General features: G+C 36.8%; 3 protein-coding genes across 9 annotated transcripts in view; 2 read left to right on the plus strand and 1 right to left on the minus strand.

Moving 5' to 3' along the window:
• The window catches only part of LOC106879447 (chaperonin-containing T-complex member BBS12), a 52127-nt gene extending 38123 nt beyond the window's left edge, over nucleotides 1-14004 (plus strand). For 4 of the 7 annotated variants that reach the window (XM_014929002.3, XM_052975218.2, XM_089338229.1 and 1 more), the window contains 5 exons: nucleotides 5136-5288; nucleotides 6775-6936; nucleotides 8728-8829; nucleotides 9438-9603; nucleotides 10230-14004. In XM_014929002.3, the coding sequence (XP_014784488.1) occupies nucleotides 5136-5288; nucleotides 6775-6936; nucleotides 8728-8829; nucleotides 9438-9603; nucleotides 10230-10513 (867 nt within the window). In that variant the 3' untranslated portion in view covers nucleotides 10514-14004. The remainder of the gene's footprint in view (nucleotides 1-5135; nucleotides 5289-6774; nucleotides 6937-8727; nucleotides 8830-9437; nucleotides 9604-10229) is intronic. The other 3 variants (XM_014929003.3, XM_089338231.1, XM_089338230.1) reach the window with 1 other exon arrangement.
• LOC149131630 (uncharacterized) lies at nucleotides 807-1720 on the plus strand. Its single transcript, XM_089338232.1, has one exon. The coding sequence runs from the start codon at nucleotides 842-844 to the stop codon at nucleotides 1655-1657; it is 816 nt and encodes a 271-aa protein (XP_089194358.1). The 5' UTR covers nucleotides 807-841; the 3' UTR covers nucleotides 1658-1720.
• Nucleotides 14005-15267: 1263 nt separating the features above from the next.
• On the minus strand, nucleotides 15268-50112 carry LOC106879446 (uncharacterized). The gene is made up of 12 exons (XM_014929000.3): nucleotides 49965-50112; nucleotides 45429-45511; nucleotides 44364-44507; nucleotides 43262-43456; nucleotides 41130-41194; nucleotides 36557-36707; nucleotides 30856-30953; nucleotides 25323-25492; nucleotides 23308-24431; nucleotides 21483-22013; nucleotides 16394-16478; nucleotides 15268-15556 (listed from the first exon to the last, which is right to left on the minus strand). The coding sequence occupies exons 1-12, from the start codon at nucleotides 50095-50097 to the stop codon at nucleotides 15402-15404; spliced, it is 2934 nt and encodes a 977-aa protein (XP_014784486.1). The 5' UTR covers nucleotides 50098-50112; the 3' UTR covers nucleotides 15268-15401.
• Nucleotides 50113-72089: the final 21977 nt, after the last annotated feature.

Consider the following 72089-nt stretch of genomic DNA (forward strand, 5'->3'; position numbering starts at 1 on the left):
TATATATATATAAATATAAATATATGTACATGGTTGGCACTCTGTCGGTTACGACGACAAGGGTTCCAGTTGATCTGATCAACAGAACAGCCTGCTCGTGAAATTAACGTGCGAGTCGCTGAGCACTCCATAGACACATGCACCCTTAATGTAGTTCTCGGGGAGATTCAGCGTGACACAGATTGTGACAATGCTGGCCCTTTGAAATACAGGTACAACAGAAATAGGAAGAAAGAGTGAGAGTAAGTTGTGGTGAAAGAGTACAGCAGGGTTCGCCACTATCCCCTGCAGGGCCTCGTGGAGCTTTAGGTGTTTTCACTCAATAAACACTCACAATGCCCGCTCTGGGAATTGAAACCACGATCCTACGACCACGAGTCCGTTGCCCTAACCACTGGGCCATTGCGCCTCCACATATGTACATATACATAGTATATATATTATATACATAATATATATGTTTATATATGTGTAACTCTCTGAGTGGTTGGCGTTAGGAAGGGCATCCAGCTGTAGAAACTCTGCCAAATCAGACTGGAGCCTGGTGTTGCCATCCGGTTTCACCAGTCCTCAATCAAATCGTCCAACCCATGCTAGCATGGAAAGCGGACGTTAAACGATGATGATGATGTGTAAATATATATATATATATATATATATATATATATATATATATATATATATATATATACACACACACACACTCACACAAAGTGGTTTGTATGATTGTGTAGAGAAGAATATATTACTCAAAGTGACATTTATATTAGACTCAGTCAAACTTATCCTGGAAAACAACACTTTTTTCTTCAACGGAAAGAACTACATCCAAATTAAAGGCATGGCCATGGGAATGAGGTTTGCTTCTGTTTACGCGAACTCGGTGATGGGATACTTAGAACAAAAACTCTACCAGGAAATAGAGGAGAGATACAGCACTGAATTTAGGAAGTATATTGAACAGGCATGGAAGAGATACCTCAACAAATGCTTCGTAATCTGGACAAACTCTCAAAACTCTGTGGAAGAATTGAATATACTCCTGAACAACCTACACTCATCCATCCAATTTACAAAAGAGATGAGCAGTACCAAATTACCATTCCTAGATATAATGGTAATTAAAAAGAACACCACCATTACCACAGATATATATTATAAACACACAGATACACATCCATACCTGAATTTTAAATTATGCCATCCACTGCATACAAAACATAACACCCCATACTGCTTAGCCAGAAGAATCTGTACCATTGTAGAAGATTTGAAGATCAGGAATCAGCACCTGATGGAACTGAAAGAATATCTGCTCAAACAAAAATACCCATCACTGCTTATAGAAAATGGTATTCAGTGGGCTATGAAAATACCCACACAACAACTGAGGTCAACACAAAGAAGAGAAAAACCAGAACAAATCATACCATTGATAGTGACACACAATCCATGCCAACAGAACATCTTCAATATCACTAAAGCAAACCTACCAATCATTGCTCAAAGTAAGGAGTTAAGAGATATCATTACAGACCAAACTATAACTCTCAGTAAAAGACAGCCTAAAAGCTTGGAAAAGTTATTAACAAAGGCAAGGTTTGACCTTAGCATCAAAGACCAACTATTCACTATGTCTAAATGCTATGATAGCTGATACAGTACATGCCAATTAGTTCATACTGGCCCATATATGAACACAAAAACAGGGAAATTATTCACAAACACAAATATGAACTGCAAAAGCAGAAATTTAATCTACTGCATCAAATGCCCAAATTGTGAAGAACTGTATGCCAGACAGGCAATGCACTATTAGAATGCTCATGTGTGCACTGACAACAAATTAAAAATCAAGAAGTCCGCCAAATACCACTGAGTAACCATCTAGCAGCATGTGGCCGGAAAATATTTATAATATTTCCCTTTCATAAACGATACAATCCAAATGAAATCGAGAGAAAACTGAGAGAAAAGGACTTTATTAATAAATTCAAACTCAAGCTTAATAAACAATGGAAAAAGTATTTAATGTTTAAAAGTCTTATCCCCATATCTAAAAAATGAAAAAGTACTGCTGTCATCATTTCTAAAAATAAACATTGAAAAATGGTATGGTATCATTTCTAAAAATAACCAAGCAACTACTACTACTTCTATCCATAGGAATGTGTATAAAGGACAAAATTTAAACAGTCAACCACAGTTGAAATCAATGAACACAACTGTCACCGCTACCATATGAGCCTGAAGATTGCATAAATGCAAGAAAGTATACTAGTTCAATAAGAACGAACATTTAATATTTCATTTGTTCTATAAGAATAGACAATTAATACTTCATTTCATTTCTTTTTACTATATTATTTTATATCTTATATTAACATTATAAGATTATAAATAAAATGTGAAAGCAGAGTTGGAAGTCCTTTGAGTAATGTATATATAGATATAATATAGTATATATATATATATATATATATATATATATATATATATATATATATATATATATATATATATACATAATATATATAAATATACATACATAATATATATAGATATGTACTCTTTTACTTGTTTCAGTCATTTGACTGTGGCTGGAGCACCGCCTTTATTCGAGCAGATCGACCCCAGGACTTGTTCTTTGTAAGCCTAGTACTTATTCTATCGGTCTCTTTTGCTGAACCGCTAAGTTATGGGGACATAAACACACCAGCATCGGTTGTCAAGCGATGTTGGTGGGGACAAACACAGACGCACAAACATATACACACATATATATACATATAGATATGACGGGCGTCTTTCAGTTTCCATCTACCAAATCCACTCACAAGGCATTGGTCGGCCTGAGCAGACACTTGCCCAAAGTGCCACGCAGTGGGACTGAACCCGGAACCATGTGGTTTGTAAGCAAGCTACTTACCACAGCCACTCCTATGCCTACTATGTATGTGTTTATATATATATATATATATATATACATACATCATATATGTATATGTATATATACATAATAGGTATTGCAAATTTTAGAGGTAATACTTGATAATTGTAAGCACCTGTATATGCAAGATAGTGGCCGAAGTGAGAGAATAAGTTAAAACAGAACACAAAGGATTCCGCAGTACACGTGTTTCAAGCTTTATACACAAACAGTCGTTGCATCATTATATGAGTATATAATTGATAGACAGGATGGTATAAAGCTATCTTCAGCCGCAAATATATTCTGTCCCAAGATTATATCACAAAGAAGCAATCCCAAAGAAAAAAGAAAAAGAGGGAAACAGGTGAGAGAAAAAGGGAATGTCCACTTGGTATTATCCATTGTAATATGGTTATCCTTTAAATTGATACATTTATATAAAAGTTCATCGGTATTCAGAAATCTGTCCATCTTGTACCACAATTCAGGGTAGAGTGAGTGATAAATAAATATAACTAGCGTATATGAGATAGAAGGAGAGGATCAAAAAAGAAAGAAGTTGGAGGTTAAAACAATATAAAATAAGAGATAAGATACACAAATAATAATACAAAAATGATAGAAGTTAAATCGGTGGCGGGGGGGGGGGGGGTAATATAAGAAAAAATACGGATAATAAAGTAAGATGCATATAAAAGATTTAGTAGGGTTGGAATAAGGTATTTTATATTCTATTTTTTTATCCAATTTCCTTTTTTCCTTATTACCCTTATATACATATATGTATATAATATATATATACATACATATACATATATATATATATATATATATATATATATATATATATATACCTATATATATATGTGTGTGTGTGCATATATAAAATATACATATATATATATTTATATATGTATATATAATATAATAATAATATTAGGGACAAAATCCAAAATTACAAGTAAAAACTCAATTAAAAGCAATTTATAAAAAATTAAAATTAAATTGAGCTTTATAGATTAAAATATATATAAATGTATATATAATATATATAAATGTATATATAATATATATATATATGTATGTATGTATATATAAATATATATATATGTATGTATGTATGTATATATAATATATATGTATGTATATATATATATATAATGAGGACATTCATAAAATCATGAATCTGAAGTTTCAATCACATTATTTTACTGTTGACATTGGAATTGAACTTACAGCTGTTAGCAATACTAGAAATGTGCAGAAACTATTTTCCTTTGCATTCTTTAAATTTTCTGTAGGCTGTGATGCATAACCAGCCATTTAAATCAAACTGTTCTAACATTTTTTTGTGTATCACTATTCCCAAATGTAAAATGTGAATCTTATAGAATATTGTTAATTTCTAAATATTTCAGCCAGTTAACTGGTTCTTACATTTATTGTTGGAAGCTGTCATAAATTAAAGTAACCTGGATTTCATATTAGTGTTAACTAAAAAACTGTACTCAGTGTATAGCGTGTACGTTACCATCTTTTAAATTCATCCAAATAAATGTCATTTGGCTCATTCTGCACCTGAGCAAGTTTCCTGGCTTTTCTATTTGACATTCAAGAACCATAAGTTTCTGTAATTTCTTCATGTGCTTTACTAAGCAGTTTAAATTATAATTCGAGCAACCCTACCATGCTGGTCATCAAAAAACTCAATTCATGAACGTTGATGATTCTAATACTTTTTTTCAGTCTCTCATACGTTGCTCTTTCTTAACTAGATTTTGGAGTATCATAGCTCATTCTTCCAAGATATTTCCAAATAAGATTGCCATATTGCCTTTACAGGTCTGTAAGAGGAAACAGCTCATCTCACACTGAAAACAGTTAATTTTCAACTGTTGACTGTGAAACTCATCTTAATGAGACCAATGTTATAAGGAATAAAATTTATTACGAAATATCTGAAAATGATTGAAGCCTGCAATTTCACTTACTGTATCATCTACACAAAGTTCCAGGCTCTTTCACAACTGTTGTGTGATCCATGGACTTTAAATTTTTATTATGAGAACTGAATATATTGTAAGAAATTGAGAAGTAGGTCTTATGTTGTACTCCTACATACTCCTTCCTTCTATTTCCTTCACTGATTCAAATTGTTCCTAATAAAGTAGATTTATTGGCTCTTTTCTTTCTTTTCTGGAAGCTTCTTAATGGAGATGTTAGCTACAACAACCATCATGTTGGTTACAAGAAGCTTGCAGAAGTCAAAGAAGAATGTTTGTATGAAGAGTTCATCTCTAAAGCAGCATCCAAGAAAGACAGATGGCTGGAACAAGTGGAGTGGCTCATCAAGAAAGTAAGCAGATATGTTTCTCTTCTAATAGATTACTTTATACAAGGCTGCTGCTTTTATTTATAGGGTACCTCACAAAAGGCGATAAACAGATTACATGTGAGAAGTGGTCCTCCAACTTGTCTTGGAGGTTAGTAACTCTGAATGGAACTGACTTGAATTGTGACACACTTTCTTACACATGCCACCATGAAAAACAGACATCATCATCATTAAACATCCGTTTTCTATGCTGGCCAGACTCCAGTTGTCTCTTGTGGCAAGGTTTCTATGGCTAGATACCCTTCCTAATGTCAACCACTTCATATAAAATGATTTTTATTGTTTTCTATTAAGTTTGGTTTCACTGAGAATGTGGGTGTTCTGTTAGAACAAAATATACTGCAGTAGATACTATGAGAGTAACTCTCATATTGGCTTTTGATGTAAGATGCACTCTTGTTTTTATTGCTAGCGGGAGATAAATCCCCTCCGTTTCCAGTGCTGGTATTAATACTGCCTCTGTCGTTAATATATAATTTTTAAGAAGCTTACTTGCTAATCACAACACCACCACCTGTCCTGGCACTGTTGTTCTTTCTATCACTGGTGAAGAGATGAGTTGCTGCTATCTCTAGTTTTTTTGGTTTCTCTGTTTATATTAGCTAGTTCTTCACAACACCAATTATTATTTGATCCTAGTTTTACAATGATCAAAAGTATTCCTGTTGTGTTCATCCAGTTTTTTGTTGTTTTTTGTTTTAGACACAGTGTATCTAATTATCAAATGTCCTTTCTTTAAGACAGTACAGCATTTTCAAGAGAAATAAGCTGTTATTTTTACCAAGTTGAGTAACCGTATGGTGATTCCTTCATTGACTCATAACAGTTATTTTGTCTTTAAATAAATTCTGTCAAACAAATAAAAGTAACAAGGAATTTCACAAGAAAAGTGTGTCTCTCATTTGTGAACAAAGATCTTTACAAGAAGACAATAGTGTTGAGAGAAGAGCATATGTAAGCAATACAGATCCTAATAGAAAGTGCTTTAGTATGTCTCACATAAGAAAAGGACATCCACATCCATCAATTAAAACACAGCCTCTCACAAGATCAGTTAGGAATTGTTACAAGACCATCACGAGAAGTAAAGGAGGGATTTAGTAAAGCCTGTATGCCTTGTTAGAATGTTGATAATTTTACTTAAATAATTGATAACATGAGGCTATTGTTCAGCCTTAAGATTAAACAGACCTTTGATCAAAGACATTCTATCTATGATCATTGTATCATTTTACAGGTATGCAATACTACATTTAAAGTTTGTAGGAAATTTGGCTTCTATTTATAACAGTTCAATCAACTTCATGGAGGCAGTTTTGGGTTGTCAATGTATTTGTTTCATTGATTAGAATATTTATGTGTGTGAAACTGAATATTATAATGTAATGTCTTTTTGAGTAACTAAATATATAATTTGTATTTTTATTATCCTTGTTTTCTTCTACAGTTGGATATAACCATTTTGATTGCCCGAGGTAAAGTTGATGAAGAACTAAAAGCAATGCTGGATGGACACCACATTTTGGTTTTTGACAATGTTGCACATACTACAATGAGAGCACTAGCTTATAATACAGAGCCTGTTGTTTATATTTTGGATGCCACAATGGTATAATAAATTAATGTCTTTGAACTGAAAATAAACAAACTGCATGTGTGTGTATAAGAATGAGTTGCAATACTGAGGAAGAGAGAAGGTGGTAAGCTCACAGAATCGTCAGCACGCTGGGCAAAATGTTCAGCAGCATTTCGTCCATCTTTATGTTGAGTTCAAATTCCACCAAGGTCAACTTTGCTTTTCATCCTTTCAGAGTTGATAAAATAAGTACCAATTGAGCACTAGAATCGATGTAATTGTTTCATCTCATGCCAAAATTTGAAATTATTATTGAAAGAAACAAATACAAATTACCATAATATCTACACTGACTTATAAAGAGCAACTGTAATATTTTATTCTGTTTCACTAGTATTGAGTTAAGGAAGTGTGATTGAATCAGCTGAATATCTTGATTTTCCAACTGGTGTTGTTTTCATGTCTTGCTGAGTTTTATTCATTATTTCTCGTGCTATACTCACATACCCTTACAACAATATGCTCATATTAATCAATGGAGTTCTATTCAATATGCATTCTATCATCCTTATATATATATATATATTTTCTCTTTAGTATTTAGATATTAACTTACAATTGTTAAAGCTCCATCTCGGTCATATTCATTCCAGATACGAGAACAGCTTTTCTGAGATGCAGTAATAAAATTAAGTGTTGACACATCCAGCAGAGTGAATAAATAGTTATTCTATGTAAAGCATAATGTTAATGAACATAGCAGGTTTTAATGATTTTCTGTGAAAGTCTACCATTTAAATTCTTTAGTGATGTTTGGTGCAAACATGGCTGTGTGGTTAACAAGTTTATTTCTCAACCATGTAATCTCTGGTTCAGTCCCACTGTGTGACATCTTGGGTTTCTTCTACTATAGTACCAGGATAACCAAAGCCTTAGAATAGATTTCGTAAACAGACACCTCTTGTGTGTGTGTGTGTATATATATATTATATATATATATATATATATGCACACACGTGTGTGTATACCCTTGCCTCAATAGCACATGATGGCCGTAAACAAGGATCACCCTCATACATGAAAATCATATCTGAGCCATAGTAAATATTACCTTACTTGGAAATGGGTGAGGGTCTGCGGTAGGAAAGTATCTGGCCAATGCAAGCATGAAAAAGTGGACATTAAATGGTGCTACCTGTTTTGTCATTCAAATGGTCAATAGTTGCATGAGACAATAGCACCAATATGGCCATAGTCCAATGACTGAAACCAGTAGAAAAAAATATGTAAATCTACAAAAACGCCCAATCACTCATGTTAGTTAAGAAAACAAAGGATCTTTAAAAGAGATACAATAAAATAATAAAACTTAAATCTCCATCATTGAAGTGATAAATTGAGATGTTAGTATTGGATAAAATACCTTGTGGTATTTGTTCCAGGTTTCAGCACTCAGTTCAAGTCTCAGTGAGGTCAATTTTGCCTTACCTCCTTTGGGGGTCAATAAAAAGAGTACTCGTCTAGGGTGAAATATTTAGAGGGCTGGAGAAAATGTCTCATCTTTTTGAACTGTGTTCCAAGTTCAAATTCTGTCTCCTATCACACCAGCCTCCTTGTGGAGAGAAATGGGCAACATGTTTTAGTTACATCAATAAAAAATAATCTGACCCCACACAAAGTAGGATAAATACAAAGATACAAAATGAGAAAATTCATGAACCCTTTTTTGTAAGGAGAAAAGGATTCAGGTAATTAAATCATATTGCTATATAAATGTGGGGATTTAGATATGCAGCATTTTATTTCATTATTCATTTTTGCCAGGAAAATACAATATCAGGTGTAACTGTGAAAATCCTGAATTCCGTTCTGCAGAAAAATACAAAAACCTTTTTGATTCTTCGGTCAAACCAGTCTGAAGTTCAGGTAAGTCTTTGGTTTTTGTTGTTAATGAATGGTTTACAATCACAAAAGAGAGAGGTGGGACTCCACTATTCACTTAACAATGTGTGTTCCAGTTCATTTAACAAAACCACCTTAATATCATTCTCAGGCAGAATCAGTGCTACACTGTGTGATGAAGTATTGGTATTGGAATTATTGCATATTTCCTGATATTTGTTCCCATTTTAATTGTTCGTGATATGAACCTTTTAGCATTTAAACTGGCCATATCCAGTCAGAATAGTCTACTTGTTTTGTGTTCAAACCAGCTCTCTCACATCTACTCTGCAATTTCATTCTAAAAATAAATAATCCTCAAAATCTCAAGGCTATAAGATTATGTAGATTAAATCAAAACAATGTCACAGAAGAAATCTTATATTTGACTGAAAAATACTAAACGGTTTTCACCAGACTGTCACTCTAAACAAGTGTTCAGTGCAACAGTTTTGTTTCACTATGAACTAAGAACATAAAGGAGACTAACTAGATACATGAAGCAGTTTGCTTGATGCTGAAACACTTTTACTTAATCGCTGTAATAACCACAATACTATGACTACATAATGGTTTGTTTCCTCTCTTCACAGCAGACTTTAATATTGTGCCACGCCACATGTGCTGGTCTTGATGTGTTGGAACAAGAATTCTGGTTGTGTTGTCACCGTGTTTCAAGTGTATTAAGTCATAGTAAATTCCTTGCCGGACAAGGCATGACTGAGCTATGGATTGCAGAATACCTTGAAGCTAAATCAGGTCAGTTCATATGATTTCTATTATAATGTGAGGTAAAGTAGGCTAAGTTGCAAATGATGATTTATGTAAGGATAGTTGCAATGGCAAGTAATTAGGTTAAAGTTTCTGAGTGTACAGAATTATAAGTTGAGGCTCAAAAAGAACATGCCCCACACTAACAACAGTCTCTACAGAAGTATAAAGAATTGCCAGCCTTCCCTTCAGGCAAATACACATACATGTATATAGTTCACTGCTATATATATATATATATATATAGCAGAGATGTGTAACAAATACCTCATGGATATATAGTGCTAAGTTTGAAGTTCCTGCAGGTGTTGCAGCAGCAATGACAGCACTGAGCTCTTGTGTAAACTTTTACATAATCACCTGACCTGCTGAAAAGTAAGACAAATGTTTCTATCAGTTGTCATTTGACATTCTCTGTAGTCAAACCATTTATGCCAGTCTGAAATCATGTTGCAGGAAGTCGTTTCACCTTTTGACTCATGGGTTGATAAGTACCAGTGTGTTATTAAGATTTATTTTTAGTTACTAAACAGGGGTTGTATTCAGTTATATTCACAGAGAAAAATCGAGCAAATCAATCTTGTTAAAGCTTTTTACTTTGGTTTTGTTAACAGATGCATTGAAGCAACAGTACAGTGGAACATCTAACATTGAAGATTTGTATCAGGCAGAAATTCTCTCTAAGCTTGCAGACAGTTTCCGAAATTATCAAGTTAGAGTTCAGCTGAATTCTGGTTTGCTAAATTCAGAAATTCTATCAGAGGCTCACTGGAGAGGTTCGCCACTTTCCAAGTATCACATACTTGATGACTTCCACAGTAAAATTCATGGTTGGAAGAGAGCTGTTCAGTTAGTCTGCATCTTGCTGCACACAGATGCACATATCATTCTGTGCTAATGGTTTAGGTGCCCTACCAGCGATACATCATATTTGATTTTCTTTTTTTGTTTGAGGAGATGAGCAGAAACATTTGACTGTTGAATTAAATACACTTCACTATTTATTGAGTTCAAATTCTGCTGGGAATTGATCTAATCTGTCAATCCTTCCGGGCTGACACAAATACATATTAGAGAATGGACTGGTGATGATGTAAGAAACCATTATTGGGAAACCAGTATCAGTAGACAGAATATCATGCGATAGTTTCATGCCTTTAAATCCTGCTGGGTTAACTTTGCTTTTCATCTTTTAAGGGGTCTTGAGCTGGTACTTAAAACAAGTACCAGTTAAGTATTGTAATCAATATAACTGGTCTCTATTCACAAATGTGACTTTGTATCAACATTAACATTAGTACAAAGGTGGATGTAACAAAGCATCAGACTAAATACTATTAGGTATTTAGTTGTAACCCTTTAGGTTTTGGGTTCAAATCTGTTCAGGTCGGTCGTCTGTTTTTCATATTGCAGGAACATCAGGCATAGCTGCCTACTTAAGAAGTTCACTTTGCAGATATGTTCTAGGTTTGATCCACTACACAGCAACGTTTGGCAGGTGTCTTCAGTTATAGCTTCTGGGTCAACCCAAGCTTTGTGAGTAAATTTGAGTATATGGCAATCTGAATATATATATATATATATATAGGTGCAGGCATTGTCAAGTGATTATGAAGTTTGCTTTGCAAGCATCTTGCTTCAGGTTCAATCCCACTATACGGTGTCTCAGGCAAATATCATTGACTGTAGCCTTGGAGAGACTAATGCCTTCTGAGTGGAATTAGATGGAAACTGCAAGGAAGTCTGCATGTATATATATATATATACACACATAAATACTCATTTCCCCATTTCTCTCCTTTTCACTTCAGTTATCTTATCCATCTATCAATCACACCCACCTCTTATCCCCACCACGTATGAACTTTGCTCCACATACTGCCCTTACACATCCTTCACTAGGCCTATATATGAGAAGCTGTATTGGTCCATCCTCATGCTCTGTGGCTACCTTTCCTTCCTCCATCTATTTCCCCACTTGTGATGCTTACCTGTCAACTATTATTCATCACCCCATTCTGCCTCTTTTTCTGTCCTCATCCCCACCTCATCTCCCTGGCCTTATCCCTGCATGACTCCTCACCTTCAACTATTTTCTCTTTCATATTCTCTTCCAATGTACCTCCCATCCATACTCACCATTACTACTGTGTCCCTCTCTTTCTCATTAACCACCAACACTAAACCAGTGCTTTTCCCTTGCTCCTTCAGTACTCCCCTCCCCTAATAGTGAATACTCTTATTCTCTCCACTATTACTGTCACACAAATATAAACCTGTTCCTTTCAACTCTTTGCATAAAATCATTGCAATTTTTCTTACTGTAAGTTGCTGGGAAACCTTAGTGTTGCTGCTGTGATAAAAACACCCAGTATACACAGGAAAGTGGTTGGTGTTAGGAAGGACATTCAGCCATAAACATTTATGCCAAAACAGTCAGAGCATGTGATCCTCTGACTGACACTCTGTTGGTTACGACTATGAGGGTTCCAGTTGATTCAATCAATGAAACAGCCTGCTCATGAAATTAATGTGCAAGTCGCTGAGCACTCCACAGACACATGTACACTTAACATAGTTCTCAGGTATGATACAATGTGATAAGGCCGACCCTTTGAAATATTACCAGCTGAGTGAACTGGAGCAACATGAAATAAAGGTGTCTTGCTCAAAGACACAAAGTGCCACCAGGAATCGAACTCATGACCATGCGATCATGTGTCGAATACCCTAACTACACATCTCTGACTCTAGATGTTCAATTATCAAATCCATGCCAGCATGGAGAATGGACATTAAATGACAATGATATATATGTATATACACACAAATGTGTATGTGAATTTCAATTCTGCATGTCATCATTAGCAGTGATGTGTTTACTTTTTTTCCTTTGAACAAATGTTCCTTAGTTCAGTGGATGTGTAGGCAATAGGAACAATATCTACCCATGAAAAATCTACCACAATTAAGTTTCATCAAACCCATGCTTGCATGGAAAAACAGATGTAAAAATAATAAGGATATATTAGCAAGAAAGCTAATAAACTGGTGTTCTTGAACAAAAATATCCTATCATATTTATACTGCCCATCATTTGTTACGAGTTTCCAACATCCCAGTCACTGGTTCACTATTTACAGTCAAGAGTGATGGGAGTGGCCCTGTACAATTAGGGACACTATCATCATCATCGTTTAACGTCCGCTTTCCATGCTAGCATGGGTTGGACGTTTTGACTGAGGACTGGCGAACCAGATGGCTGCACCAGGCTCCAATCTGATCTGGCAGAGTTTCTACAGCTGGATGCTCTTCCTAATGTCACAGAAGCTTTTTATGTGCCACCGGAATGGAAGCCAGTCAGCTGCTCTGGCAGTGATCACGCTCGGATGATGCTCTTAGTGTTCCACTGGCACGGGTGCCAGTCATTGAATTTGATTTGATTTTGATTTCACTTGCCTCAACAGGTCTTCGCAAGCAGAGTTTAGTGCCCAATGAAGGAAAGGTACACATAAGTGGACTGGCTACATCCCTGGCTTAGGCCACGGGTTATGGTCTCACTTGGCTTGCCGGGTCTTCTCACGCACAGCATATTTACAAAGGTCTCAGTCAGTAGTCATTGCCTCGGTAAGGCCCAATTTTCGAAGGTCGTGCTTCACTACCTCTTCCACAGGTTCCCTCAACCGCTAGGGTGTGGCACTTTTTCACACAGCTATCCTTGTCCGTTCTCACCACATGACCATACCAGCACAGGCGTCTCCCTTGCATGCCACATCTGATGCTTCTTAGACCCAACTTTTCTCCCAAGGTACTTACACTTTGTCGAGTATACGCACTGACATTACACATCCATCAGAGCATACTGGCTTCATTCCTTGTGAGCTTACGCATGTCCTCAGCAGTCACAGCCCATGTTTCACTGCCATGTAGCATAGCTGTTCGTACACATGCATCATACAGTCTGCCTTTTACTCTGAGCAAGAGGCCCTTTGTCAACAGCAGAGGTAAGAGCTCTCTGAACTTTGCCCAGGCTATTCTTTTTCTAGCAGCTACACAGTCACCTAGGTAACGGAAGCTATCAACTACTTCTAGTTTTTCTCCCTGGAATGTGGCGGAAGTTGTTCTCTCCACATTTTCAGTGTTTATTGCGCCTGAGCATCTGCCACATACAAAAACTATCTTCCCAGTTAGCCTTCCTTTGATATTGCTGCATCTCTTATGTGTCCATAGCTTGCACTGGGTACATCTTATAGAATTTCCACCTACGCCTTTTCTACAGATCGAGCAGAGCCATCTACTAGCCTTCCTACTTATTAGGACACTGGTTTTAGTTAGGTTACATATTGTTTGTAAAATGTGAGAAAAATAAAGTCCATTTTTCATAATCTATACAAGTTTCCATTAATTTTTCTCTGGTAAAATGGGAATTATTTTTGTCATTGTTAATATGAACTGTTATTGTTTTTCTTGTTTAATCCCATGTCAACCAACAACCAAATGGATTTAAACAATGATCATTTTGAGTTTTTTTTCCAGATATAGCCTATCTAAGACTATATATCCAATGTGACTTCTTTTTATTTTAAAGAGAATAATGTGTAATTTAGGGGAGATATGGTTGTTATTTTCTGTTAGGTTGAATAACCACATAACAGTTTTTTCTTTGGCTATTGCCCCCAACTATCCCATATTTAACCCTATTGTGCTGTGTTCCTGGTATAGCATAAACATAATCTCTACCAGCCCGATTCCTGTTAAAGTGGTAATGGACAACACATAGAAAAACAAGAGAAATTACTAAAATTAGACAACCTATCATGTTGCAGCTTTATGACTTATTGTTAATGATGCACCCCACGGCTGTTGTTTACTTGTTTTCAATAAAGAAAATGAGAGATTTTGCAATGAAATGAGCGTGTGATGAACCCAACACTTCATCTAGTAAACGAGCTAGGCCTAGACTCTTTGCAGCTGATTATGATATTGATAATATTTATTCTTCAGACAAAGAGTTTACCCTTACACAGGCAATGAGAGTCATTTGGACAATGAAACTGGTGAAAGTGATGAGGAAAGCATAATTTCAGCTGAACAATTATGGTAGTTGAGAGAAAGGCCTACTGTTTATTTTCCTGAATATTTTTGTGATTCTGTCCATTAGTTTGTCTGTAATCATTACTCTTGAGATGTATATGCAACAATTTATTTATTTTTTTTGCTCAGGAGCCCTGGTTTGAGAGGGTTAATCAACTATGAAATTGTAATGGAACCTACTGTTATGTAGAGATGTTGAGTCATGTGACTCCCTCAGTGGCACAATGAATTAATAGCTGTTGCAGGAGCGAGCTTTTTAAACTGACTATGCTCACTAAGGCTGTTCATTGAGGAGGGCGGGGAAAGAAAATCAATACAACCAGCAATACACCTAGTTCAATCAGTTCTTGTTCTCTAGGACATCAAAAACTAAAGAAAACAGTAAAGAAGTGAGATGTGTTGTCAATGGAATATCTGCCTTCATCCCCCCTAAAATGGCATAAATTAGTTTACTGAAATGTCTGTGGTTGGTTATAACAGTAACCCAGATTTGCTCCTGCAAAACTTGATGGAACTTAACAAGAAATATATATATATATAAAATATTGGAACTGTAAATAAATGTTTGGATACAATTTTAATGGAAATTCTGTCCAACAGAGCAAAGTCCATATTTGTTGTGCTGTTATTGTGAGCCATTGACATGTTCAATAGATATCTGTATAATTTACAATAACAAGTTTTTTAAAAAATCAAAAGAAATCTGCTGCTTTTTGTCGCTTCGTAATTCCCTTTTTCTTCTTAGCAACAAGAATTGGTGATGGAGAAGGTTTCAAAATACCTGTTCTTGGCTTCTTTTGGGAGTTGAAAGGTGTTTCAGAGCTAATTGGGGTCTCTGGCAGAAATGCTGAAATCAATGAAAAATGAAAATTTCAAAGTAAATGTTTGCCAAACTAATATCACAAGAGTTGTTACAATCAGCCTTATCTATATCATCAGGTTGGAAAGAAATTACTGTCACATTTCAATATATATATAAAAGAGCTTCTTTGGTCTTAATTTATATATTTCATCATCAAGATAATATTTCTCTTCATTATTGATAATATCATCCCATCTGTTTCGCAAATTGTCAATCCTCTGAGCATAAAATCCTTCAGGTTTCAAAGTAAAGAAACACTCAATACCATTTTGAACCTCTTCACAATTAATAAGCGTTTTCAGGTTCATGTTGTAATGGACCTGAAAAGATGATAGTCAGAAGGTTAATGAGAACGAGGCAAAACTTCCATATTTGGTGTCATAACCCATGACACTAAATATGACCTTCTCCCAAATGACTTGGGCATTATCTTGTAAGAGCAGCGCTTTTTGATTGACAAGGAGAAGGAAACTTTGTAATACACATTTTCTCTTCTTCAATGTATAAAGATTCACACAAAGTTCTAAATATGGGTTGTATGTTGTACAATTCAAATTGTACATGTACATGTGTGTGTACGCATGTTGATCTGTGATTTCATAAATACCATCAGTGCAAAAACAGTGACATTGTTCAAATTTTCCAGTAAACAAAAAGTCCCACACTTCAGTTGCATTTGACAATTGAAGAAGGTTGGCAACAGGAAGAGGCTCTACTTATAGAAAATCTTCCCCAATAAACCTCATTTAACCAATCTCAGCATTGAAAACAAAAAAGGTTGATTCCACTTAGTAATTTTCAAAAAAATCTGAATGCACCAACCTTTGTTTTGATTCATGTCAAAACTGACTGACTTTCTGTCTTGTAAACCAGCATCACTTAGATCTGTTGAGATAATTTTGGGCTTCTATGACATATAAAATAAAAATATATATATTTATATATATATATATATATATATATATATATTTATATAAAATTTAGTCAAACTGCATACTTTAAAAAGTTATACAGTTGTACATAGCTAAACGTTCTAACTAAAGACAAAACAGATGACAGATTGGTTCATAATAAGTAACTGTTTTCAGAGCTAAACCAAAATTCATAACCTATGTTCTCTTTTGGAGTCATAGTACCTATTACTAATTTAACAGTATGTATGACTTGATCATACTGAAAATATAATCAAAAACTGAGGAGACACCACCTTGTTCTTTTTATTGTATTAGGTGAAGGCAGAGTTGTGCAATTAAGTTCACTTCACAATCAAGTGGTTTCATGTCCTGTCGCATTGCAAGGCATCTTGGGCAAGTATCTTCTACTAAAGCTGGGCTGACCAAAGCCTTGGGAGTGGATTTGGTAGACAGGAACTGAAAGAAGCCTATCATGTGTATGTGTGCGTCCTTGCCTTGACATTGCATAATGATTGCAAATGAGTGCCACTATCAAACAAGTAGTGTCATGCATTTCCAATCTTTTTGTGAAAATGTGCCTGGCCATTAGGAAATCTTCCTAGTTAGGAAACAGGTGATAGTTGATTTGGCTATGAAAAATCTGCCTCAATAAATTGTATCTGACCCATGCAATCAATAACACTCCTAACAGAGAGGAATCCTGTGTAGTTTAAAAAGCTTGCTTTTCAACCATGTGGCCTCAGGTTCAGTTCCACTGCATGGCAACTTGGGCAAGTGTCTGGGCTAACCAAAGCCTTGTGACTGAATCTGACAGAAAGAAGCCTGTTATATATTTATATGTGTGTATATGTGTGAATGTACACAAGATAACTGCAAATGAAATCACCATCATACAAGCAATGTTGTTCATTTTCAGTCATTCATGGAGTAACATTACCTAGCTTGGAAACAGGGCAAACACCTGGCCATAGAAAATCTACCTCTAAACAAAATCTGTCTGATTCATGCAGCACAGCAAATACATACTGTGTGTGTGCACCCCAACATAATGACATCACTACACATCTTGCATGCATTAGTTTCAAAATTTTTTTATTAATAACTGCATTATTTCCAGGTCAACTGACATCTGACTATTCAAAGACTTGAAAAGTAACTAGCATCGACTTCTCTTCAAAATGGACAAAATTTCACATTGTGGTGTTACTTGCAGTAAAATGACTTAGCCAACAAGGACATTCATGCTGACATGGTTGTTACATTAGGAAATGATGCTCTATCTTTATCAAAAGTGCAAAAATGGACAGCTGAATTTAGGAGAGGAACAGTGAGCCTTGAAGATAACTCGAGGTTTGGATTTCCTACAACTGCCACCACCAAGGAAAACATTGATTTTGTTGACTATAAACCAAAGAGCCAATACTTTTAGCATATCTCTTGAGAGATTTGAGAATATTCTGCACAATGAAATTTTCTGCTTGGTGGGTGCCATGTTTTCTGACACCGAACCAAAAGCACATCATCACTTTGAGCCAGAGACAAAGAAACAATTAATGCAGTGAAAACATCTCTCCTTACCTGCTCCAAAGAAGGCCAAGGTTTTTTCATCTGCTGAGAAGATGATGGCCTCAGTTTTTGGGGATGCAAAGGTAATTGTGTTTATTGACTATCTTCAAAAGGACCACATCATCAAAGGAGACTACTATGCCAACTTGCTGAGACAGTTACAAAAGACTATGAAAACTAAACGCCCATAAAAAGTGATGAAATGGGCCTTGTTTTATCAGGGCAATACTCCCTGCTGTGTGTGACTGTCTTTGAACTGGTTGATCATCCTCCCTATTCTCCTGATTTGGCCCCATCTGATTATCACCTGTTCCCCAACAGGATAAAACACCTGGATAGGAACCAGTATCACAGTGATGATGACATCATATCTGCTGTTGATGACTTTTTTAACGAACAGGATGAAAGCTGCTTCACCAGTAGAGTACAAGCACTGCAACAGCGATGGAAGAAGTGTGTGGACTGCAAGGGGGACTATGTTGAAAAATAAAGTGCATTAGTAGCTTGCTTACCAACCACATGGTTCCAGGTTCATTCCCACTGCATGGCACCTTGGGCAAGTGTCTTCTACTATAGCCTCAGGCCGACCAAAGCCTTGTGAGTGGATATGGTAGACGGAAACTGAAAGAAGCCCGTTGTATATATATGTATGTGTGTGTATATGTTTGTGTGTCTGTGTTTGTCCCCACCAACATCGCTTGACAACCGATGGTGGTGTGTTTACATCCCCGTAACTTAGCGGTTCGGCAAAAGAGACCAATAGAATAAGTACTAGGCTTCCAAAGAATCGAGGTCGATTTGCTCGACTAAAGGCGGTGCTCCAGCATGGCCGCAGTCAAATGACTGAAACAAGTAAAAGAGGATAAAAGAGAATTTGGTCATTTTCCATGAGAGTATCTTAGTCAGCCTATGAACTTTTCAGCTGAATCTCATACACATATTCTTATAATTTGAGTTTTGCAAGATGGAGAAACAATTTATTGCCAGAGTAATCAGCAAGCATTCTGAAATGTTTCCAGCTCTTTAGCTACAATTATTTTTTACTACAAGCATTTCCAGCACTAATTAAAATCACTAACATAACTGGAACTACCTATTACTTCTAGAGAATCATCCACTCAGTTAATTCCTTCCCATTTCCATGTGCACCCTTTCTGCTGTGTATCTGACCTCCTTTCATTTATTTGATTGATTACTTCAAGTACGCAACATTGAGTTTCCCTATTATGTCAAAGTTTAGCATCAAAAACAGCTTTTAATAATAGATCTAGAAAGTATAGATGTCTGGCAGGAGCCCACCTTCTCCTTTACTGGGGTAAGAGAGCAACAGATATTACTGATTTGTATGGATCTGAATAGTCTATCAAACAGTTTAGCCCTAGGTCAAATCTGATTCAGTAAACCTACCACCAAATGCATTACAGTCATTTCATTCATTCATCATCATTCAATGCCCACTTTTCCATGCTTGCACACACAGGATTTCTAGAGTTGATGCACTTCCTGCTGCCAACCTTATCTGCTTCCAAGCAAGGTAATATTTCCCTTTGGACAGATAGAGTTTCTCAGGCAGAAAATGAACATCACTTGTATGAGGGCGACACTCATTTACAACCATTACATGATATCAAGACAAAGAGAGACACAACGGGCTTCTTCCAGTTTCAATTTACTATTGCTCACAAGGCTTTGATCAGCCCACAATTATAGTAGAAAAGATTTGCCTAAAGTGCTGTGCAGTGGGACTGAACCTGAGACCACATGTTTGGGAAGCAAGTTTTTTAACCACACAGCCATGCAATTTGATACCTCTGTAATTATTTCTAAGGTATCACTTTTACCTTTGTAGCAGGTAACTACAATGCTGCTACACCAGTTGGGAATGATTCCCTCAAGGACAACCCGATTAACTAAATGGGTGACTAGGCCATATCCCAAATTGCTTTATCTACTAAGCTACTGTCAATTCAGGTAGATAGTCCCTCGGTTGGGTCCACCTTAGGCAGATTCTCCTTCTCCCATGCATAGCGCCTTTTATAGTGGCACTTCCAGGCCTCTTTCTTTGTAGAATCATTAACTCCAAAGTGTAAATCATCTGTGCGAAAACACTTCTTCCCTAAACTAAATATACCTGTCTCCTAGATTCCATTCTAGCTACCTGATATAGTTCTCCACTACCAGTCCTTTCAGGCCTGTTTCTTCGCTCTAATAAAAAACCTATGTAGTAGAAATAGAAACATTAATTGTAACTTGTTTCAGTCTTTGGACTGTGGCATCACCTTGACGAATTTAGTCAAACAAATTCACCTTGTACTTATTTTTATGTATGGTACTTATTCTATCAGTCTCTGACCAAACCACTAGTTACAGGGATACAAAGAAACCAACACTGGTTGTCAAGCAGTGGGAAATGTTTCCCCACTGCTTAACAACTACAATTCATCTAAATAGCTAAAATTAAAATTATGTACACTCTTGCATAAACACAAATTCAGGACATGTTCACCATGCAAATGACATTTTTTATTAGTTGGCAAATATCAGCATGGATCAGTAAACAGTTTGTACTCAGAAATCATCTACAAGGCCATCAGTTCTTGTTAGATTCAATGGTCCATGTACTTTTAGCTGACAGGATACAACATGTCAAAACACTAGTATCCCAGGCAGAATCCCTTGTACTAATGAATCGAGTGTGTTACAAACACGTATTCATTGTAAAGAAGCTGTTCTCCTGTGATAAACACAACAGCATTTTCATATTTGCATTGGAATCTCCTAGAACTTTTTAAGAATAAATATACAAGTCATCATTTTGATGACTTGCTGTTAAGCATGCAAATGGTTATATATATATATATATATATTTATATGTACACAAATATACACACCCCAATGAGAAAGACCAGTATGATAGTATGATCTGTTAGGAATCAAACCTGTCCTCTTGTGTGCATATGTAAAATACAGAATTTAAAAAAATAAGAGGGAATCAGGAAAAAGTTTCATGTGCACTGTCCCTTCAAAACTATGAACGTGTATATGTACACATGGTTTGCAACCAGAGTACAAAAGAGAGAAAAAAACTACATCAGTGCACGCATACATTTGTCACAGGGAAAATTTTGTGCAAAGCAAAAACTTTTTATGTACACTGACTCCTAAAATTTAGTGGTAACACAAGTATAACACACACTGAGTTTTCTTTAGTATTATAGTATCCAGTCAGATTTACAGTCATTTCTGTATAGAAACATTAGAAGGTTATGTATACTAAATGATAAAAAAAGATAACTGAAAGTGAGACGAAGCTGGAAAACATACCACCATTTTTTCAAGAAAACAAGTGCATATTATGCACAAATAAATACAGTAATTAAAATACCAAAAAGACCATTGCAAAATGTAGGGGAAAAAATAGTAAGACTTACATTTTTCTTTCTTATTGCAGACATTTTAACTTTTGAAACAGCATTCTGGAAAAATGCTGGTGGTGATTCACAAAAGCTTTTAAGGTTTTCTGCCATTTGTGGTGGTTTAGCTGCTTTGGCAGGGTTCACATTTTCAACCTTAGTATTGCTGCTACCATTACCAATGTTGTTATTGTGCTTCTTCTTCTTATTTTTATTGCTCTTATTATTAGGTCCTTTTTTGTTGTTCTCATTATCATTTAAAAGAGCAGGCTCTTTCTTATTGTCCTCATTATTATTAACAGCAGTAGATGACACTTCATTTAAGAGATTATTTTTAGCAACCATATCAAAATAACGATTTAGCTTGTGTTTTATCTTTCTATCTGCAACTACAGTCTGCCGCATCTGCTTGGTATTGACAGTATCTTTCAGCTGGTCATAAACAACGTTCGAATCTGGAGAAGTCTTCAGTCCAGTTGGTAATGGAAATGTCCGTTTTGAGTTTATATTATGTTGCTTCGCCTTCTTATTCTTCTTGTTCTTTTTATCCTGGTTTATAAACAAATGAAATGATATGTGTGTGTGTGTGTGTGTGTGTGTGTGCATGTATACAAATCTATATATATAATAATTAATTGTATCAAAGGGAAATGGAAATTAATAAAAATGTTCACCTCCAAGTGGCCTAGCGTATAAAAGTTTAGTCCAAAGACTAAGAATTACTCATAAGGTACAGTGTATATTAAAATACATAAGAGGAATCCACTTACTGGATTCCTTACACTAGAAAGAACTGCTAGGTTCTAGAACCACAAAATTAGGGATAAAATCCCAAAAGGAACGAAATGAAAAATAAAAACTTTTACCATATCTTTCCTGGACCAAATTGGTTTCTGACTTATTTTAGCAATTTAAAATAATTTGCTCGGTGAAGTCTTTATCAACAGGTACACCCAAGACTCTCTTATGTATTTTAATATACACTGTACCTTATAACATTATATATATATATATATATATATATATACATACACACACACATACACAAACTGCAATTCATCTAAATAGCTAAAATCAAAATTATGTACACTCTTGTATAAACATATATAAGATTCTTCAATGATTTCGACATTACTTCAACTGTGTGATCAACAGAACAACTTATATATTGTACTATATTGTAAAGGATTAAGTATTGTGCACACATTTGTAATTCTCAGGATGACTAACCTCATGCTGTATGACAATGCTGAGGCTCTTGATTTACAGGTATAAACCACTGATGGGCCTTAAGTTTCTGTCTCATAAATTTCACCTATCAAGCTTGGGTAAACACAAAGCAATAAAAGAAGGAACTTGTACAAGGTATTGGGCTACAGAACTGAACAAGGCCTCATGATTGTTGAACCAAGCTTCTTAACCATTTAAAAATGCCTGTATTCTAAAGTACAATAAGCTATAGAATACTGCCACAAAAAGACGACCAATCCATAAAAGTATGACAAAAGCAGATGTAGAAATGATGGCACACAAACTTCAACAATCATCACTACAAAATGCAGATAACAAAGTGCCAATGTGCCTGTTCACTATCTAATATAGGCCAGATCTTCACTGGTACTCTAGGGCGTTAGTCTATCCAGTGAAACTGGATTTGTAAATTTTGGAATCTTAGCTCCATGAACATATACACACATAAAGCCTAAATGGAAACTGACCTCAACAGAGACAGAAATGAGTGAAGACTTCAATATAGATAGGTAGATCAAACCTCAAAGAGATGAGCAGAGATAAATTTTAATGCAGAGAAGCATAGACACACAAACTAATTAAAACAACTAACCTTTTTATTTGCTATTGTCGCCTCTCCATTTTGCTTCTTATTTTTCTTTCTCACCGTCTCTTTCCTAACTGTCTGGTCAACTGAACCACAGATGTCCTCTCTTTTCTCATCATCTTTTTCAAAATCCACCAAGGTAAACCAACTAGAGTTTGACTGAGACGAATTATCAGTGCTGTCAGAGGGTGTTTTTACCTTCTTTCGCTTTTTCTTTCTCTTGCCTGCTGCTACCGTTTTGCTTATCATCTCTATCATCATCTTCATCTTTTTTTCTATCATTTCATCATCCAGCTCTTCATTTTTTCGCTTACATTTACCTGACGAGGGTTTACCATCAGCACTACTGTCAGTATGTTTCTTAGGCTTCCGTGATGGGCCAGCCTGGGCTTCAAGCTGCTGTTGTTGGGAGTTCTTAACCTCTTCATTACCACTGCTGCTGTTGTTGTTGTTGTTGGATGCTTGAACATCTACAATATAACAACCAACTTCATCGCCTTCTATGCTTTTACTTTCCTCTTCACTCTCCTCCTCCTCCTCCATTTTCAGGAATGCCTCTTCAACATCAAATTCTAAACCATCATCACTACCATCCTCTTCTTCATTTTCGTCATCATAATCATTGTCATCATTATCATCTGGTTCTCTATTTATATAGACAGAATCTATTTCATCACTGCCTATCATTCCATCTTTTCCAAGACCCAAAGACTCATCATCATCAAATTCTTCCTCCTCTTCTTCATCATCATTATCATACACATTTTCTCCATCCTCTTCTTCGTCACTTGTACCTTCTTCTTCTTCTTCTTCAACATCCCACATATCTTCCTCCTCTTCTTCTTCAGAATCATAATCATCATCTTCAACTTCATCAGCTTCAAAACTTATAAACTCACAGCCAATGTCCTCATTATCTTCTTCCATACTTTCTCCATCTTCTTCTCCCTCTTCTGTACTCTCTCCATCCTCTTCTTCCCCCTCCTCGGCATTCTCTATGTCTTTCTCCTCCTCCTCCATAGTCTCTTCATCCACTTCTTCCTCATCTGCCACTCTGTCTTTTTTCTTCTTTTGCTCTCCATTACATTTTTCCTGGGCTCGTTCCTTCTTTAAACGTCGTATTTCAAGTTCTGTAATAGAAACTGGGCAGTTAGAGAGTGGAAAGGATACAGCAAGAGGGTGGTTGGAGAGATTGAGAAGAATAGATGAGTGAGAGAGAGAGAGAGAGAGAGAGAGATGCTAGCAGGAAACACATACACATACATCATCGTCATCATCAAAATCTATTGCAGGCAGACGCATCGTTTTAAAATTACAAAACTATAGATACTCTGAGCTGCTTAAGCTATAACATGTACATATACACTCCAGTTGTTAGCAATATAGTTAAGAGACATTTTCTCACCATCTAACTCAGTATATTACTTAACACTATCAGCAGGATATCCCACCTTTGTCAACAAGTTTTCTGAATCACTATGATGATAAAAGAGGAAGTGTAATTTTCGTGTGCACATTCATTTCATTTTATGATTTTAAAATTTATTTCATTTTGTAATTTTCTTAAAATATTTATGTATATTTCCTTGTACCTATTTCACATGCACAAGTTCATTTCAAAATCCGATAATGTGCACAACTTTTCTTTGATGATGTCTTATACTACAATTGTAATGTTATATGTATCCTATGAGGGCTTTATCCTGAATGTTTAACATTTAATAAATATTAGAGTTAGGATTCAAATTCAAACAAGTACACACACACTTTTACATATTCACAATAAAATTTCTGGTGTAATCTCTACTATATCTGAAATATATTTTAAGTGGAAGACATTTAGAAGAATTGACATAAAGACAAATAGATGGGTAAGAAGGGTGGGAGGCTGGATAGAAAGACAAATGGCTGAGTAGATAAATGGAAGGATGAAAGTGATATACATTAACCTAAGCTGTAAGTCCAACTGTGAAAAAACAGGATAATAGATTATAAACAAAATAACTGAACTTCACACTTACTCTTACATTGCTTCTGTGATGGAATTTCTTTTTGCAGTTTCTCATTAAACTCCAAATATCTCCGAGCTGCCTCTTCAATATTCACTTCTTCAATATTGCCTTTTTTATGTTTACTTTTACTTTTCTTCACACTTTTGGAAGAAGGCTTTTTATATTCTAAATCTTTTATTCTGGAAAATGAAAATGGTATTTCAGTGATGTTTTAAAATTACTCTGAATTATAATTATAAATAAATAATAGGGGAAGTCAAAAACTGTCTTTAGGTTGGCCACACTGCCTTCAGCATTTGTGTGCTAAAAGGTAGTACTCTGGTGGTTATGCAACCAAGGTTTGACTGGGGTTGTTCCAGTTTTCGCCAAAGAACAGATATCAGTCATCTGATCTTTTTGGTTTGAAGGTGTGTCAGAGGCAGAAAGTCATTGCAGGCTTTCAGTACAATAGAGGGACAGCACTCTACCACATAGAAGCATGTACGAGTCGATGGAGAAGTTTAAAAACGGCCAGACAGCCATGTAGCTCAAAGAGGGAGCGAGATGCCTTTCAACTTCCACCACTGATGTGAAGATTCAACAAGTTTGAGAGATGGCTCTTGTGAACTTATGAGTGACCATCAATGAGGCGCATACAGTCTAGACCCTCAATCCTTCTGGCTATCACCTCTTTGGATCACTTGAACATTCTTTACAAGGTTGTCAATTTGCCAAAAGAAACACAAGAAACAGTATGTAAATGGCTACACAACCAGCCGAAAATTTTCTCCCATGGAATAAGCAAACTTGTGGACTCCCTGAAGAAGTGCATTGAAAAGCAAACAGAATATGTCAAAAAATGATGTAATTGTTCAATTCCTGCTTTTGTTTTAAGAAATTACAGAAACAAGAGTGAACTTAATTTTTGATTTGTCTTCATGACCACAAGTATTGATTCGAATTCAAAGTAAAACTATTAGGGCGTCAAGTATGAAATTTGTAGAAAAGAAAAAAAGTTTGCTAATGTTTTATAAATACAAGGAATAGTTTTATTTATCAAAGTATGCACCCATATTGTCAATACACTTCTGCCATTTCAGCGGTAGCTTGTCCAGCCCAGAACTGTAAAAGCCTGGCAATCTAGAGTCAATAAAATCTTGGAAGGCCTGTTTTACGGTATCATCAGAATTAAATTTTTTTCTTATCAAAAAGTTATCCAAGTTCTGGAAGAAGTGGTAGTCAGTGGGGACAAGATCAAGTGTGTATGTTGGATGATGGAGAACTTCCAACTCCAACTCCTATAGTTTCGCCAATGTCATTTTTGCAATGTGTGGTCTGGCGTTGTCTTGCAATAAAACTCAGGAGTGAATTTGTTGACTAATCTAGGCTGTTTCTTATTTTGTAAGTTTCTGTATCATTTGGTCCAGTTGGCTGCAGTATACTACAGCTGTGATTGATGAGCTAGGTTTAATGAAATCATAATGAATCACACCTGCGCCAGACCACCAAACACACACCATCAGCTTCTTTTGATGAATTGCTTCTTGGACTGTGTTTTGGTGGCTCGACTTTGTCCAACCATTGAGCTGAACGTTTACGATTGTTGCATCGGATCCATTTCTCATCACGTTACAATTCGATTCCAAAATGATTCATTTTTGTGACAAGAAAGTAGCACAACGCAAGCTTCCAAACATTGCTGTTTCTGATTTTCATTGAGTTCATGTGGAACACACTTATCCAACTTTTCCACTTTACTGATTTGAACTAGGTGAGTCAATATCGTTTGCTTGGTAACACCAAACAACAACAATAATTCACGGGCACTTTGAGATGGATCTGACTCGACGGTGGCTTTCAGTTCGTCATTATCCACCTTTGTTTCTGGTTGACCACATTGCTCATTTGTGAGGTCAAAGTTACAGAACAAAATTTTGCAAACCAATTTAATACTGTCTGCTGTTTAACATTAGAATGAAATACTCCCTCAATATTCCAAGCTGTCTTTTTTTCAAAACTATGAATTTTCGACTTAGCCATTTCTAAACAAAAACAGCAAAAGACGATTTATAAATACTTTATAAAGCGCAAAATGAGTTAGAATAGAGAAATAGATGTGTCAGCATTCTCTCAAAAAATAAAGATTATCAAAATATAATAATAGTGCAAAATGAGCAGCTGTCAAAGTTTACCATATACCTTACTACAAATTTCATGCTTAACGACTTAAAATATCAAGATTTAACATTAATTTAAATTTTATACTATATATTAAATTGATATCTACCTAAAAGCAGAACAATAATGTACAGTACATGCCTATATAATTATTAGTGTGAAGTGTCAAGTACGGGTATGACTATATAGTTAAATAGTTCACTTTGCAATTGAGTGACTTCTGCTTGCATGACAACGCCCGCCCTCATATCATCAATATGACCAAAAAAGCCATTCAAAAGCATGGCTGGGAAGTGCTGCCACACCCACTGTACTCTCCTGATTTGGCACCATTGGATTTCCACCTCTTTCAAATGTTATGCGCAGAGTTTCAGTTTCATTCAATACTGATGCAGAATTGAGAGCTTGGTTGGATCAATTTTTTTGAGTCGAAATCAGGTGATTTCTACCAACGAGGTATTGAAAATTTTGTTGAACGTTGGGAAGAAGTTGTAAACAACAAGGGTGAATACATTATTGATTAATTAGTTGTTATTTTTTATTAAACCTTTTAAAAAATTTAAAATTAAAAAAGCACCGGGAACTTAGTTGCCAACCTAATATATATATATATATATATCAATTTTTTTTCTCCGTGTTTTTCTCCTTGTCTCCGTATTCTTTCTGTTGAAGAGCGTAGCTCGAAACGTCAAAGACTTTCCGTATTCCCGAGCGTCATACTAATATATACTTTTGTTATTTACGCCACCTGTCCTCGTCTGTTGTTATTATTTGTATATTCTCCCATATATTATATATATATATATATATATATATATATATATATATATATATATATATATATATATATACACACACCCACCCAGATATCTTTATCTTTTACTTATTTCAGTCATCAGACTGCATCCATTCTGGGGCATTTTTAACTGAATACTATTGCCCCCCCCCCCACTAATTTTTTTAAAGCTTGGTGCTTATTCCGTTTGTGTCTTTTGCTGAACCATTAAGTTATGATGACATAAACGCACCAACACCAGTTGTCAAACAGTGGTGGGGGACAAACAGATACTAAGACACACACACATATATATTCACGTGAAGTATATTTGCCACTTAAATGCGGCTAACCACTAAGGGTGAATGCTACTGTAGCTTGTAACACCCGACCTCATTCAGAGGTTTATTATTGCTATATATATATATATATATATATATATATATATATATACACACACACACACACTAGCTAAAAAGCTACCCGATAGGGCAGCTTTTAAGCAACTGACCCTGAATGGGAAGATCCGCAAACAGATCTCTGACTTGTTCTGGAGAATTTGTTGCAATTGCTTCCTCCAGAGTCATATCCCAATGATCATCATATTTATCGCAAAAAATATTGCTGAAAACAACAGCAGTAATGAAAACATGGGAATCCAAAATTTCAGGATTGCAGGTCCAGATTCAGCCCAGAATGTTTTTTTTTTTTAAATTTACTCATGGAATTAGCCCCTAGATTGTAAAAATTTTTATTGTACAAAAAAATCACAGTAATGAAAACTTGGGAATCCAAAATTTCAGGATTGTGGGTCCGGATTGGACCCGGAATGTTTTTAATTTACTCACGGACTCAGCCTGATACCAAAATGGTATATGTTCGGCTACGGCCTCTAGGAGTACAGTTGAAAAAGTGTGACACACTGACATTTATTATATTATATTAAGGCAGTGAACTGGCACGTCGGGCAAAATGTTTAGCAGTATTTCACCTGCTGTTAGGTTTCGAGTTCAAATTCCACTGAGGTTGACTTTGCCTTTCATCCTTTCAGGGTCAATAAAATTAGTACCAGTTATGTACTGGGGGCAATGTAATCGACTTAATTCCTTCCCCACAAATTTGAGACCTTGTGCTTCTAGTAGAAAGGATTTCTTAAAGTTGAAAAAGTGTGACACAGTGACATTTACATTTATTATATTAGATATGTTTAATTTTGGTGAAGCTTTATTTCAATTAAAGTGTATTTCATATATGTGTGTGTGTATTAAAGAAAGCAAAAAATAAAACAAAAGTGATAGTGTTCAGTAATTTGGTGACAGGAACTTCTGTCAAAGAGACAAGTTTAAACAAAGATGTATATCATCTCCCTCTTTCTCTCTTATTACTCCCACTGTCACCATCAACACTACTACTTTTAGTAAAACATCAACTCTCCCTAAATTTCTTTGTCTCTTTTTCTTTCTCACTATCTTTGCCACCACACTCACCATCTCTATGCCTACTATTATTCTCACCCCATCATGAGGAATAGTAGGAGTGTCATTGAATAGTGAGAGGGGTGGGGTCTAAGTGTGACACATTGATACACAGAAATTAGTTTTCACATTTATATTAGATATATACAAGGGGCTTCTTTCAGTTGCTGCCTACCAAATCCACTCACATGGTTTTGATTGGCCTGAGGCTATACCAGAAAACACTTGCCCAAGGTGCCACACAGTGGGACTGAACCCTAAACTGTGTGGTTGAGAAGCAATCTTCTTATCACACAGCCACTCCTGCATCTATATATATGCAAAACACAAAAGCATTGGCAAGAAAAAAACTCTTGATTTTGAAATGATATTTATTCTACACCAAGTTACAGATACTCCTTTTATCACAACTACAGTGAACCAGTAGAACAAATGATTACATGTTAAGACCAAATCTCACCCATGGTTCAGAAGATTATATGAAACCACTTCAGTGTATACACGTCTGAATAATAAGACAAAATTTTCTGAGTGACAAAAATCCACTGGGATAGTGCTCTGCTCTAGATTCACATGTTAAGTAGAGACATAACTTTTTCACAGGACAGGATTCCATCATTTGTAGATTTGTGGTGTGGAAGGAACTGAACTGAGCATTATTATCATCATCACTGCTGACAGTGGTGATTGATACCTCTGTAACAGTCAGCATGAGTTAGTTATACATTGATGTACAAGGCAGTAGTGGTATTAGCCCTTTAGCATTCAGATTACTTTCTTGAATGTAATGCTCATTTATTCATATTATCTTGTAGCTTCAAGAGTTTGATGACTGATTGTTTATTTTTAGAATGACATTGTAGGATAGGTGAGAGAGGCCAAATCTGGTTGCTTTGAACATAAAACAGGAAAACTATTTTAGCTGGTTATGGCCTGTTTAAATGCTAAAGACACAAAACAATGACTTCATGTCCAGTACACTAGTTTCAGCATTCATTCATACAACTTAAAGGCAAAGGTTTTTTTTCTTTTTTCACAATCAAGAATGATCAGAGTTGGGATCTAACACCAGATTTAATTTATGTAAGAAAAAGAGAGAGGGTGAGTAAAGGAGGTATTATAAAAGTATTCTTACCGCTTGATCAGATTATATAACTGCTTCCGTCGTTTAAATGTACCTTTTTCACTACTGGCCCTATCCATGAGAAGGGTTGAAAACTTTTCCAAATCGATCTTGAAACAAACAATACCAAACATTAAATGGGAATAATTAATTAAGTTAAACAGTTTGGAGCTAACTCTGACTTCACTAACTTCACAGACATCTATGAACCAAGACTAGTTTGTTTTAGAAAATAAATTAGACAATAAATTACTGCGATCATATTTTAACAAAGGGAATACTGAAAATCAAATTTGGAAATAATTACATTGCAAGGAAAGACAGTATTAGTCAGGCAAGTACAGGTACACTTCAGGACAGATTTGGTAGTATTAGACTTCAGCAAAACAGAATGCACCATATTTGCTGAAGAGAATCATTAAGTCAATGCACAGTATTGTACACTGGTTGGCATAGAAAATTAAGCTTATTTTAGAGACTAATTTACTCAAACATCATCTGCAGACTTGAGGAAATGTAATCAGCAAGTATAGGTTAACAATTTCATATTTCTCATATAGCCTCAAATATGAGAGGCTGTATAAACAATGATGCTTTTATTAATTCTCACATGTGTGCCTGAAATAATTAATACAATTTTTAAATGCTTACAAACTTTCCTTTTTTTCTTTTGTTGTGAAGGCATGTGGTCTAAGTATTAGAGTGTTAGACTCATCAGATATCTCAAACTGTCCATGGTCACTCATTGATTATGTCATAATTAAGCTTTAGGAAAAATAGTAGTTTTGATTTCTTCAAATTCACCAAGGCAAACTTTTTTAAAAGTTTTATATGCATAACAAAATATTCTAATTGGTTGAGCAATATGACACCTGCTGTAACAATTTCATGTTCAAGCAGCAAAGAAAAGAAAAAAATATCATTCTATTTGATGCTTGTGTGTAGCACAAATGAATCCAAAGTAATATACACCACTGATACAACAGGACGAATAATAATGTTTTTTAATATAGACATAAGAAACAATATAGGCAATTACATTAACCCCAATACTAGATTGGTACTTTATTTTGTTAACTCCCAGAAGGATGAGAGACATATTACGCGAAGCCTTCGACGAAATAGAAGGGGATATAGCATCACAATGTGGAAGACAACTGGAGGTTTCTACGGAACAACCTGCTGAGAGCCACTGACCAGATCTGTGGATGGTGCAAAGTCCCCTCTCGACCCCAAATAACGTGGTGGTGGAACAATGTGGTTGACAGGGTTATTAGACAAAAGAAACAGGCTTGGAAGGACTGGAAGAACAGAGGTAGCAGGGAATTGTATCAGACTGCCAGAAGGGAAGCTATGAGACAGGTTTATTTAGCCAGAGGGAAAGCAAATAAGAAAAAAATTTGCCAATGTTCTGCGCCATGAGGACCAAAGACTTGAGGTATTTCGTGTTGCAAGACAGTGTGTGGGAGAGAATCGTGATGTCGTAGGAGAGAAATGTGTCTGCATGGATGATGGGTCACTTGCACTAAACAAGGCTGCAAAGAGAGACGTTTGGAGACGCCACTATGAAAGGTTGCTTAATAAAGAGAATGAATGGAAGAGAGAGAGTCTGCTGAATGTTGACCCAACAGAGGGACCAGCTATCCTAATTGACAGTACCTTGGTAGATAGAGCAATCAAGAGTATGAAGACAGGGAAGGCCCATCAGGAATCACTGCAGAGATGCTCAAAATATCTGGCAGTGTCGGCTGTAGCCTAGTCACCCATATAGTTAACCAGGTGATACATGAAGGAGTCATACCCAATGACTGGTGTAGCAGTACCATAGTCAACTGCTACAAAGGTAAAGGTGACGCTTTAGACACAAACAATTACAGAGGTATCAAGTTCTTGGATCAGGTAATGAAGGTCACAGAGAGGGTCATAGCCCAACTAATTAGGGTGAGAGTCAGCTTAGATGAGATGCAGTTTGGGTTTGTGCCAGGAAAAAAGCACCACTGATGCTACATTTCTGGTAAGACAGCTGCAGGAGAAATACCTAGCCAAAGATAAACCTCTGTACCTGGCTTTCGTTGACATCGAGAAAGCTTTTGACAGAGTCCTTCGATCCCTTATCTGGTGGTCAATGAGGAAACTAGGGATAGATGAATGGTTAGTGAGAGCTGTGCGAGTCATGTACAGAGATTCCGTCAGTAAGGTGAGAGTTGGCAATGAGTACATTGAAGAATTCCGGGTAGAGGTATGGGTCCACCAAGGATCAGTCCTCAGCCCCCTCCTATTTATCATAGTCATCCAGGCAATAACAGAGGAATTCATGACAGGATGCCCCTGGGAGCTCCTCTATGCCAATGACCTTGCCCTAATTGCTGAGTCACTATCAGAACTAGAGGAGAAGTTTCAGGTGTGGAAGCAAGGATTAGAATCGAAGGGCCTTAAAGTCAACCTAGCTAAAACCAAAGTCCTAATAAGTAGGAAGGCAGACAAAACACAAACCCCTTCAGGTAGATGGCCCTGCTCGATCTGTAGAAAAGGCGTTGGTAGAAACTCTATAAGATGTACCCAGCGTAAACTATGGACACATAAGAGGTGCAGCAATATCAAAGGAAGGCTAACTAGGAAGATAGTTTTTGTATGTGGCAGATGCTCAGGAGCAATAAACACTGAAAATGTGGAGAGAACAACTTCCGCCACATTCCAGGGAGAAAATCTAGAAGTAGTTGATAGCTTCCATTACCTAGGTGACCAAGTCAGTAGCGGGGGAGAGTGCGCTGAAAGTGTAGCTGCTAGAATAAGAATAGCCTGGGCAAAGTTTAGAAAGCTCTTACCTCTGCTGGTGACAAAGGGCCTCTCACTCAGAGTAAAAGGCAGACTGTATGATGCATGTGTACAGCCATGCTACATGGCAGTGAAACATGGGCTGTGACTGCTGAGGACAGGCGTAAGCTCGCAAGGAATGAAGCCAGTTTACTCTGGTGGATGTGTAATGTCAGTGTGCATACTTGACAGAGTGTCAGTTTCTTGAGAGAAAAGTTGAACCTAAGAAGCATCAGTTGTGGTGTGCAAGAGAGACGACTGCGCTGGTATGGTCATTTGTCGAGAATGGATGAGGATAGTTGTGTGAAAAAGTGCCACACCCTAGTGGTTGAGGGTACCTGTGGAAGAGGTAGACCCAGGAAGACCTGGGATGAGGTGGTGAAGCATGACCTTCGAATATTAGGCCTCACCAAGGTAATGACTAGTGACCGAGACCATTGGAAATACGCTGTGCGTGACCCGGCAAGACAAGTGAGACCATAACCTGTGGCCTCTGCCAGGGGTGTATCCAGCCTACTTGTGCATACCTTTCCTTCTTTGGACACAAATCCCTGCTTGCAAAGACCTGTTGAGGCAAGTGAAATAGAAATCGAACTAGATTTGACGACTGGCACCCATGCCAACCTTCCTTCATTGGACACTAAATTCTGCTTGCGAAGACCTATTGGGGCAAGTGAAATCATAACTGAACCAAATTTGATGACTGGCACCCGTGCCAATGGATTGCCAACAGCACCATCCGAGCAGGATCTCTGCCAGAACAGAGGCCTGGCTTCTGTGCCGGTGGCACGTAAAAAGCACCATTTGAACGTGATCGTTACCAGCGATGCCTTACTAGCACTTGTGCCGGTGGCATGTGAACAAAACATTCGAGCGAGGTCGTTGCCAGCACCGCTGGACTGACTCCTGTGCAGGTGGCACACAAAAGCACCATTTGAGCATGGCTGTTGCCAGTACTGCCAGACTGGTCCTTGTGCCGGTGGCACTTAAAAGCACCCACTAAACTCTCGGAGTGGTTGGCATTAGGAAGGGCATCCAGCTGTAGAAACTCTGCCAGATCAGATTGGAGCCTGGTGCAACCATCTGGTTCACCAGTCCTCAGTCAAATCGTCCAACCCATGCTAGCATGGAAAGCAGATGTTAAACAATGATGATGATGATGATGACCTCCAAACAAATATTGCAACATATTTTGTCCAACACTCGAATGATTCTGCTGTTCTTCCATCCAATAAAAAGAATATTCACGATCATAAACCAAAATTTTGTGGAAGGATACAAAGCTAAATAATGACTGCCCCACCTCTCCCAGTATTTGATTTGTAAATATTTTATCAATCTCAGTGCACTTGAACCTAAGACACAAAGAGATCTAACTTGACATTTTGTCCAGTGTTCCAGTGATTCTGTCAAGAATATTTTCAACATGAATGTACATGCTACTATTACTAGTATCATCTTGAGCCAAATGAGGTAAGCTCTACACAGTTGCCAGACCTGCTAAAAATAGCAACCAAATCACAACCCAACCATCTTGAAAAAAGAAAAAACATGGTGGACAATGAAATCCTAAGCATATCTAAAGATAACATGGGCACAGTAGTAATGCCTGCTCAATCAGAGCTGACCTGGAACTAAGCAATAATAACAATTGCATCTGATCATTAACCAAACACATCTCTGTTTAAACAGTTAATATCCATTTAGTTAATTAACATTTTTTTATGTGCATATACATGTGTGTCTGACTTTTAGAATAACTACACTGTATCCCTGTATTTCATGAGAGGCTAGCACTAACAAGGTACTGCAAAACATTGCCAGCATAGAGAAGAGAATGTAAAATGATGAGGATACAATGTCCATAGATTTTCTATAATTTCCTTTTACTTAGTTGATAGAGACAAAACTCATTGAGCAATTGACAGAAAAAGTCAACTTTACCTCAGCATATATTATTGTAGATGAAACTAATAATGGCCAATAGAGCACTAACTCTAAATATAAACTGAGACGAAGTAGGGAGATCTCTTTAGTCTTGCTGCAGACAACCTCTCTACCACTATTGGCATATTAAAATGCACAATGTACTGTGCCCAGTCCACACAAACTAGCTAAACTGGATTTCCTAACATGTTTACAACTCTGCCAACATCATTTTGCAAGAGCTTTCCTCTGCTGACATGAGTTACATGAGTTTCATAACATTATGCAGTCCTGGCGTCTGGCACACACAGCAGTAAAGAAAACCAAACCGCTGTTGTTGTGTATAGCATGTTTTTTACAGCTGGATGTCCACTCTATCATCAATCACTTTAATCATGGATTGGGTGCATTTTACCATGTCAGTGGTAAAACTGATCCGCTGCTGCAGCTTGCTGTGTTTACATCTCCACCATTTGTTCAATTTTTTTTCAGCCTTTTACAACTGGATGTCTTCCTTTTTATCAACTAATTTATATAATTGATTGGGTGCATGTTTTATCATGCCACCAGCACTAGAGAGGTTCTCTGCAGCAGGACAAAAGGGTCCTCTCTATTTTATATCAGTTTTTATACAGAACAGTCACTCTACCAGACATGATCAACTGATTCCACCTAGCAAGATGCATAGTAGTTATTGACTTAAATCCATGAAAATGGAATAAAATATATTTGAATGAGTTCAACCAAGAAATTATGATATGATATGGGAAATAAAATACTGTCACTTGTAAGAGAGTATGTAAATTTTAACTGCAATGAAAAGTCTGTTTCAATCGTTGCTCTTTGTTAGATTCCACATTACTCACAGCTCCCTAATTCTGTGTGTGTGTGTGTGTGTGTGTGTGTGTGTGTGTGTGTGTGAATGCTGCTACTCTGAGCACACTGAAATTTTTTAGTAAGCAATAAGACTTACTGTGAGCGTCACTGGATTTTCAAAATCTGTTGCATCTCGTTCTTCACAGCCATTTAAGACATATCTTTTCCGACCCTTTTCATCCTCAGGATATTTCTCATTAAAGATTAGTTTATTGAGTAATTTAAGGATGCTGGCCACAACAACAGTGCTACAAAAGAAACAAAGCATAAGATGCATGTTATGAATTATAATATCCTATCATTAATTCCTTTCTACAATAGTAAATAATAGATAAAAATATAGATATCTTATTTTGTACTGAGTATGAAAATGCGGCATAGTGTCAAATGATTTCGATAGATGGATACTGTCTTTATTTAATATAAAACAACGCGCCTTAATCGTTGGACAGCCATGATTAATGGATTAGACAGCAAGCAGAAATGAAGTTTGAATAAAAGCCTTCTTTGAACTGGTTTATGACAAATTTTATTCAAACTTCATTCTAAATGGATGCCAAAGTGTTTGAGAGGACTCTACCAGAAAACCCAACTGAGGAAGAGTATATTTACTGGAAACGGATGCTACACATCTACATAGCAAAAGCAGAAGTTCCAGATGAATCTAAACTGGAGGTACTCTTAGTCCTCTGCAGAGCAAAGACCTACCCTATCGTTGAAGAAGCTGAAACCTTTGAGGCAGCAACAGAACGCCTGGACTCAAAGTTCATAAAGAAAGGTTCAAACATAATGATGCACCAAGCTACTAACTTGAAAACAGAAGAAAACGAGTCTATAGAAGAATTTGTATCAAGCCTTCAGGTGCCGGCCAAGAAGTGTAAAATACAAGCAGACCATTATAGAGAAATTCTAATTGGTGATGCCTTTGTGGCTGGGCTTCAATCATTAATCAGACAAAGACTTCTCAAGTCATCAGATGACGGCTTAGAAATGCTCTATAAGCATTGAAGATATTCGCAACCTATCGCAAGGCTCAGCTGGTATCGATCAATCACTCCATCTTGCAGTCACTAAATCAGCATGCTTTTGGTGTGTTGGAGACATCCATAACAAAAAAAAAAATTAATAAATAAAATCAGCGAGAAACTCCAGTTGCAAAATGTGTCAGAAGAAAGGCCATTAAGAGAAAGTCTGCCTCTCAAAAAAGCCCCCAAGAAACAAACAAAACTTACCTAAAACAACAGCTATCACAGAGCCCGAGAGTGACTTGGAGGAAAACAGTGATGAGACCTTATCCATCATTTTAGCAGTAACAAATAGTACAGGACAGCTGGTACCCGTTAAAATTAAGGACAACAATACACAAGCCCTTCTTGACACAGGTTCTGACAGGAAATTTATAGAAGCAAATCTTCTTGCAGTCTGGGGATTACAATATGATCATACCTGGAAGTTAAAGGCAAATTCAGCAGCAAACTACAACTGGGAAATAATGCATATAATGCTAATTTCCTTGTGGCCAACCACCTTGTAGCTCTGGTCATCATCGGAATTAATATCCTCAGTCAACACTCGGCAGTAACAATTGACTTCAAGGTTATGCTCAAACCTGTGTCATTCTACATGTCCATGTCAAGCCTCAAATGCACCATGTACAAACTACTTCCTGGAATTAAGACCTCTAAGCTCAAACCAATTACAACTTCAAGACGCAGAGTTTATTAAGCACAAAATAAACAGTTTACTTTCGGAGGACATAATTCAGGAAAGCCATAGTCCCTGGCGAGCTCAATGCTTCATGACACCTAATGAAAGGAAGACAAGACCGGTGATCAACTACTCGAACACTATAAATATCTACACACAACTGGATGCCTACCCTACACCCTACCCACTGGATTAATGATCATCTAAATGAAGTAGCAGCAAACAAGATTTTCAGCAACATATCACCAGGTGGAACTCCTACTCAAAGACTATAAAGTGAGAACATTCAAAGCAGTGGGGGGGAGACTGTAGGAGATTAAATGTCTCCCATTTGGTTGTACCAACGCCGCAGCAATTTTCCAGCATGTCATGGATGAATTCATAAAAAGAAACAATCTTCAAAAAACCTTTACCTATCTAGATGACATCATCATAGCTGGCAAAGATCATCAAGAACATGACAATAACCTCAGGAGATTTATCCATGCAACCAAAACATCTGGCATGACAATCAATAAGAGTAAGAGTCAATTCTCTGAGAAGCAAATCCACTTCCTTGGACATATTGGAAATTCAACAATAAAACTTGACCCTAAGAGGTAACAAGCTCTACTAGATATGCCAGAACCAAGAACATTGAGAGAACTAAATCAAATAATAGGCATTTTTGCATATTAGGCAAAATGGATACCTAAGTGCTCCAGACTCACCATTCCACTTACAAGAGCCAGAGAGAATTTCAACAAAGCAGGACGGCCAAAAGAAGCAAAAACAGCAATCGCATCTCTAAAGACTGCATTGGTAAATGCCATTCTTGCTGTTCCACAACCTGGAATGCCACTTACCATCAAAACAGAGGTTTCTGACCTAGCCTTGGGAGGGACACTATCACAACAAGGAAGGTCAGTAGCCTTCTCTTCAAGGACCCTTTCAAAAACAAAAACACCAATCCATTGTTGAGAGAGAAGCCTGTGCAATCATAGAATGTTGCTGCAAATGGCACTACCTAATACATGTTTTCCCCTACTGCAACATCATCACCAATCAATGCTCAGTGGTGATGACTTTCAATAAGCAAGGAACATAAAAAAAAAATCAAAAATGTAAAAGTCTTACAGCTTAAAAGACAAAGCAGGTTATTGTACTGGTCAAGCAGTCCTTGTCTTGCTTAGTCTACATGATTACCCATGGTCCAATAATAAAGGCTCTATGAAGTTTTCAAATACAGAAATAGCAGCCAAATATAAATATGTGCAATTATAAAGTGGGGGGGGGGGGGGGGAGAAAAGGGAATATTAACAACAGGAATACTTTTAACCCTTTTGTTACTATATTTCTGACCAAAATACACCCCTCATGAGTTTCAATTAAATTCTAAAATAATCATGAATTTAGACTAGTCTCATTAAACACCTGTAACTTTTTTATTTATCAACATATTAATGTGATATTTGGAACATAATTAAAGGAAGGGTTCTTAATCAATTCTATTGCATAATTTTTGTCTCAAAGTTCTCCACGTACTGGGGTCCTGCTAGTGTCTCTCACATGTAAATATTGGTTCAGCTTCACGAATCGTACTCGTTCATAATACTGGAAATATATTCATCGCCAAAAGGTTCCTGATCGCTCCAGTAATTTGTTATTCTAGGTAACTGTCTAATACCCATAATAATATTTATGGCAAAAAATGCCCGTATTTCATCTACAGTTGCAGGAAACCACAAGCTATCTTTTTTTTTCCGGTTTGTTTACATTTTGCGTAACGGTTTGTTTCCGCAGTAATCATTTCAAACAAGCATGAAAAAGAAGTCTAAAGGTTTCGCTTCCTCAGAAAGACTATGGGTAGACGCTGTTTCCTCAGAAAAATTGTTAATAAAAACGTTTTTTTAAGTGTTTACTCCATTCTGGTGTAAAATCATCCTCGCTGTCGCCGTTGCTGCTTTCAGTTTCGGATACAGAAATATCCGATTTATTTCACCACGTGCTTTAGTAGCTCATTCATTCTTTTCTTCGATATCTCCATATCTTCTGTCAAAAAACCTTCAAATTCGGAATCACTGCTTGGTAGCATGAAACTCCTCTCCATCTTCAAAGTTGAAAAAAATTAACGTCGCAAAAAATGTGGAAAAAATTCTTCCAAAATTCACTGAGTTCAAATATCACGCCAAACAATGTCGGATACAATAACTCAACTGTTTGCAAAGTGAAATCAGGTGTTTTAACGAATGTACTAACGAGATCTGGGTTCAAATATACATTTAAATAACAATGGGTACTCTCGGCCGGCTATGGCCGGGTTGGTCTTATGAACCAAAAAATTTTTCAGCCGGCTACAGCCGGGTTAGTAACGAAAGGGTTAATCATAATAAGAGCTGACATGCTGTTCAACATTACTGTCCACAGCAAAATCTTCCTATGGTATTCCTGTTTTTGTCAAATTTATTATGCTCTGTGAACACAGGAGTAACTGTGTGCTCAAGATGCTTGCTTTGCAACTATGTTGTTTTAGGTTCAATCTCACTGCACTGAAACATTGGACAATGTCTTCCCTCATGGCCTCATATCAATCAAAACCATACAGAGAAATATAGTAAATAGAAACTGTGTATATAAGCCTGTGGGAAAAACTCATTGACTTCATTCAATGCCTGGCTTCATACACACTACCTAGTCCTTGGGTGTCTTTTGCAGTCCACTCTGTTGTAAGCATTTATACCAGGTCTCTAAACTGGAAAGGATTTCCTTTGCCTCTCAAGATAGTTTAACAAATAATATTACCAGGTGCATGGTAGCAGCTATTTAGCAACAACAATAACATAAGTAAGGCAAAAGCTTTTAACTTCAAATCGAAGACTGTCTGATCTCTTTTAGATATGGAATCTAATATTCACAATAGATGAATATTAACCATTGTATTATAATTTTCTTTTGGAGAGAAGAAGAAAAAGAGGAAAACTTACTTTTTGAGAACAGGAAAAACATTTACAAATGCAGTAAACAAATGGATAGCAGTATCAGGGGTGAGCTGCAGAAACAAGAAACACTTTGTTAAAATAGTGGAAACAACAAATGCTAAAATAGTTATATTACATGCAAGTATGATCAAATGGTTAAGAGGTTTGCTCCACAATCATAAGCTCCCAGGTTCAATACCACTGTATGGCCTTGTGGGTAAGTATCTTTATTATAACCTTGAAATGAACCATGGCTTGTTAGTAAAATTAGGCGAATGGAACTATGTAGAATTGCCAACCCTTTAAACTGGCCATATCCAGCCCAAATAGTCTACCTGATTTATCTTTAAACTGACCAGATATGACCTCTCATACCTACCCTATGTTGTCATTTTAAAAATAAACAATCACATTGTTGAGATCTTGAAACTAAGAGAGGAGTGCAAGATTAATTCAAAACAGTGTGAATAAATAAGCATTACATGCAACAGTAATTTGAATGCTAGAGGGTTAAGGACATACATGTCTGTGGAATACTCAGCCACTCACATATAAAGGATTTGAAAATCAGTGCCATCTCTATCCTGAATCATTACAGCTCTCATCTTTTATTTTGGCATTTACTTTCCCATATGTGCATGACTCAGATAGAATTCATTTTGAGGCATATACTCTATGGCTGGATGCCTTTCCTGTTACCAACCCTCACCTATTCCCATTTAAGGTAATATTTCCCCCAGTCCAGATATGTTTTCAAGGAAGACTGGAAATGACTGATACTACTTGTATGATCGCAATACAACTATCATGTTATGTCAAGACAAGGAGACACACACATATATATATAATACACACACATGATGGGCTTTTCTATTTTTATAGTTGGATGCTCTTTCTACAGCCAACCTTTACCTGCTTTCAAATAAAGAATATTTTTTTATTCTAGAGGTCTTTGAAAGCACAGAGCAACCAGTCATGTCAGCAACATCAGTCAATGACAACCATAGAATATCAAAATCAGTGCATGCACACACAAACAATGGGCTTCCTGCAGTTTCTGGCCACCAAATCTACTCACAAGGCTTTGGTCAGCCCAGGGTTATAGAAGAAGACACTTGCCCAAGGTGCCTGGCAGTGGAACTAAACCAGAAACCATGTGGCTCGGTAGCAAACTTCTTAGCTACACTAAAGGCACAGGCATGGCTGCATGGTCAAGAAGTTTGTTTTCCAACCAGATGGCATGTCAAGCAAAAGATTTCTAGCATAGCCTCTGGTCGAACAAACTGATGCTTTCTCAAGTTGCACAGACACTATCACTCTAGCCACCACAGAACCAATGATTGGCCTGTTGTAAAACCACTAACACTGTTTCACAAAATTCAATATAAAATAGACATCTCATTAAGATGAGTATGTAATAGGTTATGAAGCCTGTAGAATTATAGATTCCTTTTATTTAGGGACCCAAGAACAGACACACTACAGAGGCTTCTTCTTGCTGCTGTTTGTAGGCTTTTAGCAGGAATTTGAACACTGCTCTCACTATTTATTCACTGTTCCTGCTACTCATACATATGAAATATATACTACCACACTCTTCCTAAGTACTGTTTATGAAGATTTCAAGACGCTTTGTTCTAGGGATAACATCAGGTCAATATGAGTACTTGACTCATTTAAGGTAAATCAAGCATAAAAAATGGGATGTTCAATCAATGATTATAAATTGAGTTAAGGTGGCTGAATATTCCACAGACTATTAAACCCTTAATATAAACTTCAAGTAGACAGCATGACAAATCTGGCCTTTTGATAACTACAACCTATCTGATGGGGTTCTATACTATTTCCAATTACCTAATTTTACTTAAACCAATAATGGAGCTTCCACAGTCACCTGATCTGTTAGAAATACCAGCCAACTCTCCTTCAAATCACACCTAAAACAAGGAAGAAGATGGTGGTTAATATAACCCTAAAAAGAAAGGAGAGACATAGATGGCCACCTAGCTACAACAGCAGTCAAAGTCTTCATGATTGTGAAGCAGACTCTTCAACCATCTTTAGCCATGCCTGCACTTATCCACTCACACAGAAGATGAAGAAGGGAGAAAGAAAAATAAAAAACTATTACCAACCTGTTCATTGACAACTTTCTTCAACTCTAAAAAGTAAACTTCAATTAGATGCAACTGTAGACTTGTAGGTTGCATAGCCTTTCCTACATTGAATACACTCTCTTCCATGATAACATTCAGTTGCTTTATGAGATCTAATTTCCAGCCTGACTTGGACAGAAACATAAATGTTGAATTTACAAACTCTCGGATAAGCTAGAAAAGAGATACAAAAATTTATATTTATAAAACATAAGTTAAATGTTAGAGATGAACATATTATTTTTATTACACAGTTCACATGGTTAACATTTTAAAAACAATTTAGTCTCTTTAACTTGATAAATCCCAGTGTTTCAAGCAATTTTGATTGTCCCATCATCAATGAACTCAAAACAATATAATAATTACAAATTGTCAAAATAGAAAGTCTGCAAGAGTAGTTGATGAATTGAAAAACAGTTATGTACTGTAGATTAAAACAGAACGTACTGAAATATTGTAGTGAAGTACAACTTGAACATTTAGAAAATAAATGCCGTATGTCTAACTATGTACTGCTTACACAAATTGCACAGAAAACAGCAGCACAGTCAACTAAAGATCAACATTTGACATTTGCTTGCATCTTATAAGCCATACTTATGAATTAAAAAAGATTTTAAAATCCCTTCAAGATTGAGAGCCGTTTGCACAAAGTCCTTCATTTATTTGTCAATGATAAATAGACTCCAGCTCTTTGATTTAGTCTTTGACACCTTTTAGTGATTGGACCAAAGCCATACTGGAGCATCAATTTGAAAGATTTTAGTCAATTGTTGACACAACCCTCGCAAGGGACAACAGGTGGAGTAGGCCTGGACATGAAAGAAGGTAACCAAAATACCACAAAATATTTTTTGTGCAATGCAATTTCAGTTTCCTATTCATACATATGCACAAATGCATACACACATACATACATTTACCTAATGGTCTTACGCAGTTTCCATATTTCTGTCTACCAAACTTCACTCCACAAGGTTGTGGTAGAAGATAATTGTTTAAGCCATGTGGTTGTGAAGTGAATTCCTTCAGCCAGCATCAAAATAATTCTAAAATTTTTACAGAAATTGGTACGAACCATCATGAATTTATCCAGTCTGTGTTGGTCTATTCCATTCCACTCACGAGCTTCTGCCTCAAAGAAAGCTTTTATGTACATCATGGCATATTCTTCAGTTGGAAAGTGAAGAAGCAGTTCACAGACTTCGTTGACAAGTTTTTCCTAAAATACATTTAAACAAAGAAAAATCAATTACTTTCTTTGGTAATCAAACAATGTTCTTGACAGAACAAAATATGCAACGAAAGCAATTTTCTGTTAAAAAAGTTAAAAACTTAACATTTGACTATTTGGAATTCCTATATCTTGTAAGCCCTTTTCAAGGATACCAGAAATAAATAGAATTATGAGTGTGTGTGTTTGTGGGGGGGGGGGGTTACTGAAGACTCTGCATTCAGTGTATTTAGGCTTAACTAGTACCAAATCTACTTTGTGTATCTTTCTCTAATTCACTGCAATTTTTCACTTAAATGCAACAGCCATTCAAATCAAGTGTGATATTGAATCGTAGTGGAACATGAGCATTGAGTGCAATGGATGGCAAGAAAAATTAAAGTATACAGTAGTGGACACATAATATCAGTATGCATGAATGAAGGAGCACAAGGGAAGTGAGAGGGGAAAAAAAAATCCTGGCACAACAGGAATCAATTGTAGTGTGCGGGAAAGCTGAACATGAAACATGCATAAAGGATAAGAGAGCTGAGTAAAGAAAACCCAAGGAGAAGTGATGAGAAGAACTGTCCAACTTCTACCAGCAGGGTGGAAAAAAAAATATACAGAGATGTTAAGTGATGACTAAATATTCTAGCACACTTACCTCTTCAGCATGTACCTGTCTGTACCTTTATTTTCTAATTACTCTTTCAATTGACCTGTGCTCATTTTCTTGAATTGTGGTAGATCCACTTTATTACATCAATGAAGTAAATTAACAACGATGATGATGATTGGTATAATATAATGTAAGTTTTTAATGTTTTGTCACCAGTGGAGACAGCAACTCTAAATTTCTTCAACTGAATCTCAATCACTAGGAAAATTAGATCCACTAAACGTATATAAGTATAGTGTTTTACTTACTTGCATAAGAGGTTTGTCTTGCATCCACAAACGGTAATGAATTCCTTTCCATATCTTTGTAAAATCATCTTGTGTTAAAGATTCTAGTAATTGGGAAGGAAAAATGTCATTACTTGAAGTATAAATTATGGTAGAAAGCATCTAGAATACATGTAAAACATTAGTTTTATTGTTGGGTTACAAACAAGTGAAATAGTTGTGTTAGAGTTTCCAATATTTTTGACGTTGCATATCACACCTTAATGGGTCAAACTACATAATTTTGAAAATTAAATGTATTCTGTACCAATGAAAAGAAAACCAACCATTTAAATGTAATAAAAATCTCTTACAAATAGACTGAACTTCTACATGGTCTCACTCATCTTGCTAGAAATAGCAACTAAATCTCCCTTAATTAACATCCTAATATCTTCAACAAGGAAAGGACACATAGCTCTATATATCCCCAAAATGGGATGGGGCTGCTGATGGCTGGATTGCCTTTGTTCATGGCCTGAGCCAATCAATAATAACCTATCATAAATAGCTAATATCAATGATGTTTAAAAAATTATGAAAAGCAATTTTTAAAAGCTTATAACAAGGAGCCACGCATCGGAGTAGGACCTTCAAGATAATAGTGCTATTCTGAAATAAACTTGGAAGTGGAGGCTCCACAGCTCACATTTTTATCAAATGCCACCGGCTGAAATATATAACGACCATGTGAAATCAAGCAAAGGTGGTCATAACTGCTGTATCAAACACATCTCTTGTTTCCTAAAAAATGGTGTCATCTATTTTGATCTGCCTGTCACAGTGATGAAGGATTACTGAGTTGACAAAATAAAATGTTCATAGTTATCTACAAGAGTTCCACATTTGCACAATGCAGAGTGCCCCAGCAAAATTGCAATAGATGTGCTTTTTTTCAGATTGAAAAAATTCCCAATGGATGATAAAGGAAAAGTGTTGATCTATACTCTAATCCTGGACATTTATTTGTGAATATTCAACTTCTATTATCAGCATCAATGACAATAGCTTTCCTCTAAACTAACATCATCATTCCACAATCACTAGTTTTCCTCATTAATGAACTTGTGTGTAAGACCCTGCTGACTGTACACACTCTGCCTAGGGATGAGGACTCATTTTTCTGGAAGACAAGAAGTCATTAACCAGAGTAGCCAGGTTTAATGGCTGGGGTGTATAAAATTGTTGGTCATGCATGACACATGTTTCGTAGTTGATCAAAAGAGATAAAGTGTGAAGGAAGGATAAGGACAACCAGCAAAAGCCAGTTCAAACTTTCCAGGATGTGAAGAAACAAGATGCTACAGAATATACTGTTTCTGTTAATGTGATTGAAAAGGTGAAGCTCACTTTTATTCATTAAGTTTATGGTCAAGTATCATAAGAAAATGTGTCATCCACTGCAAAGGATGTTTACATAAGTTCATGTTAGCAAGGTACCACATATTGAGTTCTCTGCCCACAGATTTGGCCATGTCATTGATTGAAAAATGAAAAAGAGAATGGACCTCAAAGGATCTCCTTGCTGTACAACACATTTGAACGAACTTTTATAATTGCCATGATAATGATCAGATGAACAGAAATATGAATCATATACCAATTGGTATGAAATCTGCTGGCCATATTGTCTAAAAGAACCTAACATCAGATAGAATAAAAGCATTCTTTACATCCAGCTTCAGAATGACTTTCAGGGCTAACTCTAGTGAACAAATTGGCGTGATGTATATGAATAGCAGCTTCACAACATAGTGGAGAACTTACTCTGAAAACTGAGGGTGAAGAAAAGGTCTGGAGATGACAGAATACAATGGTAAATGTTTTTGGTAGTAACGGGGTGGATATCTACGTTGGGCTCGATTAAGGTGTGAAGTTGGAAATAAAAAATTTCTAGTTCGTAAATTCGTCCTATTTGAGAATCTTAGTTTGACTCCAGCCCACCACTTTCTTTAATTTTTAACATTATTCATAGCCATGACATGATTTTAAAGAGCGATCACAACTATTTAGAAAAGACGCATTTTGTTCCGTACTTACTACCATTATTATTCGACACAAGGGTACCTCAACATGGTCCCAAGGCCAATAAGAAATAGACTGTCTGGAATAGAGGCAGGATGGTCACAGCTGATCCAAGATTAACAGCAATTGCTAATATTACAGCCTAAAGCTGCAATTAAATGTTGTGGTATTTAATTAAATCCCTGTGTGTCCTGAGTTCATATTCCGGAATCAACTTTAATCCTTTTGGGGGTAGATTCAAATACAAATACAATCCAAGTAATGAAGTTGATCTAATTGAGCATCCCCCACCGCATAAAAGATTAATTGTGTCCACGTGTCAATGTTAAAAATGATTATTTTAAAACCCTTTCCAAATACAGTTCTATATTTAAGAGATGAGGAATTATGTCATCCAATGAGCCGCTTCCTTATGGATATAATCAGTCCATTAGCAGGAAAGTCAACAACATATGTGAAGAATTCCACCCACTTCACAGAACTGATAAAGGATACCCCCATTGAATCCAACTAGATGGTGAGTCTAGATGTGATAAGTCTGTTCATGAAAGTCCCAACTGGTGAAGCACTATCGGTGATTCAAGAAAAACTAGCGACAAACACCCATCTAAAAGAACACACTAGTATACCAATAGGAAACTTGATGGAAATGTTGACCTTCTGTGTAGAAACTACCTACTTCAGTATGGACACTGATATATATCGAAAAGAAGAGGGTTTAGCTATGAGTTCGCCATTTTCACTGATAATAGCCAATATATACATGGAATACTTTGAGAATTTGGCTTTAGGATCAACACCACTAAAACCAACTCTATGGCTGCGATATGTTGATGACACCTTTATACTCTGGACCCACAAGAAAGATGTCCATGTGCTGTTAGATCATGTGAACTCAATAAAGCCATCCATACAGTTCACAATGGAAAAAGAAAAATGACAATCAGCTAACATTCCTGGCGGTATTAATAACGCGCACCAAGAATGGATTCAGGACATCCGTATACCGCAAACCGACCTTCACTGGACGATACCTCAACTTCAATTCCCACCATCCATACAGTGTAAAGACAGGGATTGCTCAGTGCCTAAAACATCGAGCAAAGAATATAAGTAGCGATCGTGATACCCTCCACGAAGAAATGATCAAGGTAAGTAACAATCTATTAAGTAACAACTACCCCCAAAACATACTATCCACAGTCTGTCTACCCTATGTGAAAGGCCTCTCCGAAAAGATATGGGGCCCATATGACATCAGGACAGTATTCAAGAGTAATACAACTTCGCAAATATCTCCTTCGTGTAAAACCACCAATAGAAGAGAATATGACCAAAGACTGCGTGTATTCCATCCCATGCAGCTGTGGTAGGATATACAAAGGCGAAACATGTCACCCCCTCAAAATAAGAGTAGATGACCATCGCAAAGCTGTGACACGAGGAGATATTGATAAATCGAGTATAGCTGATCATGTAAGGAAAAATAGAGACCACCTGCCATTGTGGGATGAAGTTAAAATAATAGATAGAGAACACCATTGGAAAATACGAAAACTAAAAGAAGCAGCACATATGCTAGGACACAACAAACTCCTAAGCAGACCGAGTGCAGATATGAGTAGCATATGGGAACCAGTATTAAGGAAGGATAAGAAAATATTAGATTTATAAGCTCTAAAATTCACTCAATAATTGCCCACGGGCATATGGTGCAGTGGTTAAGAGCACGGGCTAAGAGTTCGATTCCAGGCATAATAATAATTTCGAAAATTATTATTATTAACAACAAATATCCATCAAATGTAAATAATGTACCTCTCCATCTACCGAAAAATACGTGATGCAAAGCGTAACTACAAAGTCTGGAAATATGAAAGAGTGTGGAAATGGTCGTTCGATATGCTAAAAACAACAGCTAAATTGTTCTCAAAATACACAACATTGTTTTAAAACAGAAAAAGAACAATAGTTAATGTAATCTGGAAAAACACGATAGCAACGATACACTCCTATCTGATCATCGGTTTGCACGTGTCGACCCGTTTCGTAGTTGATCAAAAGAGATAAAGTGTGAAGGAAGGATAAGGACAACCAGCAAAAGCCAGTTCAAACTTTCCAGGATGTGAAGAGACAAGATGCTACAGAATATACTGTTTCTGTTAATGTGATTGAAAAGGTGAATCTCACTTTTATTCATTAAGTTTATGGTCAAGTATCATAAGAAAATGTGTCATCCACTGCAAAGGATGTTTACATAAGTTCATGTTAGCAAGGTACCGCATATTGATTTTATTTGTTCATAATCAATTTATATCTAAGCAGATCTTCAATTCAGTAAAATTACATGATTAAATGAAATAAAATAAGAAAAGTAAAAAATAATTCAACTTTTTCTTAATTAACGAACAAAGTTGGCAGCTCGAGCACGTGTCTAAAAAGCCAAAACAGAAATTAGCAAGTAAGCACTTCATATTCGGAATTTTCACTCACCTTTCAAATATGGCAATTGCAAACGGACGAATTTACGTAGAGTCGCAAAGGTTTTATCTCGAGTCCCTGGTTCATTGCCTGCAAGTCCTTGTGCAAGTTGCACTTCAAGGGAATCTTGCTGTACAGGAGCCATCTTCTTGATTTGAGTGGAAATCCTTCTCCGAAGCAAAGTTATTGTTTGACGATTAGCCGCAGTTTCGACCTCTCCCACTTCTAACTATAACATTAATGTTTTTTACTTATTAAAATAAATAATAATAATAATTTAAATGATATTTTTCACATTCAAAGGATATATAAAATCTCAAACTGGTTAAAATAACGTTTAAAATCATCACTCACTCATACACCTGTTAAGACACGCACAATTCCCCAAGTCCACAAATTTTGATGGACGATGTAGTCGGATAGGCAAGCGTGTTGGAAAGTTACTGCACTGCTAGATAATTTTTTCAAAGAATTTCTTTGGATCTCAACGTTTTCAAAAACAGAAATACAATTTTCCAAAACTGAGATTCTCTAACAGATTTTTAGTTACTCGTTTTACGTTACAGATATTATAAACTATGGAAAGAAATTCTTTTTTAAAAAATTGAAGTTTTTAAAAATCAAAGTGATAATTTGCCACACCTAGTTTCAGATCTTGCTGGTCCACTCAGGGGAGGGACAACACCCCTAATGAGAAACATTAGGACATTGTAAACTTTGTTTCCCACAATCTTTTTTCTGGTACTTTTTCCTATTGACCCTAGGAACCGAACACAACAGCATTTGAAATCATAACCTAAATGCCACAAGGCTTTCTGTCTGCCATTCAACTGCTCTCATCATCTCAATATTATTTCTTGTTACATTTACTCCACCATCATCGTTTAACATCTGCTTTTCTGTGCTTGCATGGGTCATATGGAATTTGTTGAGGTAAGTTTTCTACAGCCAAATATCCTTCCTGTTGCCAATCCTCACCTCTCTCCAAGAAAGGTAAGACTTCCACATGGCCAGACACGCTTTTCATGGAAGGCTGGAAACTAACAATAGCGCTTGCATAATGATGATGCTCATTTACTACCTTCACATGATGTCAAGATAAGGAGACACACATATACCCCCCCCACACACACACACACAGAGAAAATAAATTAAATTTCTTTAAAATGCCAATCCACTTGATGCTTCTAAGTCTGTTGTTCTCCTATATATATATATGGCAGACTTCTTTCAGTCTCTATCTGTCAAATCTACTCACAAGGCTACTATATCTGCACACTAGTTTTTATTTTATATTCCAGAGTCAGGCATGGTTGTGTGTTTAAGAAGCTACTTCCCAACCACGTAGTCATGGGTTCAGTTCCACTGTGCAACCCCAATGTCAATTTTGGCAAGGTTTCTATAACTGAATGCTGTTCCTAATTCCAACCAAATGCTGAGTGATTTTCTCATGCTATGTAGGAAAAAATAAAGAAAATGTTCCTTTGACTGAATGGTGGGAGTTATTTGAGAAAAGGATGGCTCTATGCTAGGTGTTGAGAGGCTAAAGTATGACAGTGGGACAAGTGCAGGTGTCTTACAGTAGAGAAAATAAAATGGTTGTGATGGGGTGTCAGAGCAAAACATCAAGGTTCAAGGAAATTAATGTAAAAGAGGATATGGATATAAGAGTGTGAAGGGTGAGTGACAAATGATTGGAGATAGAGGTTGAGGTGAATGATGAACAAAAGTAGAGATGTAGTTGATGGGGAATACCAGGATAAAGAGAAGATAAGGTGGGAGAGACAGAAGTAACCCAGGGAGAATAGTACAGGAAGTAGGAGGTGATGTGTAAGGTGTGTAAGGCGTAAGAGCAGTGGGGAGGGAGATGTAGAAGTACACATGGGTAGCTAAGGTGAATCAGGTGTGATAGCAAATGAGAGGGTGTTGAAAATGAAAGTGGCTATGAGAAGATGTATGGCTACAGACAGAAAAGAGGTGAAAATAGTGTAGGAATGAATGATGATGGGAGTGGTAAGGGAGGTAACTGGTAGCATAAAGAATGGATGGAGAAGAATGTAATGCAATATGTACTGATTCTAGTCTCAAGTGATTACAGCAGCTGAGTAGTGCCATAGATAGAGTGGGGATGTTAGGGGAAGAGATGATTTGTGGGGAATATTTGATGGGACAGGGCCCAGCATGTACAAACATAAAGAAAATGGTTTTCGAATCACATTTTTACTGTGATAGATCTTTTTAAGCGCAGTCAATTGCTAATCATCTCAGTCGTTTCTTATCTCCTTCACGAGGCTCAGTATCTTGAGTTTAGCCTTTACTACTTTGTCCCAAGTCGTCCTGGGTCTCTGTCTTCCACAAATTCCATTCATTTTAAGTGACTGTCACTTTTTTTTACGCAGCTGTCCTTATGCATACACATCACATGACCAAACCAGCAGTCTTTTCTCTTGCAATTTGATTCCTCTTATGCCAATTTTTTATCATTAATGATCATCTTTCTGTATCATTCTATAATGACAATTATAACAGTATTAATTGGTTCAAAGACAGTGAGCTGGCAGAATTGTTAGCATGCCAGGCAAAACGCTTAGTGGTATTTCATCCATCTTTGTTCGGAGTTTAAATTCTACTGAAGTTGAAAGTTGACGTTGCCTTTCGTCCTTTTGGGTTGAACATGGGGTTGATCTAATTGACTTATCCCCTCCTCTAAAATTGCTGGTGTTGTTCCAAAATTTGAAATCGATATTAATTGGTTCAGTAGACAATTAGATAATTACTGATTTCATCTGTCTAAGAAAGGCTTTCTTTACTATATAGTTAGAAAGGGGATTTCAATTTACAAAATAAATGTACATCGATGAGAGAAGTTAATGTTTTTAGCCTGGTGGCTTGTTGATACAAATGTGAATTTCTGACTTCATAACAGTTCCTTTTGCTACTTTTCCCCCTATATTTTGAAAAAAAGAAGCATGTTTTTCTTTGTTTACACAGTTGTTACTAGCGACAGTGGCAAAAGTAGGTGTTTATCACATTATCTCTCTTATTATCATTATGTAATTTGAGGGAGTTATGGTGGTTATTTCAAGCTACAATGTATTTGGATTGATATATATATGATGTCCCCCCCCCTTGCAACCTCTTCCTCATCCTTAGAGTTGGCACACCATTGGTGAAATTGTTGAGATGCTGAAATGAAGGTGTGTAGAAGTGTTGCATCCAAGAAGTAAGGAGGAGTGGGGCTTCTACCAAGTTCCTCAGAGGCAAAGAACATAGACATAAAATCTTCTGGGTAGGCAATGATGATGTTGGTGGCATGGGCATACTTCTTGCTGAGAAATGGGTTAACAGCAACTATTTCTGCCTATACACTCCTCAATTGGGATACCATACAAACGGAAGGCTCAATTTTATGACACCTTTTTGCAAACTACCATTTTGACAAATGACAGTGACCCTCTCTTTGTGGCTGGTGACTTCAATGGGAATGCTGGGCAGCATCTGAGTGGCTTCCATGGGGTGTATGGAAGCTATAGAGTTGGTTCCTGTGATGAGGAGGGAACTAGGCTGCAGGAGTTCTGTGACCTTATGAACTGCAATAATAATTTCAGGAAACCAGCCAGTTGACCTTTTCACTTATTAATCTTGTGACCACACAAGCCAGATTGACTACATTCTTGACAGAAAATGGGAAATATGGTTGCTTATAGATACGAAGATCTTCCCAGGTGAAGAGCGCACCCCTTAACATAGGCTAGTCATTGATGATTTCAGACACAGATCTAGAAAGATGCCAAGACAACCAGTCTGGAAAAGAAAGATCTGGAAGCTTAAGAATTCTCTGAATAGTCAGAGATTTTGAGAGGTTCTAACTGAAGCATTTGACAAGAAAAAGGAAGAGATAGTAACATATAATGTAGAGAACAACTGGAGGTTCCTACAGGACAACTTAATGAGGGTCACTGACCAAATTGGTGGCTAGTGCAAAGTTGTCTCCAATCCTGAGGTGACATGGTGAAGGAATAGGAAAGTAGACAGGGCCATGAGAGTGAAAAAACAGGCCTGGAAAGAGTGGTGACAGCAGAGAATTATATCAAGTAGCTTGAAGGGAAGTTAGGAGACAGGTGTAGCAAACTCATAAGAGGCGGAGAGAGAACGTAAGTTCGTTTGCCCAAACATGAGAAATTATTGATTTCTCATTGGTTAAAAATTACTGCCCATATACGAATTCTGAACTTCGTTGAAGAAGTTTTTCATGGGGTACAGTTCTAGGAAGTAGTTATAAAAACCCTGATTTTCGGCAAACTTTCCAGTGATCGTTGGATGCCACTCAAATCCACAACACTCACCCTCTTGAGTATTGGCTAATATTTATGCCATGTTCAATACTCAAATCCGACAATATTGAATTGTTGTGAACTCTTATAGCTAGAATGAAAGATTAGTTAGTATAAATTTAAGTCGTAATTCTCTACGACGAAATGACTTTATTTCTAAATGTTCTATAAATGCCAAAAATGTATATAATAAATTAATGTAGAAATTTAATTCCTTTTACTTCTCGTTTCTTTCAACTTGTTGAATTTATTTCTGTATATTAATGAAACTGTAGTTTTTTTATGTGTAACGGTTAAAAAAATATAATCTATATCTTCAACATACATGTACATATGAACGCACATTCAGCGTCTTGGTATGTATACATCATAACACAGGTATATTTAGCTAGGCAAGAAGCAGAAAGGAAGAGTTTGCTAATGTTCTGCAGCATGAGGACCTGAGGCTTGAGGTGTTTCGGATTGCAAGACAGTGTATCAGAGAAAATTGTGATGTTATAGAAGAGAAATGTGTTTGCATTGCCAGTACCGCCTGACTGGCTCTTGTGCGGGTGACACATGAAGTGCACCAGTTTGAGCGTGACCGTTGCCAGTACCGCCTGACTGTGTGCGGGTGACACATGAAATGTTTCGAGCGGGATCATTACCAGTGCCCCTGGACTGGCTCATGTGCGGGCGACACGTGATATCTTTCGAGCGAGACCGTTGCCAGTGCCCCTGGACTGGCTCATGTGCGGGCGACACATGAAATCTTTCGAGCGGGATCATTACCAGTGCCCCTGGACTGGCTCATGTGCGGGCGACACATGATATCTTTCGAGCGAGACCGTTGCCAGTGCCCCTGGACTGGCTCTTGTGCGGGTGACACATGAAATGTTTCGAGCGGGATCGTTGCCAGTGCCCATAGACTGGCTCATGTGCGGGAGACACATGAAATCTTTCGAGCGGGATCGATGCCAGTGCCCCTGGACTGGCTCATGTGCGGGCGACACATGAAATCTTTCGAGCGAGATCGTTGCCGGTGCCCCTGGGCCAGCTTGGGGGTGACACATGAGGTTTTTCGAGCGAGGTCGTTGCCGGTGCCCCCGGGCTGGCTCGTGTGCGGGCTACACATGGGGTCTTTCGAGCGGGATCGTTGCCAGTGCCCCTGGACTGGCTCATGTGCGGGCGACACATGATATCCTTCGTGCGAGATCATTGCCAGTGCCCATGGACTGGCTTTTGTGCGAGTGACACATGAGGTTTTTCGAGCGAGATCGTTACCGGTACCCCTGGACTGGCTCTTGTGCGGGTGGCACATAAAAGACACCATTTCGAGCGTGGCCGTTTTCGTGCGGGTGACACGTAAAAGCACCCACTACACTCTCTGAGTGGTTGGCGTTAGGAAGGGCATCCAGCTGTAGAAACTCTGCCAAATTAGATTGGAGCCTGGTGTTGCCATCCGGTTTCACCAGTCCTCAGTCAAATCGTCCAACCCATGCTAGCATGGAAGGCGGACGTTAAACGATGATGATCATCATCATCATCATTGCCAGTGCCCCTGGACTGGCTCTTGTGCGGGTGGCACATAAAATGCAGCATTTTGAGCGTGGCCGTTGCCGGTGCCACCTGACTGGCCTTCGTGGGATTTTTGAGCAAGATCGTTGCCAGTGCCCCTGGGCTGGCTCTTGTGCAGGTAACATGTGGGATACACCAGTTTGAGCGTGGCCGTTGCTAGTACCGCCTGACTGGCCTCCGTAGGATTTTCGAGCAAGATCGTTGCCAGTGCCCCTGGACTGGCTCTTTGTTCGGGTGACGCATAAAATGCACCATTTTGAGCGTGGTCGTTACCAGTACCACCTGACTGGCCTTCGTAGGATTTTCGAGCGAGATTGTTGCCAGTGCCCCTGGACTGGCTCTTGTGCGGGTGGCACATGAAATGCACCATTTTGAGCGTGGCCGTTGCCAGTGCCGCCTGACTGGCCTTTGTGCGGGTGACACGTAAAAGCACCCACTACACTCTCTGAGTGGTTGGCGTTAGGAAGGGCATCCAACTGTAGAAACTCTGCCAAATCAGATTGGAGCCTGGTGTTGCCATCCAGTTTCACCAGTCCTCAGTCAAATCGTCCAACCCATGCTAGCATGGAAAGCGGACATTAAACGATGATGATGATGATGATGATGGTTCACTTGCAGTTAGTGATTCTGCAAAGGAAGAGGCTTGGAAATGCCACACTGAAAAGCTGCTAAATGTTGAGAATATATGAAAGGAGAGTCTGCCTAATGTGGACCCAACAGAGGGACCAGCTATCCCAATCAAAAGTTACCTAGTAGATAAAGAAATTAAGGATATGAAGACAAAGAAAGCCCCTGGCTCTTAAGAATCACTGCTGAAAAGCTTAAAATATCTGGCAGAGTGGGATATGGTCTAGTCAGTAACCCATATAGTTAATTAGGTTGTCCACAAGGGAATCATTCCCAATGACTGGTGTAGCATTATTATAATCACTTACTACAAAGGTAAAAGTGATGCCTTAGATATAAATAATTACTGTGGTATCATATTGTTTGACCAGCTGATGAAAGTTACAGAGAGGGTCATAGATCAACTAATTAGGAAGAGAATTAGCTTAGATGAGATACACTTTGGTTTTGAGGGAGAAGTAACTGGTGAAGTAACTGTAGGAGAAGCATTTAGCCAAAAATAAGCCCCTGTACTTGGCTTTTGCTGACATGGAGTAAGCTTTTGACAGGATCTTCTGCTCCCTCACCTGGTGGTCAATGCAGATGAGTGGTTGGTGAGAGCTGTTCAAGCCATGTACAAGGATGCTGTCAGTAAGGTGAGGGTTGGCAATGAGTATAGCAAAGAATTTAGTGTAAAAGTTGGAGTTCACTAAGGATTAGTTCTCAGTCCCCTCTTGTTTATCATAAACTTCTAGGGCATAACAAAGGAATTTAAGACTGGCTGTCCTTGGGAGCTCTTCTATGCTGATGACTTGTTATGGCTGAATTGCTGTCTGAACTAGAGAAAAAATTTCGGGAGTGGAAGCAAGGTCTGGAATCAAAGGGCATCAAAATAGAGTCAATTTAGCAAAAAAAAAAGTCCAAGCAAGTAGGAAAACAGACAAAGCACAAGTCCCTTCAGGGAGATGGGCCTGCTTGATATATAGAAAAGGTGTTTGTAGAAATTCCATACAGTGTACCCAGTGCAAGCTATGGACACATAAGAGGTGCAGTGGTATCACAGGACAGTTATCAGAGAAAGTAGTCCTTGTGTGTGGCAAATGTGTGGGTACAATAAACACTAGGAATGCACATAGAATAAACTTCCTCCAAGTGTCTGAGAGAATACTTAGAAGTAGTAGATAGCTTCCATTACATAGGTGACCAAGTTAGCAGTGGAGGAGGAAGTTGCTAGAATAAAAACAGGCTGGGTAAAGTTCAGAAAACTATTACCTTTATTGGTAACAAAGAGCCTCTTCCTCAGAGTGAAAGGCAGATTGTATGATACCTGTATACATACAGTTATGCAATATAACAGTGAAACATGCTGTGACTACAGAAGACATATGAAAGCTTGGAAGAAATGAAACCAGCGTGCTCTGCTGGATGGGTACTGCCATTGTGCATGTGAGACAAAGTGTAAATGATTTAAGAGAAAAATTGGATATGAGAGGCATCAGATGTAATGTGCAAGAGAGAAGTCTGCTCTGGTTTGGTCATGTGATGTGTATGGATTAGGACACCTGCATAAAGTGCTGATCTCTAATTGAGGAGGGAATCTGTGGAAGGGGTAGATCAGGAAGATGTGGGATAAAGTGGTGAGAAAGGATCTTCAGATGTTGGGTCTCATTGAAGAGATGACAAGGGACTGACCCTTCTGGCGACTTGCTGTGCCTGAGAAGACACAGCTAAGTAACATCATGGCTGTCCTTTATGGATATGCACCCCCCCCCCCAACACGTAAATCTGTCCTCTGTCAAACTCTCTCACGTCCCTATTAATCACTGCAGGTCACACAATTCTCCCTCATGTGCCTATCTGCACACTCTCCATGCCTTCACATATCCCCTCCCAGCCATTTCCCTCTCACCATCACTTGATATCTCCCACCACACTCATATGGAACATCTCACTCTATCCTCTCTGTATTTCTTTCACTACCCTGTTGTCACACTATGACTGTCTACCACTCTCTCTCACCTTCCTCATCCTACTGAGGCAGCCACGCATCTCCTTAATAATAAGAGAGCTACCTCTGTCATACACTAATCTCTAAGCTCCTCTCTCTCTCTCTCTCTCTCTCTCTCTCTCTCTCTCTCTCTCTCAGCTGATAGGTCCTTGTCTTGCAAGCTTCAGGGTACTGGTGCCATGTAAAAAAAACACCCATGCTGGCGCCATGACAAAAATGCCCATGCTGGTGCCACATAAAAAGCACCAGTCCTGGTACCATATAAAAAGCACCCATACTGGTGTCGTGTAAAAAAGCACCTGGTACACTCTATAAAATGGTTGGCATTAGGAAGGGCAGTCAGCTGTAGAAACCATGCCAAAGCAGACAATTGGAGCCTGGTGCAGGCCTTTGAATTGCCAGATCCTGTAAAACTGTGCAAACGAATGTTAAATGATGATGATGATGATGATATAGTCATTAACACACAGTAGTATGAGTGACTATGAACCTGAAAAAAATTTAATTCTGCAAGAACAAAAACTGCTCAAGTAGAAAAAACAACAACAGAGTAATCAAAGCAAATGACAAATAATAATTAGTAAAAGAATATTTAATAATCTTTGAGATATATATACACACATACAAAAGTAACTTCATCCAGGAATCTGTTTGCAATTTTAGATACATACGGAAGGGGAGATAAATCTTTATTAATTAAAAAACTTTTAAAGATTCATCTCCATAAATAAGGCTAGAAATTTCTTTAAAACATTAATTTAAATTTTGGAATATAGAGTATAACTAATAACACACACACACACACACACACACACACACACACACACACACACACACACATATATATATATATATATATATATATGCATCTGTTGAATAATAATAATTTCTTTACAGCAATTGGTTTGTTGGGAAGGACATGGTCAATAGAAATGACTTCAGTATCTGATTGGTATTTATTTTAGTCTTCCTGAAAGGACAAAAGGCAAAATGAAGCCTAGCAGAATTTGAACCAGATATAGAAGTCAGAAATAAATGTTGTGAAGCATTTAGCCAGGTACTCTGCTGTCTTTCATACAAATGATTTCTGACATTAGCACAAAGCCACAAATTCGCAGGAGGAATCAACCCTCACCACGAAACTGGTGCTTATGCTACTGTTGATTGCGAAAGATTAAGAAACAAAACGTAACCCTGAGGGGATTTCAACACAGGGCAAACAGACAGAAGAAACTAAATACTGTAAGGTCTTTTAGTTTGACACTCTACAAGCTTTAATGATAATAATAATAATTGTTTCTGAAATAGGCTTCATATCTAAAGTGATAGAAAAATTGAATTATTTACAAGTTGACAGGATTTAACAAATATGTACGCATGTATAAAACCACCTTTAAATGTTCCCTTCATTGACATTTGTTCACCAACCCCTTTAATTTTTACTTTTACAAAAATAACAGGATAAGTAAAAAATAAATGATTATTACTTCAGAAATATTTCTAAGTTTTAAAAGTAGAGAGGAGAGGTTGCCTTACTACAAATGAGAGAATCTTGAAATTTCTCCTTGTATTAATTTCTAATGGGATAAAATATTATCAGAGAGAGGGGGTGGGAGAGAGAGAGAGAAAGGGAGGGAGCACAGTTTCTGCTTTAAAATGGCAGATGTCACAATAATATATATTTTTTATTTAGGCATAAAATGGACCACAAATTCATAAAGGAAAGCAAATGAAGTTCTGTGATGTTCGTGCTTTTGATAATGGCATTAGCAGTGTAAGAGGATTGGATTCAACTGTGAAATGAAATTGCAAAATTACTTCACTGAGGAGGAGTTTATCTCTTGCATATTAAACTCTTGTGTTTATAATAATACAAATTATATATACGATCTTACAGTGAACATAAGAGACCTCTCACATTGGCACAAGGCCACAGGCCTGTATATTTTTGATAGAAGAGACTCCACATATGTTGACTCTACAGATGTTTTGACTCAGAATGCTGAGGGATAAAACTAAATACTGTAAGGTATATATTTGAACTGATAATCATATTATTACTAAGATTAATAATATCTTATAAAATAGGTACAAGGCCATAAATTTGGGGAGAGGGAATTAATCCCAGTACTTGCCAAGTATTTTAGCAACTCTGGAAGAATGAAAGGTAAAATTGACTGTGTATGATTTGAATTTAGAACAAATACTGCCGGACATTTCTGACACTAATAATTTTATCAAATCTCAATGATGGAAGCAAAGTTAACTTAGTCAGGATTGAACTCAGTTCTTTTAAGCCTGAACTAAATACTTTTAAAATATTTTGTATAACATTCAATCAATCCATAATGACTATGGTTTTAGAATTGGGTACAAGGCTACAAATTTAAAGCAGAGGAGCTTCTAACTTGAATCCACTCTCAATATATCACACATATTTGTACAGTTGGTACAATGGATTCAAGCTTGTGACTGGTATTATTTTATTGACCTTAGTGGAATAAAAGGCAAAGTTGATAATGATGGGATCAATAATAATTTCTAACAAAGGCACAAAACTAGAAATCTGGGATCAAGGAACAGTTAATGATATCCACTTTAGTATTTGACTGGTAATTTATCAACAGCAGAAAGATGAAAGGAAAAGTTGATCTCAAAAATAATTGAAAATATATCAACACTATTCAAATCGAAGTCTTATATTATGTTGAAATGATACTCTAACTTCTAAATAATATTATTGTTTATAATATCGTTAAAGGTTTTTTTTTTATTAAACCTTGGTATATATATAAAGTTTAATCTTTCATTCTTAATAATTTTTTTCATTCTTAATTTTTTCATTCATAATTTTTTCATTCATATTTTTATTTTTATTTTTATGTTTGTAGAAATAAGTATTCTTGTATTGTTCAATTGATTTTTAATGATAATTAAATAAACGTTTTTAGTTTTAAATAGTCTAGCTTTAACTATTACACCGGTTAAATATGTACTGATATTATCTTTATTATTATTTTAACTTTAAACTTCGTTCAAATTGTATTTAAAACGATAATAATTTATGTAAGCTGGTTTTTGTATATAATATACATGTTAGCATATATTACAATGGATGTAGGGATGATTATGGAATGTTTATTATTTTGATATTTTTAATAATTTTTCTATCTTTATAAAATAAGTATTTTATATAAATTCATTTGGTACTTATTGTTGGTTGATATATACATTTATTTATTATTATTATTGTTCTATTTTAGACCTGACGATTAGCTGTATTTTTGAATAGAATTTATTTTCGATAATTTTAATTGATTTTAATCGATTTAAATTTCCTTTCTATTTGAAAATTAGTTATGAAACACGTGTAGTAATTTTATTAGCTTTATCTTATGATATTTACTTTGTATTATATTATACTCATTTATTGCACTTTTAATTATTAATTTTTCTACATGTGATAGTGGATTTTCATCGATGAGTTCATGAAACTTGGTTCTTTTCCCTAAAACTATATATATATATATACATATACATATACATACATAAATATATATATATATATATATATATATATATATATATATATATACTCTGTTGTGTCTGGGGAGAGTCATTTTCTTATTGTGCCTTAAAATTTAACACACTCACTGTTAAAATTTCCACTTATTTCTTATTTTTATTTTCCTAAAACACACGAAACCACATAAAAAATCTTGCAAACCAAATCCAAAAACGAAATATATATATATATATATATATATATATATATATATATATATATATATATATATATGTAGCAAGGCAAGGGAAATCGAAATCAAATTTAAAATCGAACCAAATTCTACGACTGGCACCAATGCCAATCTTTCTTCATTGGACACTAAACTCTGCTTGCGAAGACCTGTTTGGGCAAGTGAAATCAAAATTGAACCATATTTGATGACTGGCACCTGTGCCAGTGGAGCGCTAACAGCACCATCCGAGCGTGATCTTTGCCAGAACAGCTGTCTGGCTTTTGAGCGTGATTGTTACCAGCGTCGCCTTACTGGTACTTGTGCCGGTGGCACATGAACAAAACATTCAAGGGAGGTTGTTGCCAGTGCCGCTGGACTGGCTCCTGTGCAGGTGGCATGTAAAAAACACCATTTGAGCATGGCCATTGCCAGTACCGCCAGACTGGCCCTCGGGCCGGTGGCATGTAAAAGCACCCACTACACTCTCGGAGTGGTTGGCGTTAGGAAGGGCATCCAGGTGTAGAAACTCTGCCAGATCAGATTGTAGCCTGGTGCAGCCATCTGGTTTGCCAGTCCTCAGTCAAATCGTCCAACCCATGCTAACATGGAAAGCGGACGTTAAATGATGATGAAGATGATGATGCAAAATATCATCATCATCATCATTATCATCATCATTTAACGTCCGCTTTCCATGCTAGCATGGATTGGATGATTTGACTGAGGACTGGTGAAACCGGATGGCAACACCAGGCTCCAATCTAATTTGGCAGAGTTTCTACAGCTGGATGCCCTTCCTAATGCCAACCACTCAGAGAGTGTAGTGGGTGCTTTTACGTGTCACCCGCACGAAAACGGCCACGCTCGAAATGATGTTTTTTATGTGCCACCCGCACAAGCCAGTCCAGGGGCACTGGCAACGATCTCACTCAAAAATCCTACGGGAGCCAGTCAGGCGGTACTGGCAACGGCCACGCTCAAAATGGTGCATCTCATGTGCCACCCGCACAAGAGCCAGTCCAGGGGCACTGGCAATGATCTTACTTGGCTTGCCGGGTCTTCTCACGCACAGCACATTTCCAAAGGTCTCGGTCAGTAGTCATCGCCGAATTTCAACTCTGTCTGTTTTTTTAATGTTTTATTTGTATTCTTATAATATTAATGTAGGATATAGAATATGGAGTATAAAGTATGTATAGTAAAATGAAATGAAGTATTGATTGTCTTATTGAATAAATGAAATATTGAATATTAAATATTAAAGGACTAGTATACTTTCTTGCATTTTAGCAATCTTCAAGGTCCCATGTTGTGACAGGAATGCTTCAACTGTAGTTGACTGGCTGTCTTTTGTCCTTTATATACATTCATGTGGACAGTAGTAGTAGTTGTTTGGCTATTTTTAGAGATGATGCCAAACCATTTTTCAATGTTTACTTTTAGAAATGATGACAGCAGCACTTTTGAGAGATTTTTTGTGTTTTAGTTATAAGGATAAGATTTTTAAACTCCAAATAAGATTAATTTAATCATTGTTTGTTAAGCTTGGGTTTGAATTTCTTAATAAAGTCCTTTTCTCTCAATTTCATTCAGGTTGTAAAGTTTATGAAATGGAAATATCATAAAAGTTTTTCGACCACATGTTGCCAGATGGTTACTCAGTGGTATTTGGCAGATTTCTGGATTTTTTATTTGTTGTCGATGAACACGTGAGCGTTCTGATAGTGTATTACCTGTCTGGCCAATGTACAGTTCATCACAATTTGGGTATTTGATGCAGTAGATTAAATTTCTGCTTTTGCAGTTCATGTTCGCGCTTGTGAATAATTTCCCTGTTTTTGTGTTCATATATGGGCTGGTATGAATTAATTGGCATGTACCGCATCGGCTATCATTGCATTTAGACAGTGAATGGTTGATTTTTGTTGCTAAGGTCAAACCTTGCCTTTGTTAGTAACTTTTTCAAGCTTTTAGGCTGTCTTTTACTGAGAGTTATAGTTTGGTCTGCAATGATATTTCTCAATTCCTTACTTTTTGCAATGATTGGTAGGTTTGCTTTAGCGATATTGAAGATGTTCTGGTGGCATGGATTGTGTGTCACTATAAATGGTATAATTTGTTCTTGCTTTTCTCTTCTTTGCGGTGTCCTCAGTTGTGTGGGTATTTTCATAGCCTACTGAATACCATTTTCTATAAGCAGTGATGGGTATTTTTGTTTGAGCAGAAATTCTTTCAGTTCCATCAGACGCTGATTTCTGATCTTTAGATCCTCTACAATGGTACAGATTCTTCTGGCTAAGCAGTATGGGATGTTACGTTTTGTATGCGGACCTCCACATCAACCAAAACCTGCAAGATATTCATCACATGTTCAACAGCTACGTTATATGCTTCAAGTATGCATTGGCAGCAGCTCCTTCATCAAATTTCAATGTTGTCATAGATGCCTCAAAAAGTCCATTGGGCGAACATTCTGGATGCTTCAACTTACCTACATGCAACGAAATAACTGTCCTTCTTCACGGTAATCAATATAACCACCAAGACATTGTCCTTAAACGCAGAGACAACACTCTTCACAGTATATGCAAGACGCACAGATCTTATGACGCCTTGCAATACCCATTGCTCTTTGTGAGAGGAGAGGACAGCTACCAGTTTGGAATTCATCAGCACAAATCAGACAATTTGGATTGTGTAACCAACAAAACGGTTTCTTGCATGAATTTTTACTTTTATCACTTCATGGTTTGTGACAACTCCTTCAACCATATGCACTGCTCAGGAGAACTTTTTCATCAGTTTGTCGTGGATGTGTGCGCTAAAATGGAGTCAGAGAGGCTCTGTTTTATCCAAACACACCAGAAGCAGTTGCGTTCGAACAGCCACATTTATCTGCGAGATGCCCTCATCAATTACCCAGCACCAGATAGCGTAGGCAAACTCTGCATTCTGCCATCCTCCTTCACTAGAAGTCCATGGTATTTGCATGAGAGAACACAAGATGCTATGACTTATGTCCGTCATTACGGCAGGCCTGATGTGTTCATTACATTCACCTGCAATCCTACGTGGAAAGAGATCAAAGCTGAATTGTTTCCAGGCCAGCATGCGAAAGACCATCATGAACTCCTAGCATGAGTCTTCTGGTTGAATCTTATCAAACAAATGGAGCTTCTTAAGGGAGGGCAAATATTTGGCCCCATTAGATGTGATATGTATACTGTTGAATGGCAAAAGAGAGGCCTACCACATGTTCACATTCTAATCTGGCTCTTTGTAAAAATACCTCCCAACAATACAAACAAGATTATCTCTGCCGAAATTCCAAACTCATCTACTGACAGATATCTCTTTGAAATAGTCAAGGCTACCATGATCCACAGGCCATGTGGTTGCGGATTCAGTTTAGACACCCCCTTGCTTGAGCAACAATTGCTGCAAGAAGTTTCCAAAAAAATTTCTGAAGGAAACACAAACTAGCGTTGATGGATACCCTCTGTACAGACAGTGCCAACCTGCAGATGGTAGCTTTACCATGAAAATTGGACAACATGAGGTTGACAACAGATGGGTTGTACTGTATTCATCACTTCTTTCGAAGATGTTCGGCACCCGCATCGTGGAGTTTTGCCATTCCATCAAGTATATCTGCAAATATGTCAACAAGAGCTCAAACACCTCTATATTCAGTCTACAGCTGAAAAACTGCCAGCCATGATGAGGTCTTACAATACCAAGTTGGCCATTATATTAGCAGCAACGTCTTCTGGCGTATTTTTGGCTTTCCAATACACCAAAGGCACCCACCCACCCATCAAGCAACTTGTAGTTCACCTGGAGAATGGTCAAAGGGTGTACTTTACCGATGCAACTGCTACCAGAACAGTTGAAGAGCCTCGACAAACTACTCTCACTGCATTCTTCACTCTGTGCCAGAACAACCCATTTTCAAAAACTCTACTTTATCCTCAGGTTCTGTCCTACTACACATGGACTAAGCAACAATGGGTGTGCAGAAAGCCAGGCCAGCCAGTTGATGGACAACCTGGTGTAAAGTTTGACAGCTGTCTTGGGAGAGTTTACACGGTGCATCCGAGCCAACAAAAGTGCTTTTATCTTCGCCTTCTGTTACATGAGGTACGTGGACCTCAGTTGTTTGATGGCTCTGTTTGCAGCACTTACAGGGAAGCATGCTTCTAGTGCGGTTTGCTGGAAGATGATGCGCAATGGGAGGTTATGTTATTCAAAGCTGTTGCATCCTAGACACCTAAGTGTCTACGAGCTCTATTTGCTGTTATGCTGCAAATTTGCGAACTGAGCAACCCTCAGTCTTTGTGGCTCAAATTTAAAGACGACTTATTGGAAGGTGAAGTTGCTTTTTCCTGGATAGGAAGTATAAGCAATGAGGTATATAATCAAGCCTTGATCGACATTGAAAATACAGTTGCATCACTTGGTGAGAATGACTTGCCCTTATATGGTCTGCGTTGAGAGTCAAATTTACTTTTTACAGCTCTTTTGCAAGAGACGTCTTACGACACAGATACCCTTGCCAATTTCCTCCAAGAAACTGAACCAAAGCTTCTTCCGGATCAACGGCATGTTTATACTATTGTGACTGATCATGTGTGCCAAGAAAAGGTGGTTCATTTTTTCTTGATACTCCAGGGGGTACAGGCAAAAACTTTCTAACGTTTAGTCAATAAAACACACGCACTATATATTTAGTGTTAATATGGTTCAGCTTTATTTTATGTTTTACATTAATTGTATTTCGGCCTGAGTTCTTTCATCACACTTCTGTGACCTCATCAGTGGTCCTTTGCCTTCTTCTTTGTCTTTCCTTACTAACGATCAGCCATTTTGTATTCCTATTGTATGTCTTTATTTGCACATGCGTATACCCCTATGTGTGTGTGTGTGTGTGTGTGTGGAAGTGCCTGTATTATCTGTATCCCATTTATACACATTCGTTTAATTTGTTTTTAATTATTTTGTTCAGTTGTTTATCCTACTTTTTTCTATTCTTTCTTTTTTTTTGCATTTAATTTAATTTTGTTAACGTATAATTATTTAATTCCATTTGTTTATCTGTGTATTGTATTATATTTTGTTCATATTGTTATCAGTTTATGGGGATCTTATTCTGTCATATGTTGTGGTGTGTGCTAGTGTTCCATTCCAGTTTCCTATTCAGGCTAGGTTTATCTTCTATCATGTGTATAGCTTCTGTAATTTGTCTAAGCGTTGCATCTGTTCTATATGTGGACAAGATTTTAACTTCTATGTTGTTGAGTGAGCCCCCGTGTTCCAGCTCGGCGTGCTGGTACAGAACTGATGAGCTCTTCTCCAATGCCCATTTACCTGCTCTCCTATGCTCTGTGCTGTTTCCCCTATGTACGTCGTTGTCTTGTTACTGCACCATCCCTCTGTACAACTTAAACTATAGACTACATTTCTGGCTTTACAGTTTGTTAGTGGGCTCAATGAAAGCACAAATAGTGAGCTGTGTTCCACAGGGCACTGTCTTGGGACCTCTGCTTTTCATAGTGGCCCTATATAATATATGTACATAAATAATACATCTGTAAATATAATACGTGACAATTATTCGGTAGCTATGATAAAACTCCGCGTTTCGGATGTCGGGGCGGAAACTCACGCCAGCATCTCTTCAGTTATCGGGCCCAAAAACTGAAGAGATGCTGGCGTGGGTTTCCACTCTAACATCTGAAACTTGGAGTTTTATCATGGCTACCAAATAATTGTCACATATTATATTTACAGATGAATTCCTCTATTTACCTATTATCGAGGTCTCTTTCATTCTTTTGTTGTCTTACCATTTCTATCAATATATATATATATATATATATATATATTATATAATATATATATATATACATATTTTATATATATTATATAAATAATATATATGTAAATATATACATATATATTACATAAATAATATATGTATATGTAAATATATACATATATATTACATAAATAATATGTATATGTAAATATATACATATATATTACATAAATAATATATACATATATAAATAATATATATATATTAAATAAGTTATTTATATATATTAAATAAGTAATATATACATATTATATAAACAATATATATATATATATATATATATATATCAGGTCATCCCATAAGTTCTGTCCAATTTTACCTTTTTTAAAATTGAATGAAATTTAATACTATTTTAGAATGTTTAATGGAATTAAAAATTATTTTTGTGCATTTGTGTACTTTTAAACTAATTAAATATTATTTTACAGAATAATAGAATTAAAATTTGATTAAAACCCTTTCCAACATGGAAGTATCCAAAGAGCATTTAAGGCACATAATGTTTTATGAATACAAAGAAGGAAGCTCTGCAGCCGAAGCAACTCGAAACATTCACTCAGTTTATGGGAAAGAATGCTTGAAAGAACTTGCAGAAAGTGGTTTGCAAAATTCAGAAGTGGAGATTTCAGCCTTGAAGATTAAGATCGAACAAGATGTCCAGTTGAGTTTGATGTTAAACTCCTTGAGGCATTACTTGAAGAAAATCCTGCATTATTAGTTGAAGAATTGGCAATAAAGCTTAGTTCAAACCATACAACTGTTCATTGTCATCTTCAACAACTTGGAAAGATTCCTAAACTTGGAAAATGGGTGCCTCATGAATTGTCTGAAAGCAACCACAAATCCCGAGTTGACATCTGCTCTTCTCTTCATTCTCGCGAACTCATTTCACCCTTTTTGGATAGACTTGTGATTGGTGATGAAAAATGGATCTTCTATCGAAATGTTAAATTTCGTAAACAGTAGCTTGGTAAAAGGGAAAAAGCTCAACCGAGAAGCGAACTTCATGGAAAAAAGGTTCTTCTCTCTATCTGGTGGGATTGTAAAGAAGTAATTCACTTTGAATTGTTACCACCTAATGCAACAATCAATGCTCAAGTCTACTGTCAGCAATTAGAGCGTTTGAACCAAACTTTGGAGAAAAAAAGACCCACTTTAGTGAATCGAAATGGAATGATGCTTCAACAGGACGATGCGCGACCCAACACTGCAAAGATCACATCACAGAATATTGAAGAGCTTGGTTGGGAAAAAATTCTTCATCTCCCTTATTCTTCCAACCTTTCTACTTCAGATCACCATTTGTTTCGTAGTTTACAGAATCATTTGGGGGACATAACTTTCGCAAGCCAGGAGGAGGTTGAAACTGACATTTCAGAGTTTTTCGCTTTGAAACCAAAAGAGTTTTACATTGATGGGATTAAAAGGCTTGTAAATAGATAGAAGGAAGTCATAGATAATCAGGGAAAGTACATTGATGATTAAATTTCAATGAAATATAACATTTGATCACTTGTTTTCTTTATTCATAATTTGGACAGAACTTATGGGATGACCTGATATATATATCAGGTCATATATACACACACACATATATATACACACACATATATATACAGATATATATATATACGCATATATATATATTATATAAACAATGTATATATATATATATATTTAAATTTATGCGATGGAGAGAGAGAATATTACTTTAATGTGTTAACCTGAAGAGAATAGTGAGTGCTGATCATAGCTAGATCAAAAGCAGCTCAATGATTTGACGGAGGACAGAGCAGTTAAGAAAAGAAAATTCAGCAGTTGCAACACTGAACATTTTATTATTATTACTATGATCATTAAGACTTGCATCATTGTCAATGTATTTGGGTTCACTTTCACTATATTTTGGGTAAAAACATCGAAAGTGTGTTAATTCCTCCACCAAGTTTTCTTTTAACTCTTTTGTAACTATATTTCTGCTGAAATACTTTTTTTTATGTTAATCTTTAAAATAATGAAGAATATATATAAAATAACTTCATTATATGAGTATAAATTAACATGAAATTTTGGTAAAAGCTTCTAATTTAGATCACTTTAAAACAGGAATTTTGCATCACATACCAAGAGGTGGTCTTAGGTGGGTTGGTGTGAAAAACATTAGCCGCAGATGGCCTCACCAGCAGAGAGATAGCTTTTACTCTGTTGGATGAAAGACAGTGTGTGTGATAAGTGATATCAAGTACCTCAACCTATCATGTGTCTAAGCACATGGGAGCCTGATATTTTTACTTCTACCCAGTAATCTCAATAAGATAGGCTTAGCCTCTGTAGTTTCAAAAATATCCAGTTAAGTCTGCTATAAAATGCTTAATATAGTAGGTGCAGACGTGGCTGTGTGGTAAGAAGCTTCCTTCCCAACTACATGGTTTTGGGTTCAGTTCCACTGTGCAGGACCTTGGGGAAATGTCTTGTCAGTGGATCTTGTAGACAGAAACTGAAAGCCCGTCTTAAATATATATATGTGTGTGTGTGTGTGTGTCCCACTACCACTTGACAACTGGTGTTGATGTATTTGCAGTTTGGAAAAAGATAGCTAGAATAAGTACCAGGCTTCAAAAAAAAAGTACAGGGGTCAATTCATTAAACTAAATGAAAACACAAGGCCCTGAGTCTGCACTAAGCCCAATAATAACAAAAGCACTCAAATAGCGCAAACCTCTGCCAAGGCAACACCAACATCCTCTCAACAATTAGCCAGAGGTGATTTTTAAAATGAGAATATCTGAAATAAATTTAACTGCTCTCACAAATGAGAATACTAAAAATGAACCCAACTGCTCTCAAAAATTAAGTACAAATACAGGAAAAATAATCCAGAATCCTTGTCTGGTACCAGATTGATCCCAAAATCTAATCAGTTCATGCCAGTCAAGGGGCTAAACATCCCTGAAAGTTTCATCTGAATCCATCCAGCAGTTCTTGAGATATCCTGTCTATGGACAAACAAACACGACTGAAAACAAACAATACCTCCACCTTTGTTAAGGCGGAGGTAACAATGGTTTTAAATTTTGTGCAAGGCCAGCAATTTTGGGAAAGTGGGTGAGTGCTCAACTCGTACTTATTTTATCAAGGATGAAAAGCAAAGTTGGCCTCAACAGAATTTAAACTCAGAACATAAAAATGGACAAAATTCTACTAAGCATTTTGCCCAGCATGCTAATGATTCTGCCAGCTCAGTCTTCTTCTTCTTAATAATAATAATAATAAGAACAACAACAACATAATTTCTAATAGGTATAAGGTCACACCTTTGGGAGGAAGAGCAGAGTCAGTGGAAAACCAAAATTAACAGATTCTGTTATTTACTGCCATAATAATAATAGTAATTTTGTAGAAAAAATTCCAAGGCCACATAGAAGAAAAGTAAACGTACAATATCATATAATATCATGTCAGGTAATAAAAATAGTAATAAGAAAAATTAGACTGGGATTAGATTTATGAACTATTAGGAAAGGATGAGCTAGAATATATGTGTGTGTGTATAAGGTGAACCTCATGAAGATGACAAAGATTACACACACATTCATATATATATATATATATCTATATCTATATACATGTCATCATCATCATCATCATATATATATATACACTCACAATCAAATAGAATTACAGCAACAATAAGCAGCAATACTTTGGTTGTTCCAATAATAATCTCATTAAATATTCCACTAGAAAAGTAGTAGTTTAGAATAGGAAAGCATATATTTAAAATAAAAAAACACTACACTAATGAAAAATGGAAATGAGGAGAATTTTTGTAAATCTATGTAAATTTGCATTAAATGTGAAGAGATGGTCAACAACATTGTTTCTGGTGGCATATATTTACAGAGAACAGAGGGAAATGATTTAGTGTACTGGAAAATCTGTTAGCTTTATAGAATCGGTAGAGAGGCATTCATCATGTCACTGGAAACTAGTGACTATGATTAGTGAAATAAA

Source organism: Octopus bimaculoides, chromosome 20, assembly GCF_046866305.1.
Source record: "Octopus bimaculoides isolate indiv1 chromosome 20, ASM4686630v1, whole genome shotgun sequence".
Lineage (NCBI taxonomy): Eukaryota > Metazoa > Mollusca > Cephalopoda > Octopoda > Octopodidae > Octopus > Octopus bimaculoides.

Bases quoted from the DNA above. Each gene is read 5' to 3' on its own strand.
- LOC149131630 (XM_089338232.1), top strand. From the start codon at position 842: ATGGCCATGGGAATGAGGTTTGCTTCTGTTTACGCGAACTCGGTGATG.
- LOC106879446 (XM_014929000.3), bottom strand. From the start codon at position 50,097: ATGGCTCCTGTACAGCAAGATTCCCTTGAAGTGCAACTTGCACAAGGA. The intron at 45,512-49,964 runs GTGAGTGAAAAT...CCCAATTACTAG, and splicing joins GCAATTGCCATATTTGAAAG to AATCTTTAACACAAGATGAT. The intron at 25,493-30,855 runs GTAAGAATACTT...TTCATTTTCCAG, and splicing joins TTATATAATCTGATCAAGCG to AATAAAAGATTTAGAATATA.